Source organism: Triticum urartu, chromosome 3A, assembly GCF_056163025.1.
Source record: "Triticum urartu cultivar PI428250 chromosome 3A, HENAU_Tu73, whole genome shotgun sequence".
NCBI classification, from domain to species: domain Eukaryota; kingdom Viridiplantae; phylum Streptophyta; class Magnoliopsida; order Poales; family Poaceae; genus Triticum; species Triticum urartu.
Window position 1 is genome coordinate 385,392,392 of NC_141875.1, and position 72,089 is coordinate 385,464,480.

Genomic DNA, 72,089 nt, shown 5'->3' on the forward strand with positions numbered 1-72,089 from the left:
GGGTGCAAGCCAGTTTTGCACACGCGGAATACTCGGGTTAAACTTGATGAGCCTAGCATATGCATATATGGCCTCAGAACACTGGAGACCGAAAGGTCGAGCGTGAATCATATAGTAGATATGATCAACATAGTGATGTTCACCATTGAAAACTACTCCATCTCACGTGATGATCAAACATGGTTTAGTTGATATGGATACGTGATCACTTAGATGATTAGAGAGATGTCTATCTAAGTGGGAGTTCTTAAGTAATTTGATTAATTGAACTTTAATTTATCATGAACTTAGTATCTGATAGTATTTTGCATGTCTATGTTGTTGTAGATAGATGGCACGTGCTGTTGTTCCGTTGAATTTTAATGCGTTCCTAGAGAAAGCTAAGTTGAAAGATGATGGTAGCAACTACACGGACTGGGTCTGTAACTTGAGAATTATCCTCATTGTTTCATAGAAGAATTACATCCTCGAAGCACCGCTAGGTGACAAACCCGCTACAGGAGCAACGCTAGATGTTATGTACACCTGGCAGAGCAAAGCTGATGACTACTCGATAGTTCAGTGTGCCATGCTTTACGGCTTAGAATCGGGTCTTCAACGATGTTTTGAATGTCATGGAGCATATGAGATGTTCCAGGAGTTGAAGTTAATATTTCAAGCAAATGCCCGGATTGAGAGATATGAAGTCTTCAATAAGTTCTACAGCTGCAAGATGGAGGAGAATAGTTCTGTCAGTGAACATATACTCAGAATGTCTGGGTACCACAACCACTTGACTCAACTGGGAGTTAATCTTCCTGATGATAGTGTCATTGACAGAGTTCTTCAATCACTGCCGCCAAGCTACAAGAGCTTCGTGATGAACTATATTATGCAAGGGATGGATAAGACGATTACTGAGCTCTTCGCAATGCTAAAGGCTGCGGAGGTAGAAATCAAGAAAGAGAATCAAGTGTTGATGGTCAACAAGACCACCAGTTTCAAGAAAAAGGGTAAAGGGAAGAAGGGGAACTTCAAAAAGAACAACAAGCCAGTTGTTTCTCAAGTGAAAAAACTCAAGTCTGGACCAAAGCCTGAGACTGAGTGTTTCTACTGCAAAGGAACTGGTCACTGGAAGCGGAACTGCCCCAAGTATTTGGCGGAGAAGAAGGATGGCAAAGTGAAAGGTATATTTGATATACATGTTATTGATGTGTACCTTACTAATGCTCACAGTAGTGCCTGGGTATTTGATACTGGTTCAGTTGCTAACATTTGCAACTCGAAACAGGGGCTACAGATTAAGCGGAGATTGGCTAAGGACGAGGTGACAATGCGCGTGGGAAATGGTTCCAAAGTCGATGTGATCGCCGTCGGCACGCTACCTCTACATCTACCTTCGGGATTAGTTTTAGACCTGAATAATTGTTATTTGGTGTCAGCGTTGAGCATGAACATTATATCTGGATCTTGTTTAATGCGAGACGGTTATTCATTTAAATCAGAGAATAATGGTTGTTCTATTTATATGAGTAATATCTTTTATGGTCATGCACCCTTGATGAGTGGTCTGTTTTTACTAAATCTTGATAGCAGTGATACACATGTTCATAGTATTGAAGCCAAAAGATGCAAAGTTGATAATGATAGTGCAACTTATTTGTGGCACTGCCGTTTAGGTCATATTGGTGTAAAGCGCATGAAGAAACTCCATTCAGATGGACTTCTAGAATCACTTGGTACTTGTGAACCATGCCTCATGGGCAAGATGACTAAAACTCCGTTCTCCGGAACAATGGAGCGAGCAACAGAGTTATTGGAAATCATACATACTGATGTATGTGGTCCAATGAACATTGAAGCTCGCGGCGAATATCGTTATTTTCTCACCTTCATAGATGATTTGAGCAGATATGGGTATATCTACTTGATGAAACATAAGTCTGAAACATTTGAAAAGTTCAAAGAATTTCAGAGTGAAGTGGAAAATCATCTTAACAAGAAAATCAAGTTTCTATGATCTGATCGTGGAGGTGAGTATTTGAGTTATGAGTTTGGACTTCATTTGAAACAATGCGAAATAGTTTCGCAACTCATGCCACCTAGAACACCACAATGTAATGGTGTGTCCGAATGTCGTAACCGCACTTTATTAGATATGGTGCGATCTATGATGTCTCTCACTGATTTACCGCTATTGTTTTGGGGTTATGCTTTGGAGACGGCTGCATTCACGTTAAATAGGGTACCATCTAAATCCGTCAAGACGACACCTTATGAACTGTGGTTTGGCAAGAAACCCAAGTTGTCGTTTCTTAAAGTTTGGGGCTGCGATGCTTATGTGAAAAAGCTTCAACCTGATAAGCTCGAACCCAAATCGGAGAAATGTGTCTTCATAGGATACCCAAAGGAGACTGTTGGGTATACCTTCTATCACAGATCCAAAGGCAAGATATTCGTTGCTAAGAATGGATCCTTTCTAGAGAAGGAGTTTCTATCGAAAGAAGTGAGTGGGAGGAAAGTAGAACTTGACGAGGTAATTGTACCTTCTCCCTTATTGGAAAGTAGTTCATCACTGAAATCAGTTCCAGTGATTCCTACACCAGTAAGTGAGGAAGCTAATGATGATGATCATGAAACTTCTGATCCAGTTACTACCGAACCTCGTAGGTCAACCAGAGTAAGATCCGCACCAGAGTGCTACGGTAATCCTATTCTGGAAGTCGTGTTACTTGACCATGATGAACCTACTATCTATGAGGAAGCGATGATGAGCCCAGATTCCGCAAAATGGCTTGAGGCCATGAAATCTGAGATGGGATCCATGTATGAGAACAAAGTATGGACATTGGTTGACTTGCCCGATGATCGGCGGGCCATAGATAATAAATGGATCTTCAATAAGAAGACTGACGCTGACGGTAATGTTACTGTCTACAAAGCTCGACTTGTTGCAAAAGGTTTTCGACAAGTTCAAGGAGTTGACTACGATGAGACCTTCTCACCCGTGGCGATGCTTAAGTCCGTCCGAATCATGTTAGAAATTGCCGCATTTTATGATTATGAAATTTGGCAAATGGATGTCAAAACTGCATTCCTTAATGGATACCTTAAAGAAGAGTTGTATGTGATGCGACCAAAAGGTTTTGTCGATCCAAAAGGTGCTAACAAAGTGTGCAAGCTCCAGAGATCCATTTATGGACTGGTGCAAGCCTCTCGGAGTTGGAATGTACGCTTTGATAGTGTGATCAAAGCATATGGTTTTGTACAGACTTTTGGAGAAGCCTGTATTTACAAGAAAGTGAGTGGGAGCTCCGTAGCATTTCTGATATTATATGTAGATGACATATTGTTGATTGGAAATGATATTGAATTTCTGAATAGCATAAAAGGATACTTGAATAAGAATTTTTCAATGAAATACCTTGGTGAAGCTGCTTATATATTGGGCATCAAGATCTATAGAGATAGATCAAGACGCTTGATTGGACTTTCACAAAGCACATACCTTGATAAAGTTTTGAAGAAGTTCAAAATGGATCAGGCAAAGAAAGGGTTCTTGCCTGTATTACAAGGTGTGAAGTTGAGTCAGACTCAATGCCCGACCACTGCAGAAGATAGAGAGGAAATGAAAGGTGTTCCCTATGCTTCAGCCATAGGCTCTATCATGTATGCAATGCTATATACCAGACCTGATGTGTGCCTTGCTATAAGTTTAGCAGGGAGGTACCAAAGTAATCCAGGAGTGGATCACTAGACAGCGGTCAAGAACATTCTGAAATACCTGAAAAGGACTAAGGATATGTTTCTCGTATATGGAGGTGACAAAGAGCTCATCGTAAACGGTTACGTTGATGCAAGCTTTGACACTAATCTGGATGACTCTAACTCACAAACCGCATACGTGTTTTCGTTAAATGGTGGAGCTGTCAGTTGGTGCAGTTCCAAGCAGAGCGTCATGGCAGGATCTAGTGTGAAGCGGAATACATAGCTGCTTCGGAAGCAGCAAATGAAGGAGTCTGGATGAAGGAGTTCATATCCGATCTAGGTGTCATACCTAGTGCATCGGGTCCAATGAAAATCTTTTGTGACAATACTGGTGCAATTGCCTTGGCAAAGGAATCCAGATTTCACAAGAGAACCAAGCACATCAAGAGACGCTTAAATTCCATCCGCGATCAAGTCAAGGAGGAAGACATATATATTTGCAAGATACATACGGATCTGAATGTTGCAGACCCGTTGACTAAGCCTCTCTCACGAGCAAAACATGATCAGCACCAAGACTCCATGGGTGTTAGAATCATTACAATGTAATCTAGATTATTGACTCTAGTGCAAGTAGGAGACTGAAAGAAATATGCCCTAGAGGCAATAATAAAGTTGTTATTTATATTTCCTTATATCATGATAAATGTTTATTATTCATACTAGAATTGTATTAACCAGAAACTTAGTACATGTGTGAATACATAGACAAATAGAGTGTCACTAGTTTGCCTCTACTTGACTAGCTCGTTGAATCAATGATGGTTATGTTTCCTAACCATAGACATGAGTTGTCATTTGATTAACGGGATAACATCATTAGAGAATGGTGTGATTGACTTGACCCATCTGTTATCTTAGCACGATGATCATTTAGTTTGTTGCTATTGCTTTCTCCATAACTATGCATGTTCCTATGACTATGAGATCATGCAAATCCCGAATATCGGAGGAACACTTTGTGTGCTACCAAACGTCACAACGTAACTGGGTGATTATAAAGGTGCTCTACAGGTGTCTCCGATGGTGTTTGTTGAGTTGGCATGGATCAAGATTAGGATTTGTCACTCCGATTGTCGGAGAGGTATCTCTGGGCCCTCTCGGTAATGTACATCACTATAAGCCTTGCAATCAATGTAGCTAATGAGTTAGTTACGGGATGTAGCATTACGGAATGAGTAAAGAGACTAGCCGGTAACGAGATTGAACTAGGTATTGAGATACCGACGATCGAATCTCGGACAAGTAACATACCGATAAAGATCTTCGTAGAATATGTAGGAACCAATATGAGCATCCAGGTTCTGCTATTGGTTATTGACCAGACACATGTCTCGGTCATGTCTACATAGTTCTCGAACCCGTAGGGTCCGCACGCTTAACATTCGGTGATGATCGATATTACGAGTTTATGTGTTTTGATGTACCGAAGGTAGTTCAGAGTCCTGGATTTGATCACGGACATGACGAGGAGTCTCGAAATGGTCGAGACGTAAAGATCAATATATTGGAAGCCTATGTTTGGACATCGGAATGGTTCCGGGTGAAATCGGGAGTATACCGGAACCTCGTGGGAGGTATGTGGGCCTTATTGGGCCTTGGTGGAAGAGAGGGAAAAGAAGCAAAGGAGGGGGCGCCCCGCCCCCCCCCCCCAAGCCCAATCCGAATTGGGAGGGGGGCCGCCCCCCCCCCTTCCTTCCTTCTTCCTCCTCCTTCCTTCTCTCCTAGAACCAACAGAGGGAAGGGGAGGAATCCTACTCCCGGTGGGAGTAGGACTCCCTTGGGGCGCGCCTAGAGAGGTCAGGCCCCTCCCCCTCCTCCACTCCTTTATATACGGGGGAGGGGGGCACCCCATGGACACACATGTTGATCATTGATCTTTAGCCGTGTGCGGTGCCCCCCTCCACCATAATCCACCTCGGTAATATCGTAGCGGTGCTTAGGCGAAGCCCTGTTCCGGTAGCAACATCGTCACCGTCATCATGTCGTCGTGTTGACGAAGCTCACCCTCGAAGCTCTACTGGATCGTGAGTTCGCGGGATGTCACCGAGCCGAACGTGTGCAGATCGCGGAGGTGTCGTATCTTCGGTACTAGATCGGTCAATCATAAAGACGTACAACTACATCAACTGCGTTGTCATAACACTTCCGCTTACGGTCTACAAGGGTATTGTAACGCCCCGGACACACCCGCCGGTGGTCGTTACTCCTGGCGGGATCTAGACTGGCCCCACAGATCAATACTAGTCTTTTCTGCGCACTTTGTCCTCACTCGTGCGCACCCGGGAGCAACTTCCCGGTCGGTCACCCATCCTGACACTACTCCAAGCTGAGCACGCTTAACTTTGGAGTTTTGTCCGAATGGGCTCCCGGAAAAGAAGGAATTCCTTATTGATATGAGTAGTCTATCATCCGTAATAAGCCAGGCTATCACAGGTACGTAGACGATACTCTCCCCTCTCGTTGCTATGCATCACCATGATCTTGCGTGTGCGTAGGAAATTTTTTGAAATTACTGCGTTCCCCAACAAGCACATTCCGCACCAGAGTGGTACGGTAATCATGTCCTGGAAGTCATGTTATTAGACCATGGCGAACCTACGAACTATGAAGAAGCTATGATGAACCCAGATTCTGACAGATGGCTTGAGGCCATGAAATGTGAGATAGGATCCATGTCTGAGAACAAAGTGTGTACTTTGGTGGACTTGCCCAATGATCGGCAAGCCATTGAGAATAAATGGATCTTCAAGAGGAAGACGGACATTGATAGTAGTGTTACTATATACAAAGCTCAACTTGTCGCAAAAGGTTTTCAACAAGTTCAAGGTGTTGACTACGATGAGATTTTCTCACTCGTGGCGATGCTTAAGTCTGTCCGAATCATGTTAGCAATTGCCGCATTTTATGAAATCTGGCGAATGGATGTCAAAACTGCATTCCTTAATTGATTTCTCAAAGAAGAGTTGTATATGATGCAACCAAAAGGTTTTGTCAATCCTAAAGGTGCTGACAAAGTGTGCAAACTCTAGCGATCCATCTATGGACTGGTGCAAGCATCTCAGAGTTAGAATATACACTTTGATAAGGTGATCAAAGCATATGGTTTTATACAGACTTATGGTGAAGCCTGTATTTACAAGAAAGTGAGTGGGAGCTCTGTAGCATTTCTGATAATATATGTGGATGACATATTATTGATTGGAAATGATATAGAATTTCTTGATAGCATAAAAGGATACTTAAATAAGAATTTTTCAATGAAAAGACCTCATTGAAGCTGCTCATATATTGGGCATCAAGATCTATAGGGATAGATTGAGACGCTTAATAGGACTTTCACAAAGTATATACCTTGGCAAAATTTTGAAGAAGTTCAAAATAGATCAGTCAAAGAAAGGGTTCTTGTTTGTGTTGCAAGGTGTGAAGTTGAGTAAGACTCAAAACCCGACCACGACAGAAGATAGAGAGAGAATGAATGTCATTCCCTATGCCTTAGCCATAGGTTCTATAAAGTATGTCATGTTGTGTACCTGACCTATTGTGTACTTTGCCATGAGTTTGGTAAGGGGGTACAATAGTGATCCAGGATTAGATCACTGGACAATAGTCAAAATTATACTTAGGTACCTAAAGAGGACTAAGCAAATGTTTCTCGGTTATGGAGGTGACAAAGAGTTCGTAGTAAAGGGTTACGTCGATGCAAGCTTTGACGCTGATCCAGATGACTCTGAGTCTCAATCTGGATACATATTGAAAATGGGAGCAATTAGCTAGAGTAGCTCCATGCAGAGCATTGTACACATAGAAATTTGCAAAATACATACGGATCTGAATGTAGCAGACCCGTTGACTAAACCTCTCTCACAAGCAAAACATGATCACACCTTATTACTCTTTGGGCATTAATCACATGGCGATGTGAACTAGATTATTGACTCTAGTAAACCCTTTGGGTGTTGGTCACATGGCGATGTGAACTATGGGTGTTAATCAGATAAAGATGTGAACTACTGGTGTTAAATCACATGGTGATGTGAACTAGATTATTGACTCTAGTGCAAGTGGGAGACTAAAGGAAATATGCCCTAGAGGAAATAATAAAGTTGTTATTTTATATTTCCTTATATAATGATAAATGTTTATTATTCATGCTAGAATTTTATGAACCAGAAACTTGATACATGTGTGGATACATAGACAAAACACAGTGTCCCTAATAAGCCTCTACTAGACTAGCTCGTTAATCAAAGATGATAAAGTTTCCTAACCATAGACATTTGTTGTCACTTGATGAATGGGATCACATCATTAGGAGAATGATGTGATGGACAAGACCCATCCGTTAGCTTAGCATATTGATCGTTCAATTTTATTGATATTGCTTTCTTCATGTCAAATACATATTCCTTCGACTATGAGATTATGCAACTCCCGGATACCGGAGGAATACCTTGTGTGCTATAAAACATCACGACGTAACTGGGTGATTATAAAGATGCTCTACAGGTATCTCTGAAGGTGTTTGTTGGGTTGGCATAGATCGAGATTAGGATTTGTCACTCCGAGTATCGGAGAGGTATCTCTGGGCCCTCTCGGGAATGCACATCATAAGAAGCCTTGCAAGCAAATTGACTAATGAGTTAGTTGCAGGATGATGTATTATGGAACGAGTAAAGAGACTTGCCGGTAACGAGATTGAACTAGGTATGTAGATACCAAGGATCGAATCTCCGGCAAGTAACATACCGATGGACAAAGGGAATAACGCATGTTGTCATAACGGTTCAACCAATAAACATCTTCGTAGAATATGTAGGAGCCAATATGATCATCTAGGTTCCGCTATTGGTTATTGACCGGAGAAGTGTCTCGGTCATGTCTACATAGTTCTCGAACCCGTAGGGTCCGCACGCTTAACATTCGATGACGATATACTATTATATGAGTTTTGTGATTTGGTGACCGAATGTTGTTCAGAGTCCCAAATGAGATCACGGACATGACGAGGAGTCTCGAAATGGTCAAGAGGTAAATATTGATATATAGGACGATGGTATTCGGACACCAAAAGTGTTCCAGAGGGTATCGGGTACTTATCAGGTCACCGGAAGGTGTTTCGGGTACCCACGGAATCCTATGGACCGTATGGGCCTTGTGAAGGAACACACCGGCCCAAAAGGGGCTGGTGCACCCTATAAGGCTATAGGAGGAGGAGAAGGAAAGGGGGAGGGAAAGGAAAGTGTGGATTAGGATTCCCACTTCCTCCCCCCCCCCCCCCCCCCCGCTCTCTTTCCTTCCCCTTCATGCATACATGGAAAGGGCGGCGCAGGGCAAGGCAGAGCCCCTAGGGGGCGGCGGCCAACCCTAGGACGCCCTTGCTGCCTCTCCTCCACCTCCCACCTATATATGTGGGGAGGGGGCGCCTAGAACACACACCAACAATTGTTAGCCGTGTGTGATGCCCCTCTCCACAGTTTATGCCTCCGGTCATATCTTCGTAGTGCTTAGGCGAAGCCCTGCGCAGATCACTTCACCATCACCATCACCACGCCGTCGTGCTGACGGAACTCATCTTCTTCCTTGACACCTTTGTTGGATCAAGAGGACGAGGGACGTCATCGAGCTGAACATGTGCAGAACTCGGAGGTACCGTATGTTCGGTGCTTGATCGGTCGGATCTAGAAGAAGTTCGACTACATCAACTGCATTGTCAAACGCTTCCGCTTTCGGTCTACAAGGGTGCGTAGACACACTCCCCCCTCTCGTTGCTATGCATCTCCTAGATAGATCTTGGGTGAGCATAAGATTTTTTTTGAAATTGCATGCTACGTTTCCCAACATAAACATGTGTTCATGATTATCGATTTCGGCTTTCGCTTGAGGACAAGCGAGGTCTAAGCTTGGGGGAGTTGATACGTCCATTTTGCATCATGTTTTGATGTTGATATTTATTGCATTATGGACTGTTATTTCACTTTATGGTACAATTCTTATGCCTTTTCTCTCTTATTTTACAAGATTTAGATGAAGAGGGAGAATGCTGGCAGCTGGAATTCTAGACTGGAAAGGAGCAAATCTGAGATACATATTGTGCACAACTCTGAATGTCTTGAAACTTTATGGAGAATTGTTTTGGAATATATATAAAATATTGGGCGAAGAAAGAACAAAAGGGGACCCACTAGGTGGCCACAAGCCTTGGGGGTGCACCCTACCCCTAGGGCGGGCCTCCCAAGCTTGTGGGGCCCCTGGCCAGCCCCCGGTGTCCATCTTCTACTATATGAAGAGTTTTGACCTAGAAAACATCATAAGAAGGCTTTCGGGGCGAGGCGTCATTGTCTCGAGGCAGAACCTGGGCAGAAGAAATCTAGGGCTCCGGCGGAGCTATTCTGCCGGAGAAACTTCCCTCCGGGAGGGGCAAATCGAAGCCATCGTCATCACCAACGATCCTCTCATCGTGGGAGGGTCAATCTTTATCAACATCTTCACCATCACCATCTCCTCTCAAACTCTAGTTCATCTCTTGTATTCAATCTTTGCCTCAAAACTCAGATTGATACTTGTGGGTTGCTAGTAGTGTTGATTACTCCTTGTAGTTGATGGTAGTTGGTTTATTTGGTGGAAGATCATGTGTTCAAATACTTAATGATATTTATTACCCCTCTGATCTTGAACATGAACATGCTTTGTGAGTAGTTACTTTTGTTCCTAAGGACATGGGAGAAGTCTTGTTATAAGTAATCATGTGAATTTGGTATTCGTTCGATATTTTGATGAGATGTATGTTGTCTTTCCTCTAGTGGTGTTATATGAACATCGACTACATGACACTTCACCATGATTTGGGCCTAGGAGAAGGCATTGGGAAGTAGCAAGTAGATGATGGGTTGCTAGAGTGACAGAAGCTTAAACCCTAGTTTATCTGTTGCTTCGTAAGAGGCTGATTTGGATCCACATGTTATGGTTAGATTTATCTTAATTCTTGTTTCATAGTTGTGGATGCTTCCGAGAGGGGTTAATCGTAAGTGGGAGGCTTGTCCAAGTAAGGACATCACCCAAGCACCGGTCCACCGGCATACCAAATTATCAAAGTAGTGAACACGAATCATATGAGCATGATGAAAACTAACTTGATGATACTTCCCATGTGTCCTCGGGAGCATTTTGCCTTATATAAGAGTCCGTCCAGGCTTGTCCTTTGCTATAAAAAGGATTGGGACACCTTGCTGCACTTCTGTTACACTTTTTACTTGTTACCCATTACAAATTACCTTGCTACAAAACTACTCGTTACCGATAATTTCAGTGCTTGGAGAAAATACCTTGCTGAAAAACGCTTGTCATTTCCTTCTACTCCTTGTTGGGTTCGACACTCTTACTTATCGAAAATACTACGATTGATCCCCTATACTTGTGGGTTATCAGTGAGATATATCGGTATCCTCTTGAGTCATACACATGCTCACTATACCGGTCTTCTCGTTGTCGGTTTGTTCTTCTTTCTCGTAGACATGTTCGAGCATCCCCGTGACATAGTCACCTGTGTCTGGCCAGACGATGATGAATGTCGTCGCACCGAGAGGGCCCTAAGAATGTCTCTCCGTCGTTGGAGGAGCTAATTCCACTCTTGAGCTATCTAGTCCGTTGTTAAACTTACTGATGAACATGTAAGTTGTCGTTATGATCACCGTGTTATAGATGACGTTTGAGCAACCCCAAAGTTTATCGTGCGATAAGAGTTGACTACGATACTCTCATGTTCTAAGGAACTAAATCACACATTAACACTCTGTGTTATAACAATTGACTTCTGACGATATAATCAGTATGACAAACAAGTTTGGGTCGATTCAATATGATCTATCTTCTAACGTCATACTCTTAATATTGTTTTAGGACTATCATTACACTTAACAATATCCTAAAATCCGGAAAACATGAGCACCAACGAAACTTGAGCCAGTCTTAGAGGCGAGACTAGGAACCTTATTTTACCATTTATCATTCCACGCGTGCATATGGGTTTCCCACTATCGCATATTTCAGGATCATAGCAGTTATAGCATAGACTATAAACTCTTAATTATGAACATGAAAAGTATAATAATACAATATTATTGCCTCTACGGCATATTTCCAACAAGCCAAGCATGAATTCGGCTTTTTCTAGGAAAAGTCTATGCCTTCGCAAACAATCCCTGGCAGATGTAATTTTACTACTCTTGACATGCCGACTGATTTGTCCGTATTGTGATAGCCAACTTTCGACTTCACCCACCTAAAGTACTTAACTGGTTCAACCAGAAATAACAATCACAGAAGTGTTCCCGGTACACCCTTAGCCAAACAAGCGGAAATGTAGGGAGTAAATATAGGAGTCAGACAACCCAGATATTGTCCAAAGATACAAGTGGACATCAATGCATATAATGGCATAAAGTCTGAGGAAGTCGTCGGTATCTCCACGGAGCGACACGTTGTATTGGATTGTCTATGCAGCCCACAGGAACGGCATGTGGTTCCACTATGTGGTGATCGACGAGGTGTGTGACCGAGGAGTTCTCCTATTTGCTATCATGACTGGGATCGACGTCCCGTCCAAGTTTTTGGCGCGTGCATGGCAGTGGTCCATACGCCCATAAAGCTCCCTGCTTTGCCTCTGGTTTGCGGGAAAACGGACGTCCGAATCGGTCCACGGATCGATGAGGTACCGTGTTGGATGTCAAAATGTGTCCGGACCACTCGGTCCAGACGGATGTGTGCGATTCGAGGGTCAGTGTTGGAGATGACCTAACACGGAATACATTTTTTGAGATTATTTTTAACACGGCACCAACATAGACGCTCATATATACGAACATACACTCATCCTATGTGCACAAACGTACGCCCTACCCCTATGAGCACCTTTGTGAGATAAAGTCGACACATCATTTTGAGATTGACGAAGTCATCGCACGCGTCTTCATAGTCGACAGAAACGTCTCCCCTCTCTCACTGAACGAACATCACCGGAAGTTTGAAATAAATTCAGAAAAGTGCAAGCACAAGTAAACCCTGATGGTGGGCTGAGTCTGCCACAAACAACATATTTTAGATTGACTAGCAAAAGAGCCCGTGCGTTGCAACGGGAGAGAAAACATAACACACGCTCTTAACTCAACAACCATCACTCAAGACCACAATAGGTCCATCTCCTTTATTTTTGCGAGGCATCATATTTGTGTTGCCGCTTATCCTTCTTCTCACCCTCGCCGGCGATGGCCTTGGTGTTCACACAAAACAACAAAAAACGTGTGTTGAATATGGTTAATCCTAAGGCGTCTCTCTCTCCCTCTCTCCTTCCTCTCTCTCTCTCGCTCGCTCGCTTTCTCTCTCTCACTCTTGCGATGAGAAATCTGTTGTTTTCCCCTGCGACATTTTTCAGAGGTATGCATGTGTAGTTATCGATGTTTTCTTTTTTGTACATGGTTATAGTGGGGTGTTTATTTGCAATCCGGATCACCGTCGGTATAAAAAAAATCTTGCGCTATAAATTATAAGTTTGTTTTCATAACAATATTTTAAAAATATTTAACAGGTAAAATTAACATCATATTTAGATTTCACATATTTTTCTAATAAAATTTCATATATAATATGTTAAAATCGAAGTTACGGTTTAAAAGATACAGATAATTTAGAAAATCATTTGGTTTGACTCAAATATATTCCAAAACAATATTTAAAAATACTTAACAGGTAAAAATAATCTCATATTCATATTCTACATATTTTTCTAATCAAATTACATATATAACATGTTCAAATCGAAGTTATGGTTTAAAAGATATGGATTATTTTAAAAAGCATTTGTTTGACTTAAATATGATTCATAGATGAATTACCTAAAACATCAGGAGGGGTTTCGAAAAATGTAAAATAACGGTTCGAATGTGACTTAAATCCGGACGGCGGGTTGATTTTAAGAAAAGATAGAGACTTTTGTATAAAATATGAAAATAACGTCGTTTTAACTTAACACAGGACAGCGGGTTGAATTCTCTGAAATAAAGGGACTTTTTTAAAAAATGTCATGACAGACGAAAAAAACTCAATTTGCTTTATTATTAGGTAAAGATAAAGATGAGACTATCGAGTTGCCAGGAGCCCAGGACACGGGTGGCTCCTCAAATGGCAATCTACATATGATTTTCTGTTTTCGGGATACAGATTGAGCGCTAAAAGAAGAAGGGAGAAAATGTTTCAAAAAAAAGAAGAAGGGAGAAAAGAGGGATAGCGCTCATCGTTTTCATCAAAGAAAAGTGCAATCACCACACAGTGGACCGGGAAACAGCATCGCTAGGGCGGCGGCAGAATGTGCGCGTACTTGATCACCTTGGAGACGGTCTCCAGGACTTGCATGGGGGTCACGTTGCCAACCACGGTCACCGTCTTCATCCCCAGCTCTATTTTGATGGACACAACTCCTGCACAACAAGAGGCAACTCATACTCTCATAGTATGTACACTTGTAGTATTACACTGATCGCCTACCGTGGAGCTTGGAGATCTGCTTCTCGACCTTCCTCGCACAGCCATGGCAGTGCATCGACACCTTCAGAGCCACGGTCTGCGCCATGCCATGCCAATGCAAGGCATTAGGTGCCACAAGTTACGGCCACATCTCGAGGTAAATTTCCGCTTGCGTTTCCAGAATCACGCGCTAGCTTACCTTGGGCTCCACATGCGCACCTGCCTTGGGTTGCTCGTCAACATGGAGATCCGTCACGGGCACGACCCGGTTCTGATCCCGGTGGCTCCTCAGCAGCCCGTTCCTCTCGTTGTTGTCTTCGTCTTCCTCCAGCCGGGGGCTGGCAGAGGAACGTGGCATCCAACGCAGAGCTTTCTTCAAACCCATCTTTGAAGCCATGTCTACTGGGATATGAATGTCACTCACATATATAGAGGTACTATCTACATGCATCAGGCAACCAATATTGTTAGGGATACAAAGATCAACCACCGACCTAGAGAAAAGATCCTTAGCAAAGTCGCTGGTAGATCTATCCGTCCAACTAAACGATTAGGCGAGCAGTTGAGTGACTTGGTTGTGACTGAGACAACACTGCCGTCAACTTAGTAATGTGATCATATCGAACCGAAGTAGCACACAATTGATTGGGCACACTCATCAGGCACAAAATTGACGAATCTCACCCACATTCCCACATACTCCAAAAGATACAAACTGCAGCAACAAAGCCACTTGCTCTTGCCAATACCACTATTGGAGGATAGATAGATAGGTACATCTGACTCATACCGACATAAACTCGAGTCACTAACAAAATGTACTAAAAGCCCTTCTTGCCTTTCTTTATCAATCAACACAGATCATTATTCAAACCTCTCTTCAACAATCGCTCATGTCTTCAGATGCCACCAACAAATAAGACATTTCGACCAAGCAACACCTAAAACTTCATGATGCGCAATTAGTTGCATTCTCACCAAAACTCTAAAGTGCATTTCTCAAGTGCTGCTCTTGAAAAACAGGCTTACCACAACTCAAGCAACAAATGCACCCCCTGCTCTGCTGTGAAGCAACCCCCATCAGATAACTACAGCACGAGCAGGCATCTATAAGACCTGCCACAACATAAATCATAGTTAACCCAGGTATCCAAACACCAAGTCAGGATTTACATGATTGGGAGATGATGCATGCGGGGGATAGAAGGGTGAAGGAGAAAAGCAGAGAAAAGGGGGAACATCTCGGAGGAACAGTGCCTTTTGCTCACTTAAAATGCATTTATCTTGGAAAGTTAAGAACCAAAAATGCCAGAACAGAACAGTACCTAATATAATTTAGGACACCAAGCCACCCAAAGTGCTCAGATCATAACCAGAGATCACAAAGGGCCTACAACAGGGCCTGCATAAGATGAGCTCATGTCACAATGAGTATGCAGAGCAGAGAAGAAATATCAGAAAAAATAATCGTGTGCAACTGACCGTAAGCAGCTTATTCAGATGAAATTCACCTTACAGGGTGCTTCACTGACTGAAGTTCATCTCTGAGTATCTGCGGTACAAGAGGACATGAATAAGCTCACAGCTCTTGTCCAAAAAATACTCCCTCCATTTCAAAATAATTGAAGTTCTAGGATTTTCCTAAGTCAAAACCTTTTTTAGTTTGACCAATTTTATAGAAAAATCCACAAAGATCTAAAATATCAAATATATATAATATGAAAACATATTTCATAATGAATCTAATGAAATAAATTTGTTTTTGTAGATGTTGAAACATTTCTATATATACTTGGTCACAATCCTAGAACTTCAATTATTTTGAAACGTGCATAGTGCTCTACAAAAATAATATTTTCCGAGTAAAAATATCTTACCTCCTATGCTTGTTCTGGCGCTGATCAAGCTCTTCAGTCACAATATCTGCATCACAAATTATAGATAAATGAAACAACTTATAAATTGTAGCACATGCTAAGAGTTTTTAAGCAGTATGGCGTAACAGGGGATCTCACAACTTACCGTTTTGAGGAGATTTAGCCCCATGGTTAACATTACCTTCCCTGTATTAATAAATAAATATATGTTAATGCCCTTTATGCTTAGAAGGAACCTTCATGAATGAAGCAACAGATAAATAGTGAAATATGCTATATTATCAGGTTGGAACAGGGGCAGAGAAAATATTATGAGCACCCCAAGTAAAGCAAATTACATGTTTGCACAGCTAACAAGAAGTAATATCGGCTCATTCTGACAGTGGCTGATTCAAAAGGTGAACAACGTGTTAATTAGTCAACACTGATATTACCTGGATGGAACTGACGACGACGTCTGTCCTGAAGACCTAGAGTAAAAGCTTGGATCAAGGGTAATGTAAGGTGGATATGATCCTCCAAAAGCCCCAGCTGCACCAGCCAATAGTGGCAACCTATTGCCATCATTTAGAAGTGTTGTAAGATAGAGAGCAAAAAACACGTACAAATATTATAACAGGTGGCTCTCGGCTAAAATAGCAGAATTAGTATTAAGTCCAGGGGGGGACACAAAAAAAGAGAAGAGATCAATAAGAGCTTGAACAATACAAAAAAGGAATTACATATAAGCTCAATGTACAAACATTGTGAACAATTTCAGCTATCAAGTATCCCCTTATCATATTTCAAATATGAGAAACTAAAAAACTCACTTTCAGCAACACAGCAACTCTTGAAGTCATAGTTTACGGACATAGTAAAGTAAGATAAGCCAGATGTAGTCAAAAGTGAGAGACAAGAAGATACATGCATTCAAATGATTCAGTGCAAACTATGTTTGGGCTTAATCCATTTACTGTCTTGTAAACCCCTTGCATGACTACATCGAGTACCACCGCAACAAACATCATTTCATAGACGGTGATAAAAATCTAACAGACAGAACGATAAACATAGCAAGACTAATGAAATATACCACGCCATTTCGTTATTTCCAATTCCCAGCTGCTGCTGAGCCACATAGCCAGGGAGGGCCATACCAACAGTAGGAACTCCAAGCCCACCTGGATGCTGGCCGCCAAATTGCATCACTGCGTGAAGGATAAATAGGAAATGAATGGCCCAAGTGACTAGATTAGAAGAAAAACTAAATTAGAAATCTATCAGAGGTCCTAAAAGTATTTGAGGTGTGTCAGCTGGGTCCTATTAATAACTATAAAAATGCACGTCAGCTGAGGTTCACCATAGGTCCTATGCAGGTCTGACCTGTCAGCGTGACGCGTTGACTGATGCCATGTAAGCTCTATTTTGTAAAAAAGACCTAGAAAGCTAGTATATCTTTTCATTTCCTTGTGCCTAACCTCCCCCCAACACATAAGCCAACGGTGTTGGCGGGGTTATTTAGCTGGAAGTTCTCTGGCAGACCGCTTTGCACACGTATGCACCTTTGCCACCGCTGCACGATGCTGGTATGATTCCACCCACATGGACATGGGCTCCCGTGTGTGCAGCCCCGCACTCACATCACACCACATACCAGCAGCTCGTGCCATTACAGTACGTGCGCCACACCATCTCCTCCAACAGTTTTCTGCCCACTGCAGGGGCATGGGGAGGCGCCCTTGGAGCGCTGGCACACGAGCACGATGTGTACGTAACCCGTGGCCATTTACGCAGCAGCAGCGCCAAGCGCGCGTGCGGGTTGTTGACCCGGAAGGCAAGGTGGACATGGGGGCGTCAGCGTCCATACAGGTTGCCGGTGAGTCGCTTGCGGAAGCGCCCTGCAGGTGCTGGACAGAGATAGCCGCAGCCAGTGCCGTATGCAGGAGCGACATGGCAGTGATGCTTGAGCAGGAAACCTGTAGTCCTCCGAGTGGAAGAACGGGCAGGTGGAGGAGAAAGCCATGGGCGACTCATTCTCGTCCTCAGCCTGCTTATCCGAGACAATCTTGACAAAGCCATGTATGGAGGATGATCTTGCTGAGAACCAGAGAATCTTGACAAGAACCTAAACAGCAATACTAGTGGCACCATGTCTGCTGATCTTGCTGAGAACCAGCTACTTGAAGTGCCTCGGGGAGAATGACAATGAGGACTCACAGGGGCTTCTCTCCATGATGTTTCTCATTGTTTCTTGCAGAAGCTGTTGGGTATTGTTTCTCATACTAGTGGCGCCTATGTATAGAGGATGATGGAAGGAATGGGGTTTTGTACTGTGAGAAGAAACTGGCGAGCAGAAGCCACCAAATTGAGCAGAGATAGAAGATAAGTGGCTGTGAGCTCTGCACTGTTTCTTACTTGACTCTGCACGGCATCAGGCGTGATGGCCCGGCCATGGGAATGGCCCATTGAAGAACTTCCCATTGAGCAACCCTGCCAACTCCCACCGGCATAGGTGTTTGCTTTTAACTTGAAGAGGGACGGGGATGTTGGGGACAATAAAACTAGAAGATATAGTTTTCTAGGGTATCTTTTGCAAAATAGAGCTGAGATGGCACCAGTCAATGTACCACACGGGTAAGTCAGGCCTAGAATCATAGATAGGACCTGCGATGAACCATACCCAGACATGCATTTTCATAGTTATAAGACCCGGCTGGCACACCTCATAATTTCAGGACCTTGGGTACATTTTACTCAATAAACTATCACCAGAAAACAAGAACGTTGGATGGTTAAGAAAGCAAACCTGGCAGGAGAGCTGGAGTGCCAGGAAAATTTTGCTCGCCCTGGGCAAGACCAGCAGCCCCAATAACCTGGGCTCCACCATACATGAAAGAGCCCCGTCCAGTTTCTTTGTTGGTTTTTTCCACCTCAGATGTCTTGGATTGATTTGAACTAGGATATGAACCATTCTCGTCACTTTCAGTTGATCTAGCAGGTAGGTGCTGAGCACTTGGTGAAGCATTGCCTGTCCGATGGCTCAACTGCTGAGTTGGGATTCTCATTGAAGCTTGACTAGGTGCTTGGCCTGACTTCTGGTGCATAATTGAGGTATGATTTTGCTGTTGCGTAGAAACCCTGGAAGTTTGCTGAAATGATGGTGTGGGCCGATTATGTGAAGGAACACCAATGCTTGCATTTCCCCCTTGAGCCCTGTTATTAGGGGATTGACCAGAATTGATTGATGATGATGCAAACCCTGATGAGTATGATGATCCTCCTACACTTCTTGCAGGAGATGGTCTAACAGGACCCTCGGCATGAAACCTATCTCGTCCACCATAGTCCGTGGTTCCTTTCCCTCTAACTACTGGACCAGATTGTAGCTTCATGTTGTCATCCATCTTCATGGAAGATGGATGAACCTTATTTGAACCTCCTGGTTGTATGTCCCTTCTTTGAGCTCCCACTTGGTTTGAGGCACCAGAGGGATAAAATGGCGGTGACGCAGAATTTAAGCTTGAATTGACAACATTCTTCTTAGCAGGAACTGCTTCCGAATGTGCATTTGAAATTTGGCCAGGCTCTCTGGCCGCTGCAGAATGAGCGGCCGGTTCGCGAGATCTTGTTGGTCTGAACAAGTGATGACAAGATAAGTGTGTGAGAGAAACATTACTTTGTACTGAACAAAGCAGTATTATATGAATCCAATTGTCCCAAGATATTTGTTACTTACTGTTTACGTTGGAACCCGACAACATCTCGGTTGTTCTTTGCAATTGTGTCATAACGTCTGGGTCCTCTCCCGCGGACAATCTTTTGGGGCCGGTTCTGGTTTTCACTCTGATTTTGGTTGTCGCTATCTTCGTGATAACTGTGGTACCTCCCTCCTCTTGAAAATCCACGGGCAGTGCCTCTAGTCCTACCTCCACTACCACGACCTCTAAAACGGCCTCTTGACATTCGCTTATCCTACAATGCAGAGAATTAACCTCAATATTGGAAAAAAAATGTTTTTGCACATCAAATTCAAAGGTAATGAGTACTTACTTCATAGCGCTCCTCATGCACGTTCATCTCCTCAAATCTGTCATGCACCCATGCTTGATCGTCTTTAGCATCCCATAACTTCCTCCCACCAAGCATTCGCCTAGTTTATAACAAAAATGTCAGCATATGTCCCGGACAAGACTAAGGGGTTGTTTGGTTTCAGCCGAGGTTAGCCCCGCCAAATCGTTGGCGCTGTTGGCGAGCCAAAAAATTGGCCAATGATTCCACCGCCCTCGCCCTTACCAACAAATTGGCGTAAAAGAAGGAGAGGACAGGGGAGGCGGGCTGGCGTGGCAATTATTTGGATCCCATCCAAACGGGCACCCTACAGCTGGTCAACGACCAATTTTTTGGTCGGGCACCTCAGGGCTGTAAACCAAACAGCCGCTAAGCAACAATTACAGCCAACATTATCCAATATTCCAACCAGTGGCATGCTAACAAGACCTGTAAATAAAATTGACTAAACATAAACTGCAAAAACCCAGCCAAAACCATGACAATGGCCAACAAGTTCATATGTTGAATAACCCAGCCACCACAGTACGTCGACCCTTCTTACCAAGATACCAGCTTGCAACCGCAAATGCAACACAAAATTTCCCAGGAAGCTGGATGCATGTGGTGACAGAATAACTGACCATATCCAGTTACCATTACACTGCAAGCTATTTGCAGACCAACAATGTAGGCATAATTTTGGCAGAAAGAGCTGGGACATGTATGTGCCTAACCCTGTCGGGGAAACATAACGAATCTGACAGCTACAAGGTTTTCCAACATTGCATGCCTCCAAACATGGTTGTACTGGAAATATAATTTTATTAAAACCTATAACCGACATATTGTAATGCCTAAGGCAATCTTAATAACAACCTCTTGAGGCACAATTTCAAGTCAAAAAAACACTGCCATCATTGAACTAGTAATCAGTAAAGGTTGGGACTAAATAACACTACATTTGCCAGTCATAGTCTCTACTACCATAACAGCATCTTAAAAAACCAAATTAAAACACAAACACTTCCAATTAACTAAAAAAGTCACGAGATGGATGCAGATGATAATCTATATCCTTGGTCTATAGATACTGGAGCTTCCTGTTTTGCAAAACATTAAGTCTAATTTCGTGGAATATTCACGCTGATGGAAGTGCTTTGTTTTAAACAAACTACAGAAGATACGAACCCAGCCCTGCTTCACCTAAGCCTTCTTCTGTAAATTTTAGTTTGCCTCGAATAATTGCAAGTTGTCCAGAAACTATGAGCTGCAGAGGGAAGGTTTATAGTTTATAGAAAGGCACACCTGCGTCGGCCCCGGCCGTCCTCCTGAAACCGGTCATCATGCATGTAAAACGCGCCGGAGGTGGGCACCGCGAACGGCTCCTGCTCCTTCTTCTCTTCCCCGTCAGCCTCAACCTCCGCCTCCGCTCCCTCCTCCCCAGGCTTCTCGCCCTCCTCCCCCTGGCCGGCGGTGACCTCCTTGGGCGGCACCGCGTGGTCATCATACTCCGCCTCGAGCCCCTCGCCCACCTCCTCCTCATCCAACAAATCATCGTAGTATTCCTCGTCCTCGTCCTCCTCCACTTCGCCCTCGTAATCCTCCGGGGCACCTTGGCCGTCGTCGTCGTGGTCGGGGTCGATCCGCGCCCTGGGAGGCCGCCTACCTTCCTCGGACCCCTCGTCGTCGCTGGCCTCCCGACGACGCATCTCCGGGAGAGCGTCGTCGGGGTCGCTCACGTACTCCTCATCCACCTCCGACTCGACATCCTGCTCCGCCGCATCCTCGGGTTCGGGTGTCAGAGGCGCCGCGGGGGGCTTCTCGGTGGCGGGGGATTGCTCCGGGTGCGCGTCCCGGGGCGGCGGGTCGGCCATGCGCGGAGCGGAGGAGAGCGAGCGAAGCAACCCTAGATTTGAGTCGCGGTGTGGGGAGAGGTCAGAGGGGAGTTCGAATCGAAGGGAAGACGGGAGCAGGGGACAGGGGTGGACTCGTGGAACGGAAACGGGATGGATTACGGGGATTTCGGGAACGGACGCGACGTGATGACGTTGGAATCGCGCTCGTCACGGGTTTTGAATAGGACGATGCTCTGCGTCGGTCGGTCGGTCGGTCGATGCATCGGTGCCGAGCCGTCGCAATATCGTAAGGCGACCGGCGGCCTTGTACAACTAGATCGGGATCGTGCCTTCCGCGAGGGCGCCGATCCCAAAATCAAGCCCGTAATGCTAAGTTAATAGGAATTAACGTTTTGATGGCGCGGCTTGCCATGCGTTGCCTGCCAAACAACAGGCAACCAAATATGAATAATCATTTTAAATACAATAGCGGAGTAGTAAGCACAATAATTTTAACACACTCTAGTTGTCTGATTAATACGGCAAAACTATAGAAGTATCATATACATTTCATGAATCATACATAAGGCAACTTGCCACATAATCCCTCTATGATTTGTCTGGCTAAATGATATCATTCCGATCAGCTTGATTAAAAAGTTCCTTAAACGAAGGATACAATGCATGAAAAAGATGGTCCAACTTAAGGTCAACATAGTTTGTCAAAAATCGAATGAATAGACACATAACAAATAAGAACATATAAGCAATGCTGCAAAAGAATGTGTGGTATACATGTTTCTCTCGGGAAGCAATAATTTATAAGATAGTTTCATAAACTCGATATTACAACTGAATAAATCCAGTATACACGAAATGGTTTCAAGCGCAATGTAGATAATACAACCCTAGAAAGCTTAGGCGCCGTTTGATAACTCTGCATTTTCTAAGTATTTAAAAAATACTGCAGTTTTTCCAAATACCGCGGTTTAATTTACTTTGAGATGTTTGGCCTCCACAAAAAAGTAAAGTATTTATACTACAGTTTTCCCCAAAACACAGTATTACATCTGCATAAAAAAAAGACCCCCGGACCTCTTTTTTTAAAACTGAGCATGAGAGAAAAACGAGCCGATCGCTATCTTTATGTCTTGTTCACTCCCAAGCTGCAGCCGCTGCTCTCTCGTTGCTAGAGATAAATGATGGTGAGTACGCTGGGCAAACCTAGCTCAAGAATACCGGCCGTAATGATACGCCTTCTGCAGCCTAATGAAAAATTCAGTCACCTCCGCTCCTACTTTTCTCTGTGCGAGTGCAGCGATGCCAGCACGTCGAGTCACCTCAACATAACTAGCGTTGTGCACGACAGTTCGATTTCCTCCTCATCTTTGATAAGCTGGGTAGTTAAGAGAAAACAGCTAGCTAGCTAATTTACGTTGATATACAACATTAGCCAAACAGCTCAAAGTATTCTTAATACTCTAAAATGTTGTGATATCTGAAAACGGTGGTATCTTATAGCTTCATGCTAAAATATCGTAGTTTTTAATATTGTGGTTTTTTTAGCACTCTACTATCAAACACAGCCTTAGTTGTCACGGACCGGAGTATTTACTCCGCCAATTTATAGACACCCAATTATCAAACATAAAGACAAATGTTTGGTGCTTTTCATTGAATAAATACATAAATGCACATACCTACAGGTTGACAACATTAGAACATGCACTCTCTTCTTTAGGAAGGGAGAGATGCATGTCTCCCTAGTAGATGCAACAATAATTCATAATTTTCATTGAAGAGCGAGTAAAAGGGACATGAAGTATTTAATCCCGAGCTCATATGCTCCCGTATGAACAGTATAATCAAAATAAATAGTAAAAAAGTTCAAAAAAATCTGTTTTTTTATGATGAACATTGATAAATTTCCTAACCGCATGCAAAATTTCAGGTTGAAATGACATTCGTGGAAGTTTAGGCAAAAAAAAATCAATGGTCCAAAAAAACTATTGATGGAAGCATTTTGGAGTATCGATTTTGTTATTTTTGCCCAGACATCCACGAATATCATTTCGACCTGGAATTTTGCATGCAGTTAGAACATTCATCAATGTTCACCACAAAAAATCAGTTTTTTTTGAATTTTTTAACTATTTTTTCGAATTTACTGTTCATGCAGGAGCATATGAGCTCGGGATCAAAAGAGCACTTTCGGAGTAAAAGGCCCGTCATAGAGCAGTCTTCATAGTAAATGTATAGTTGCCTCATGACTGTCACCATAACATCTGACTTGATGGTCGTATACTGAAAGCCCTCGTACGCGTCATCATTACCCCTCGATATGTGCGCCATTTATTTCAAGCCACCTGAGAGAAGATGAGCATAGCACAAAGGTCAAAAATCAAACGCATCTTCCCAAAACATGTATGCATCTTCAACATTAATGATGGTTACAATCTTGCTTCAAAAACACAATAAAAAACAAATTTATAAGCATTGGATGGTTATTGTTTAGTTCAGAAATAAAACCAATCTTTTCTCGAATGTAAGTGGTATAATCGAGTACATAAAAAATTCTATATTTACAAAACCTTGTTTGCTATCATAACTGAGATGGGCCTTAGTGCTTCCTTTCCGGCTTTTCAGAAAAACGCCTAGGCCTAGTTCAAAAAATAGCATAGAAGAACCATATAAATTAGGGATCGATTCAAAGCAGAACCAATCTGCTATGCCATAGAATAACCATACAAAGCAAACGAGTAAGAACAGCAGCCCTCTGTTCAAACATAGGATCATACAACAAAAGCAAATTGTACCGGTAGCCGAGGATAACTGGTTTAGATGGTTCTTCTATGGTATACAGTGATGCAATATTTTGCCAAAAAGGATTGGTTCATAGCAAAACCATATAAATTAGGCGGCAAATGAGTAAGAACAATAGTCGTATGTTCTAGCCTGAGACATGGTGCTACACTACTGCTCAAGTGGTTATGAAGGTGCCTAGTCGAAGGAAGGACACAACCAAGTAACACACATGATATGGCACGACCTACTGTGGTTTTGAGAAGCGGACGTAGATCTATGAATAAGAAATGTAGTTTTCGCCGTCAGTCCATATGTGTATGGATCAAACCGGCCTTTGTCTAATTACTTCTGTCACCTAATTATACTACTGAATCTGACATGAAACTATTTGGACAGTTAACCAATAGTGAGTGTAACCTGCAGTTTAATACAAGGGAAAACCTGAAAGGCATTGTCGATGGTAATGATTGCTGGTCTATCTCGGTCAGCTTTGGATGTATTAGGTTTTACAATCACAACTATGATGGTAGCGGATCTAGTACCTCATCGCCTCCTGGCTAGTGGCTAGTACCAAACCAGGCCCTGTAAGCTAAGACAATGGAAAGAGTAGAGAACAGGGAAAGTGGAGAGAGCCTTACTGGTGGGTGAGACGGCGAGCCGGTGTGTAAGGAGGGGCAAGAAAGAATTGGCCGGCACGTCGTGCTGGAGAGGTGGTCGGGCCCCGACGCATCTTTCCACCAGAGATCTCATCCCGGGTGCTCCCATCATCGGCCGCTTGCGGTAGACCTCCTTGACTCATACGACATCTGCGGACCACCTCCATCAGCCGCTCCCTCGACAGCGGCCGCTCCAGGTCCTCCTCCCCTTGCGTTTCCTGCCATGGAACATGAAGGAAATATGCCCTAGAGGCAATAATAAAGTTGTTATTTATATTTCCTTATATCATGATAAATGTTTATTATTCATGCTAAAATTGTATTAACCGGAAACTTAGTACATGTGTGAATACATAGACAAACATAGTGTCCTTAGTATGCCTCTACTTGACTAGCTCGTTAATCAAAGATGGTTAAGTTTCCTGACCATAGACATGTGTTGTCATTTGATGAACAGGATCACATCATTAGAGAATGACGTGATGGACAAGACCCATCCGTTAGCTTAGCATTATGATCGTTAAGTTTTATTGCTATTGCTTTCTTAATGACTTATACATATTCCTTTGACTATGAGATTATGCAGCTCCCAGATACCGTAGGAATACCTTGTGTGCTATCAAACGTCACAATGTAACTGGGTGATTATAAAGATGCTCTACAGGTATCTCCGAAGGTGTTAGTTGGGTTGGCATAGATCGAGATTAGGATTTGTCACTCCGAGTATCGGAGAGGTATCTCTAGGCCCTCTCGGTAATGCACATCATAATAAGCCTTGCAAGCAATGTAACTAATGAGTTAGTTACAGAATGATGTATTACAGAACGAGTAAAGAGACTTGCCGGTAACGAGATTGAACTAGGTATGAAGATATCGACGATCGAATCTCGGGCAAGTAACATACCGATGACAAAGGGAATAACGTATGCTGTCATAACGGTTTGACCAATAAAGATCTTCGTAGAATATGTAGGAGCCAATATGAGCATCCAGATTCCGCTATTGGTTATTGACCAGAGAGGTGTCTCGGTCATGTCTACATAGTTCTCGAACCCATAGGATCGGCACGCTTAACGTTCGTTGACGATATAGTATTATATGAGTTATGTATGTTGGTAACCGAATGTTGTCCGGAATCTCGGATGTGATCACGGATATGACGAGGAGGTCCGGAATGGTCTGGAGGTAAAGATTGATATATGGGATAATAGTGTTTGGTCTCCGGAAGGGTTCCAGATGTTTCCTGAAATGTTTGGGTATGAGAACACTTTATTTGGACCAAAGGGGAAAGCCCACAAGGTTTTTGGAAAGCGCAAAAGGAAGTTTTGCAGAGTCTAGGAGACAGACGCCAAGGTCCCTGGCGTCTGGGTCCAGACGCCTAGAACCCTAGCGTCTGGCCCTGGAGTCCGAGAAGGAATCTTGCCTTTCGGGTGAAACCGACTTTGTGGAGGATTTTACTCCAAGTTTCGACCCCAAGGCTCAACATATAAATAGAGGGGCAGGGCTAGCACCCAAGACACATCGAGAAACACCAAGCGATGTGTTGTCAGCCCCGTCCCCTCTAGTTTATCCTCCGTCATAGTTTTCGTAGTGCTTAGGCGAAGCCCTGCGGAGATTGTTCTTCACCAATACCGTCACCAAGCTGTCGTGCTGCCGAAACTTACCTACTACTTCGCCACTCTTGCTGGATCAAGAAGGTGAGGACGTCATCAAACTGAATGTGTACTGAACGCGAAGGTGCGTACGTTCGGTACTTGATCGGGACGGATCGTGAAGGTGTACGACTACATCAACCGCGTTGATGAACGCTTCCGCTTTCGGTCTACGAGGGTACATATACACACTCTCCTCTCTCGTTGCTATGCATCTCCTAGATAGATCTTGCGTGATCATAGGAAAATTTTAAAATACTGCGTTCCCCAACAGTGGCATCCGAGCCAGGTCTATGCGTAGATGATATGCACGAGTAGAACACAAAGAGTTGTGAGCGATAATAGTCATACTGCTTACCACCAACGTCTTACTTTAATTCGGCGGTATTGTTGGATGAAGCGGCCCGGACCGGCATTACATGACCGCGTTCATGAGACTGGTTCTGCCGACGTGCTTTGCACACAAGTGGCTGGCGGGTGTCTATTTCTCCAACTTTAGTTGAATCGAGTTTGACTATGGCCGGTCCTTGTTGAAGGTTAAAACATCACACTTAGCGAATAATCGTTGTGGTTTTGATGTGTAGGTAAGAAGGTTCTTACTAGAAGCCCATAGCAGCCACGTAAAACTTGCAACAACAACAAAGTAGAGGACGTCTAACTTGTTTTTGCAGGGCATGTTGTGATGTGATATGGTCAAGACGTGATGAGATATAAATTATTGTATGAGATGATCATGTTTTGTAAAAGTTATCGGCAACTGGCAGGAGCCTTATGGTTGTCGCTTTATTGTATGAAATGCAACCGCCATGTAATTGCTTTACTTTATCACTAAGCGGTAGCGATAGTCATAGCAGCAATAGTTGGCGAGATGACAATGATGCTACGATGAAGATCAAGGTGTCAAGCCGGTGACAATAGATATCATGATGGTGCTTTGGAGATGGAGATCAAAGGCACAAGATGATGATGGCCATATCATGTCACATATTTTGATTGCATGTGATGTTTATCTTTTATGCATCTTTTTTGCTTAGTACGTGATACGTCTCCAACGTATCTATAATTTTTGACTGTTCCATGCTATTATATGATCCATCTAGGATGTTTTATATGCATTTATATGCTATCTTATATGATTTTTGGGACTAACATATTAACCTAGAGCCCAGTGCTAGTTTATGTTTTTCCTTGTTTTTGAGTTTTACAGAAAAGGAATACCAAACGGAGTCCAATTGACGTGCCAATTTTTGATAATTTTTTATGGACCAAAAGAAACCCCCGGAGTAAAATAGTTGGGCCAGAAGATCCCCGAGCCATCCACGAGGGTGGAGGGCGCGCCCTACCCCCTAGGCGCGCCCCACTGCCTTGTGGATGACTCGAGACCCCCCTGACGTGAGACCGACGCCAAAAATTCCTATAAATAGAGAAACCCCCGAAAAGAAACCTAGATCGGGAGTTTCGCTGCCACAAGCCTTTGTAGCCACCAAAAACCAATCGGGACCCTGTTTCGGCACCATGCCGGAGGGGGGATCCATCACCGGTGGCCATCTTCATCATCCCGGTGCTCTCCATGACGAGGATGGAGTAGTTCACCCTCGGGGCTGAGGGTATGTACCAGTAGCTATGTGTTTGATCTCTCTCTCTCGTGTTCTTGATTTGGCACGATCTTGATGTACCACGAGCTTTGCTACTATAGTTGGATCTTATGATGTGTCTCCCCTCTACCTAATGGTTTGAGTTTTCCCTTTGAAGTTATCTTATCGGATTGGGTCTTTAAGGATTTGAGAACACTTGATGTATGTCTTGCGTGGGATACCCTGGTGACAATGGGGTATTCTATTGATTCACTTGATGTATGTTTTGGTGATGAACTTGCGGGTTCCGTGACCTTGGGAATCTATGCATAGGGGTTGGCACACGTTTTCGTCTTGACTCTCTCGTAGAAACTTTGGGGCACTCTTTGAAGTTCTTTGTGTTGGTTGAATAGATGAATCTGAGATTGTATGATGCATATTGTATAATCATACACGCTGCTACTTGAGGTGACATTGGAGTATCTAGGTGGCATTAGGGTTTTGGTTGATTTGTGTCTTAAGGTGCTATTTTACTACGAACTCCAGGGCTGTTTGTGACACTCATAGGAATAGCCATTGGATTGATCGGAAAGAATAACTTTGAGGTGGTTTCGTACCCTACAATAATCTCTTCGTTTGTTCTTCGCTATTAGTGACTTTGGAGTGACTATTTGTTGCATGTTGAGGGATAGTTATATGACCTAGTTATGTTATCCTTGTTGAGAGAATTTGCACTAGTGAAAGTATGAACCCTAGGCCTTGTTTTGATGCATTGCAATACCGCTTGTGCTCACTTTTATCATTAGTTACCTTACTGTTTTTATATTTTTCAGATTACAAAAACCTATATCTACCATCCATATTGCACTTGTATCACCATCTCTTCGCCGAACTAGTGCACCTATACAATTTACCATTGTATTGGGTGTGTTGGGGACACAAGAGACTCTTTGCTATTTGGTTGCAGGGTTGTTTGAGAGAGACCATCGTCATCCTACGCTCCCACGGATTGATAAACCTTAGGTCATCCACTTGAGGGAAATTTGCTATTGTCCTACAAACCTGTGCACTTGGAGGCCCAAAAACGTCTACAAGAAGAAGGTTGTGTAGTAGACATCAAGCTCTTTTCTGGCACCGTTGCCGGGGAGGTTAGTGCTTGAAGGTATATCTTTAGATCTTGCAATCGAGTCTTTTAGTTTCTTGTTTTATCACTAGTTTAGTTTATAAAATAAAACTACAAAAAATGGAATTGAGGTTGCCTCATATGCTTCATCTTTTTAATGTCTTTCGTGAAAATAAGGATTGCGATAATTGTGCCAAAGTGTTAGAAGAAGAATGCATTAAAATGTTTGGCACTAAATCTTTGGATAATAAGCATGATTGCAATGTTGTTAGTATGAATTCTTTGAATATGCATGATGCTAATGATATGCAAGGCCACAAGCTTGGGGATGCTATGTTTGATGAAGATGATACTTTTTGTCCCCCAAGTTTTGATGAGCAAATTTACTATGATGAAAGAATGCCTCCTATCTATGATGATTATTCTGATGACACGTATGCTATAGAGAATAATGATAACAATGAAACTTGTCATCTTTATTTCAATTTTCAATCCCATGATAGTTATTTTGTTGAATTTGCTCCCACTATTCCGAATGAGAAGAATTTTGCTTATGTGGAGAGCAGTAAATTTTCTATGCTTGTAGATCATGAAAAGAATGCTTTATGTGATGGTTATATTGTTGAATTTATTCATGATGCTACTGAAAATTATTATGAGGGAGGAATATATGCTTCTAGGAATTGCAATAATATCAATTTTCCTCTCTATGTGTTAAAAGTTTTGAAGTTATGCTTGTTTTGTCTTCCTATGCTAGTTGATTCTTGTTATCATAAATTGTTTGCTCACAAAATCCCTATTCATAGGAAGTGGGTTAGACTTAAATGTGCTTGTCATATGCTTCATGATGCTCCCGTTATGTTTCAATTCTTATATTTTATGTGAGCATCATCGAAATTATCATGCCTAGCTAGAAAGGCATCAAAGAAAAGCGCTTGTTGGGAGACAACCCAACACCTTTACCTACTGTTTTTTTGTGTTCACATGATTAGGCTACTGTAGTAATCATGTTTTATAGCTTTTGTTTCAATAAAGTGCCAAGTAAGACCTTTGCGATGGCTTACGGTGATAGTTGATTTGATCTTGCTGAAAAATAGAAACTTTTATGCCCAGGAGATTTGTTTTCATTTTTAACGAAAGTGCGATAAAATGCTGATTCTTTTTGTAAAAGATTAATAAAGAAATTTACTAGGACTTCCTAATTTCTCAGGATTTTTGGAGTTACAGAAGTATCTGAGAGTTACAGATTACTACAGACTGTTCTGTTTTTTGACAAATTCTATTTTCGATGCATAGTTTGCTTGTTTTCTAGTTTCTATGGCTTATACTGCTTAATATAAATTGTAGAAATGGTATAGTACAGTAGGCATCATGTGAGAAAATTATGAATCTTGTCTTGACAGTACCTAAGTGGTGATTTGCTTTCTTATACTAACGGAGCTTACGAGATTTCTGTTAAGTTTTGTGTTGTGAAGTTTTCAAGTTTTGGGTAAAGATTCGATGGACTACGGAATAGGGAGTGGCAAGAGCCTAAGCTTGGGGATGCCCAAGGCACCCCAAGGTAATATTCAAGGACAACCAAGCATCTAAGCTTGGGGATGCCCCGGATGGCATCCCCTCTTTCGTCTTCATTTATCGGTAACTTTACTTGAGGCTATATTTTTATTCACCACATGATATGAGTTTTGCTTGGAGCATCATTTTGTTTTATTAGGATTTTCTTGCTGTTATTTAGAGTAATGTTTTGCATCTTTTAGTTCAATAAAAAGGTCAAGTATAGCCTTTACCATGTTTATTCTTCAAGTCTATATGTTGTTGTTTTAAAAACAGAAAGTTTGCTGTTATGTTTTGAATATTTGTGAATAGTCAGAACATGATAAAATCTTGAAATTTTTACACAACGAGTAAAAAAAAATTATATACAGTGTGGTAAGTTTTCAGAATTTTTAGAGTTAAAGAAGTACGATTCTTGTTGCATTCTTTACAAACTATCCTGTTTAGACAGATTGCTGTTATGTTTGCATTGTTTGCATATGTTTGCCCGTTTAATGATTCTATTTGAGGATAGGACTATTAAATATGCAGAGGCATTTAGTATGCAATGTCAAATTATAATTTTAGTGATTTTCTACAGTAGATAATGATAAGGTTTTGCGCTGATTTATACTAACTTATCTCACGAGTTCTTGTTGAGTTTTGTGTGCATGATGTTTTTAAGATCCCAGGAAACTATGATATGAGAGGAATTAAGAAGACACAAAAGCTCAATCTTGGGGATGCCCAAGGAATTCCTAATTAATATTTCAAGAAGTCTCAAGCATCTAAGCTTGGGGATGCCCGAGTAGGCATCCCACATTTCTTCATCAACAATTATTGGTTAGCCTCGGTTGAGCCTAAGTTTTTGCTTCTTCACATGATATGTGCTATCCTTGAAATGTTATTTTCTTTTGTTTTGCTTGCTGTTTGAATAAAATACCAAGATATGAAATTCTTAAATGTTAGAGAGTCTTCACATAGTTGCATAATTATTCGACTACTCATTGATCTTCACTTATATCTTTCGGAGTAGTTTGTCATTTGCTCTAGTGCTTCACTTATATCTTTTTAGAGCACGACGGTGGTTTTATTTTGAAGAAATTGATGAACTCTCATTCTTAACTTATATTATTTTGAGAGTCTTAAACAGCATGGTAATTTGCTTAGGTTATGAATTTAGTCCTAAGATGATAGGCATCCAAGAGGTATATAATAAAAACTTTCATATAAAGTGCATTGAATACTATGAGAAATTTGATTCTTTATGATTGTTTTGAGATATGAAGATGGTGATATTAGAGTCATGCTAGTGGAGTAGTTGTGAATTTGAGAGATACTTGTGTTAAAGTTTGTGATTCCCGTAGCATGTATGTATGGTGAACCATTATGTGATGAAGTTGGAGCATGAGGTATTTATTGATTGTCTTCCTTATGAGTGGCGGTCAGGGACGAGCGATGGTCTTTTGCTACCAATCTATCCCCCTAGGAGCATGCGCGTAGTACTTCGTTTCGATGACTAATAGATTTTTGCAATAAGTATGCGAGTTCTTTATGACTAATGTTGAGTCCATGGATTATACGCACTCTCACCCTTCCACCATTGCTAGCCTCTCTTGTGCCGCGCAACTTTCGTCGGTACCATACACCCACCATTACCTTCCTCAAAACAACCACCATACCTACCTATTATGGCATTTTCATAGCCATTCTGAGATATATTGACATGCAACTTTCCACCGTTCCGTTTATTATGACACGCTCCATCATTGTCATATTGCTTTGCATGATCATGTAGTTGACATCATATTTGTGGCAAAACCACCGTTCATAATTCTTTCATACATGTCACTCTTGATTCATTGCACATCCCGGTACACCGCTAGAGGCATTCATATAGAGTCATATTTTGTTCTAAGTATCGGGTTGTAAGTAAATAAATGTGTGACGATCTTCATTATTAGAGCATTGTCCCATGTGAGGAAAAAAAGAGAAAGGCCAAAAAAAGAGAAGGCCCAAAAAACAAAAATGATAGAAAAAGAGAGAAGGGGCAATGCTACTATCATTTTACCACACTTGTGCTTCAAAGTAGCACCATGATCTTCATGATAGAGAGTCTCCTATGTTGTCACTTTCATATACTAGTGGGAATTTTTCATTATAGAACTTGGCTTGTATATTCCAATGATGGGCTTCCTCAAATTGCCCTAGGTCTTCGTGAGCAAGCAAGTTGGATGCACACCCACTTAGTTTCTTTTTGAGCTTTCATACACTTATAGCTCTAGTGCATCCGTTGCATGGCAATCCCTACTCACTCACATTGATATCTATTGATGGGCATCTCCATAGCCCGGTTATACTCCTAGTTTATGTGAGACTATCTCCTTCTTTTTGTCTTCTCCGCAACCACCGTCTATTCCACCTATAGTGCTATGTCCATGGCTCACGCTCATGTATTGCGCGAAAGTTGAAAAAGTTCGAGAACATCAAAAGTATGAAACAATTGCTTGGCTTGTCATCGGGGTTGTGCATGATTTGAATATTTTGTGTGATGAAGATGGAGCATAGCCAGACTATATGATTTTGTAGGGATAAGCTTTCTTTGGCCATGTTATTTTGAGAAGACATAATTGCCTTGTTAGTATGCTTGAAGTATTATTATTTTTATGTCAATATTAAACTTTTGTTTTGAATCTTATGGATCTGGATATTCTTGCCACAATAAAGAGAATTACATGGATAAATATGTTAGGTAGCATTCCACATCAAAATTCTGTTTTTATCATTTACGTACTCGAGGACGAGTAGGAATTAAGCTTGGGGATGCTTGATACGTCTCCAACGTATCTATAATTTTTGATTGTTCCATGCTATTATATGATCCATCTAGGATGTTTTATATGCATTTATATGCTATCTTATATGATTTTTGGGACTAACCTATTAACCTAGTGCCCAATGCCAGATTTTGTTTTTTCCTTGTTTTTTGAGTTTACATAAAAGGAATACCAAATGGAGTCCAATTGAGGTGCCAACTTTTGATGATTTTTTATGGACCGAAAGAAGCCCCCGGAGTAAAATAGTTGGGCCAGAAGAGTCCCGAGCCATCCACAAGGGTGGAGGGCGTGCCCTACCCCCCTGGGCGCGCCCCCTGCCTCGTGGATGACTCGGAGACCCCCCTGACGTGGGACAGACGCCAAAAATTCCTATAAATACAGAAACCCCCAAAAAGAAACCTAGATTGGGAGTTCCGCCGCCGCAAGCCTTTGTAGCCACCAAAAACCAATCGGGACCCTGTTCCGGCACCCTGCCGGAGGGGGGATCCATCACCGGGGGCCATCTTCATCATCCCGACGCTCTCCATGACGAGGAGGGAGTAGTTCACCCTTGGGGCTGAGGGTATGTACCAGTAGCTATGTGTTTGATCTCTCTCTCTCGTCTTCTTGATTTGGCACGATCTTGACGTACCACGAGCTTTGCTACTATAGTTGGATCTTATGATGTTTCTCCCTCTCTACCTTCTTGTAATGGATTGAGTTTCCCTTTGAAGTTATCTTATCAGATTGAGTCTTTAAGGATTTGAGAACACTTGATGTATGTCTTGCACTACAAAAAAGACACATCCGTGACATTTTGGGCTGAACGAATTTTTTTCTGTCATACATATGACACTTCTATGACGATAATTGTGACAAAACCCGGTATCATCATAGATGTGGTGGGCTCCTACTTCTATGACAAAAAATCATGACAGAAAATGGGCTTTTCGTCCTGGGCGGGCCGGAGACGCAGCTGCATGACATTCTTTGGGCCGTCCATGATGAAAAAACCGTGGTAGAAGCGAGGGGGAGGAAAATTTCAGGGAGTTCTCGGTTACAGTGGTAGGTGGGGGGCCGAGCGATGCGCGTTTCTCTCGTACATGTACGCGCGTGTGTGTGAGGCCTTGGCTCTAACTGAACCCGAGCGAGGCATTGGGCTCTAACTGAACCTGAGCGATTGCATTGTAGGCTACGCGTTACTGAACCCGAGCGATCGATCGATGGCTGTTAACTGAACCCAATCGAGCGATTCCTTCGCTACTGCTGCTAACTGAAGCCGATCGATTGGATGAACAGTGAGCGTTGCGGGGGGGGGGGGGGTGGATGAACAGTGGGCGGTGGCGTTGCCTCTGGATGAACAGGACCCCGTGGTGTGGAGGGTTGGATGAACAGTAGATGATGGAGGGGTGCCCGTGGAGGGGCGGTTGAACAAGACCCCGTGGTGTGGAGGGGTGGTTGAACATTAGCTGGTGGAGTAGCGCGCAGTGGAGGCTGGATGAACAGGAGCCCGTGGAGGCTGGAGGAGGTCGACGGTGGAGATGAACAGTATCCCGTGGAGTCCCGTTTTGCAGTACACCACACCCCTCCCGATGAACAGGACCCCTGTTTCGATCATAGGAGGTCCGTTTCATCCGTTTTGCGGTACGCCACACCCCTCCCGATTAACAGGCCCTCCGTTTCGACCGTAGGAGGTCCGTTTCATCCGTTTTGCGGTACGCCACACCCCTCCCGATCAACAGGACTCCCGTTTCGACCGTAGGAGGTCTATTTCCTCCGTTTTGCGGTACGCCACACCCCTCCCGATCAACAGGACCCCCGTTTCGATCGTAGGAGGTCCGTTTCCTCCGTTTTGCGGTACGCCACACTCCTCCCGATCAACAGGACCCCCGTTTTGACCGTAGGAGGTCTGTTTCCTCCGTTTTGCGGTACGCCACACCCCTCCCCATGAACACGACGCATTCCGTTGCCTCCCCATGAACACGACGCATTCCGTTGCCTCCCCATGAACACGACGACGACGCTGTTTCTCCGTTCCGACCCAGCCATGTACACGAGCCCTCGCCGTAAGTATGCGCGAGTAGGCGTTCGAGACCCAGCCCGTATGTACGTACGTGGTCGTATTTTCTTTCTTGCACCCTGGCCACTGTACGTACATGTACATGCTACGTGCGCGCCTCTACTACGACACGTACGCGCCTCTACTACGACACGTGCGCGCCTCTACATCGACCAGTATATATGTACGTACACGTTCACGACCAGAATGACAACACTACGTACGCTTCGACCAGGTGGGTCCCGACTATCAGGCACTTCCTTGCGTGCGAAGATGTAGCTGGTGGGTCCCAACAGTCAGGGGGGGCGAATCGTTTTGGTTTTTTTTTTGCCCAGACGCACTTCCTTGCGTGCGAAGATGTAGCTGGTGGGTCCCAGCAGTCAGGGGGCCGAATCTTTTTTTTGCCCGGACGCACTTCCTTGCGTGCGAAGGTGTAGCTGGTGGGTCCCAGCAGTCAGGGGGAAACATTTTTTTTCGCGAAATACGGTGGCCCGTCCGGTGGGTCCCTGCTGTCAGGTGGAGGAATCATTATTTTCCGCGTAATAAGGAGGCACTTGCTTATTGCCGCCATGGACCCAGCTGTCAGCCTCTCCACGTACAGTCCACGTCCGATGGAAGTCGTTCCTTGACCCCGTTGACCACGCCGCGCCGAGAGCACCAGGGCGGTGGGCGACGGCGAGGCCTAGGAAGGGGACGACACGGAGCCGGTGAAGACGCGGCAGTGGATGCCCACGCGGAGAGGAGTATGAGGGTTCACTCGTTCAGCTGCGGTGTGAGGCTGTCGTCGCCGCAGGGCCTGGCCAGCGGTGGGAATAGTAGGGGGCGGTGAGGCCTCCGCGGCAGCACAGCCGGCCACGGGAGGCAGGAGCAGGCGGCACGACCGGCGCTGCTTTGGGTGGCTGGAGCAAGAAGACCAGAGGTTGAAGAAGCACTACGGCCGTTGGATGGACATCGTACGGTCACTGGAGCTGGAATCGTTCATATTGACTAAGTTGACAAAGCCCTCCATCCCTGTCAACTTAGTAGGCCCACAAGTCAGCCTCCCACCAAGGTGGGTCCCAGCTAGCAGGGGGAGTATTCATTTTTTTGTGCGTAATAAGGAGGCACTTCCGGTGGGTCCGAGCTGACAGCGGGGGGGGGGGGCATTTTTTTCGCAAAATATAGTGGCCCGTCCAGTGGGTCCCAGCAGTCAGGGGGGAAACGTGTTTTTTGCGAAATAAGGTGGCCCGTCCGATGGGTCCCCGCTGTCAGGTGGAGGAATAATTATTTTGCGCGTAATAAGGAGGCACTTCCTTGCGGCCATCGTGGACCCAGCTATCAGCCTCTCCACGTACAGTACTCTTCCGATGGAAGTCGGTCATTGACCATGTTGACCATGCCACGCCGAGAGCACCAGGGCGGTGGACGACGGCGAGGCCTAGGAAGGGGACGACGTGGAGCCGGGGAAGACGCAGCAGTGGAAGCCCGCACGGAGAGGAGTACGAGAGTTCACTGGTTCGGCTGCGGTGTGAGGCTGCCGTCGCCGCAGAATAACAGGGGGTGTGGGTGAGTGGAGGGATGGCCTGGCAAGCGGTGGGAGTAGTATGGGGGCGGTGAGGCCTCCGCGGCAGCATAGCCGGCCACGGGAGGCAGGAGCAGGCGGCACGACCGGCGCTGCTTTGGGCGGCTGGACCAAGAAGACCAAAGGTTGAAGAAGCACTACGGTCATTGGATGGACATCGTACGGTCACTGAAACTAGAATCGTTTATATTGACTAAGTTGACAAAACCCTTGGTACGCTCCAACTTAGTAGGCCTAGAGGTCAGCCTTCGGAACGGTGCGCCCCAGATGTCAGGGGGAGGAATCATTTTTTGAGCGGCCGAAGCTAAGAATATCCGAGATTGAAGAAGAAGCACGACATCCGTTGGATAGACATCCAACGGCCACTGTTGCTAGAACAGTGTGTTGACTATAATAAGTTGACAAAGCCTTGCATACGCGTCAACTTATTTTTTTAGGGGACGCGTCACTTAGTAGGCCCACAAGTGTGTGGTAGAGAACTTAGAGCCCATTTGCGTTTTGTAAGAATGTACATCCCATTTTTGAATTCTAATGGAATTTACAAGAGACCATTTACAGTTTGTTAAAAGTACATCCCATTTTCTAGCTAGGACAACGATTATTAATTTCAACCAACCGTTGAAGACAGAATTCAATAAAATTTCCCACATTTTGATGGGATTCAAAATATTTTTATCCCGAAATTTCTAGTCAGATTAAATATAAATTTGTATTAGTAAAAATCCAACGAAACATTGCGCGCACAACAATGAAAATTTAAGATTTTCAAAATCCATAAATAATATTTTATAAACTAATTTCGTGTTTGGTGCATTTTTTTATAGTTACTGCCGAGTTTTTATAATTACATCCCATTTATTATTTTTAAAGCCCATTTTTTTGTTAAGTCTAATGCATCCCTCCTAGGAAAGATTTGCAGCCCAGTGAGGCGGAGAATAACAAGTTGACCTTGCCTGGGTATTCCTCAAAAAGACGTATAACTGGGCTAGCCATTTTCATCTTGAAAAAATTAGTATCTGGGCTGGATATCTGGCCTGGGCTAGACGGGCCACAGCCCGCCCAGTTAATACCCTGCTCTCCTCTGAACAACAACGAAATCATCGCCAAGAAAAACTCTGTAGTGCCCACGCCTCAAAAACACAAATACTGCTCGAGCTGCTTGGTCCCAGCCGTCGGCCGCACCTTGTGCAATTCTCTCGTTTATATTGACTACATAGGTTGACAATGGTGTAGGACCGTGATGTCAGGAAACCAGGAGAAAGCAAAAAAAATATAGCTGTACATAATAATGAGGCACTTGCGTACGTACGGCTATGGCCCTAGTGGGTCCCTAGTGTCATCCAGTCAAAATAAAGTCATCTCCTGAATCCTCATGTTCGTTGACGATGTTAACAATGCTCGGTGCCACGACGAGCGCAACAACTCGAAGGACAACGGAGAGGGCCTCGCGGGCCCTACGGATGGTTTGATACAGCGCCCGCTGCTCATTTAGGAAGCCAGGATCATCGGACACCTATGAGCACCTTCGAGAAACTAAGACGGCATGAAATGGTAAGGCCGCGCTTGGGAGCTCTGGTTTATTTCAAAACTGTATTAACATACAAGTGTAATTTACTCGTCATCAGAAACAACGCGTAAAATACAGATGTAATGAAACCGATGGCCCGAGGTCTATAAGTAAAACCAGCGGGTTACGCGTGTAATTTGAGAGACCAGTGTATATTTTACGAGCACTGCTATATGGACGACATTACCAGACGATACATGCACGACATGCGTATCATACCATCCATGGGCAAGGCTGAAACAACAACTAACGGCTGGATTAGCAATCGTCCGAGTGTCGTTTAGCGTTTTTATCGTGTGTGAAGTACTTCTAATATTTTACTAGTCGAAATCGACCAACCAAGCGCCTTCGCCCGAGACCATCTGCTTTAATTTACAAGCGTCAGTTTTACAAGCGGTTTTGGTTGGAAAACGACGATCCAATCACGGCCTAATATCATGAGTTGGTCGGAAGATCATATGGTTTCACGTCAAACCTACCCGACTTGTCGTATAGGCTATGAATGAAACATTAGACGATGAACTTCTTAAGCACAGAAACAACAGAAGAGGATGATCTTCTTAATAAGCAAATCACTGGCATTAGATCGACATGCAAAACAATACGAAGCATTATTCTCAGGAGGCACGGTGAACAGCTCGTGATGCCACATGCCACAACATTCCAAGCTCAACTTTGCAATCAAACACAAGGCCTATCATTACATAGACAATATTCAGAACAAACTCTTAACACAGGAATATCTCAGTAGAGTAACTATTTACTTCTAAACTGAACACAGAATAGGAAAAACACTCGACGCTGCTCACAGCAAGGGCGTCCCACTCAAAAATATCAAATGCATGTCTTCTGGCTAACATCAATGAGCAAATTTTGACAAGGTTTTCCAATTCCAATATATTAAACTAACGTCTTCTTGCTAACATCAATGATTAAACTTTGACAAGCTTTTCCCATTCAAAATATGTAATGCCTATGATCGTGGAGTCCCGTCGTAGCTTCTTGTACTTGTTTGGGCACTTTTTGCCCAGGGCACTCCATGTGTTGTTAAATTGCCAATGGTCTCTGCAGACTAGTCATGTCACCGGTGTCTAATAATACTCTGTAAAGCTTCTCGGTCATTCCTTCTGTAATGTAGCGCAAACAGTGACTGCTTCTTTCTGCAAAGTGGAACGACCAACTGGACCCAGTAATACATCAGTTTGCCTTGGACACATTGGCTCCTTTTGTGCAGTTCAACTAAAATCGAAGTCGGAATAAAACCGAGCTTTAATTTTGATGTCCCTGTAAGCAACAATAGGTATAAGGGAAACAATTACTGAGAAATAACAGTTGATGACTTGTACTCCCAGAAGAAAAGCATCTACTGATCTACTTTATCTTAATGGGGAAACAAAGCAGGAGAGTAGCAATTCTCCATCAGTGTGATTCATTCATATTGACTGAGACATTATCTTAACAATGCCTTGTTTCAACATGTATAAAGAACGACAAAGCAGAAAAGTACCATTCCTAAAACAATGCAACTGATTCATTTTAACAGAGACATTATCTTAACAATACCTTGGTTAAACATGTAGAAAGAACTACAAAGCAGGATAGTACCATTCCTAACAAGTGTTGCAATTTTGAACTAAGATTCAGTAGTTAATTAATTCTGAGAGTGGCATTGCTTAATTGTACCAGTGGCATTAGATTAACGAAAAGCATAAACAGTTCCAGGGGAGAGTGGGCGCAACAACAGTATGTGCTTCCATCTACTTATAAAGGGGGTGATGCAGAGTTTGTTGTAACAAAGCAACAAGCATCATGTCTGGGTTGGTCCCATTTTTGTTCACTACTTAATGGGAAAAGACAACAATACAATAGTTTCAATTCAACATTTATTTAAAACAGTACCAATACAAGTAGCATAACATCTCAAAGCACACTACACAATCATGTGGATGAAGGCCTGTACTGACCTTTCATGAGACGAACAAGATAAAATACGAATCTGCCAACACGAATAGGAAATCCAATCTCATTTTGTGTAGTTGCACTGAAATCAAGCAAAGTGTTTCACGTAGCGAAGCAAAATGTCGCAATAGCAACAAGTTGAATAGATATCCCTGTTTAAACAAAGGCAAAAAAGGAATCAATTACTGACTAATAAAGGAGGATGAAACATGCGGCCATAAAAATGGTAATCCCGCCAATCCCTAACAAGTGTTGCAGTTTCGAAATAAGATTCAATAGTTAATTCTGAGAGTAGCATCAATTACTGGCTTATAAAGGGGGTGATGCTGAATTTGTTGTAACAAAGCAACAAGCATCATGTCTGGATTGGTCCCATTTTGTTCACTACTTAATGGGAAAAGACAACAATACAATAGCTTCAATTCAACATTTATTTAAAACAGTACCAAAACAAGTAGCACAACATCTCAAAGAACACTGCACATAATGTGGTTGAGACCAAGATTTGAAACAACTCGCCACGAAGACTGGAAACAAATCTCGATCTCCTTTTGTGCAGTTCCACCAAAATTAAGCAAATTCACCAGTGTGACATTCAAGTTGAACTGCACAAAACACTCTTAAAACATAAGTGTTTCGAGTAGCGAAGCAAAATGTCGCAATAGCAACAAGTTGAATCGATACCCCTGTTTTAACAGAGGCAAAAAGGAAACAATTACTTGCCGATAAAGGAGGATGAAACGAATGGTGACAGAAAGAAGCATCTAACTTATCTTGGATGGAAAACAAAGTAGGACAGTAGCATTTCTAAAACGGTTGCATTGATTCATATTAACAGAGACATTCTCTTGAAACAACATTCGTTAAAAAATGTAATTTACTTTTAACAGTGGCATTGCTTCAATTTTCCGGCGGCATTCTTAGATTAACAACAACAAAATAGCTGTATGGGACATGCCAGCACCATGTGCGTCCACACGTATAAATGGTGATGTAGAGTATGTAGCCAAGCAGCATATATGCGTTGGTCCCATATTTGTTCTCTTTGAACCTTCTTCCTATGTGAGGGCAGCAAATCTAGTCCTGCACAAACTACCCGACCCCCTAGTTTCTTTCCCTTTTCAACAAAGAGATCGGTTCCTTACAGATGTGTGTACTGGGTTACCCCCCTTTTGCGTTTTCGACCTACAAAGCGGCTGGATAGCTAGTCTATACTACTTTCCGCCCCTCCTTTCCTCATTGAACCACGTCCTAGATTCTTGCTCCAGCCCACCGCACCCTTCTTTCCTCTTTGAACCAAGACCTAGATTCGACTACAGATCAAAAAAGATCCACAGCTAGAGCAACGACGGTTTCAAAGAAACTTATACCTTAGGGTCGTCGAGATGTGGCAAGGCGTGCGGCGGGAGGCCGGATCTGCCCACACTATGTATGACAGCGAGGAAGAAGGGGTCAGTGGCCCTCCCGCACAGGCGCTGGGTGAAAGAGAATAGCGCAGCCGGCCGTGCATTGCCTCCCTCGCCGAAGGCGATAGAGTGAACGCTGCACCTCCTCCCCTTCTCGGTGCGACAGGATACGGACGCCTCCTTCACCAGCTGTGAGGGGGAAGAGAGAGATAAGAGGCCAACGCAGTCTTGTTTAGATCTGGTGAAGAGAGGGTGAGAGATTGTGAATATAGCAAACCCTAGCAAATGAACGCTGAGCCTCCAGCGTGTAACATATATGTAGTGCGGCGAGCGTGTGGAGAGTGCAAACCCTAGCGAACAAGCGTTGAGGCTCCCGCTTATATATATACTATTGTAGTACAGACTGAGCTCCGGTGCCTTCACTGCACCTGCTTTTGGCTGTATGACAGGTGAGCCAACCACATTTTGGGCCCACCTGTCATAAATCCAAAGGCAGGTGCACTAAGTCAATGAAGCTACGTCCATATAGTACTCTCGTGTATATGACTAATATATAATGGAGTGGTTTTCTTATTCTCTCCATAACAATCGTTTTAAATTGTGTAAGTATGAAACGAAACTCTTTATTTAATGTACAGTGAAGAAAACTAGTACTACTTCCGATGAACTAACGATCCACGCCCACGCGTCCTGGTCTCACTTCCTGTCCTTCACGTGTGTTACACTACCCTCCCTTAAGTGAACAACCACACATGCGCCAAATTATCGGAAACGCGTGAGAGTGTGTACAAATAAAGAATTTTAATTTCAATTATCGGAAAGGTTTGAGAGTATTACAAAGTTTGACTTCAGTTAAATCTAATATGCGGAGTAAATAAAAATGGAGGGCTACTACGTCCATCCGAGTTTTTAGTCCACGCCAATTTTTAAATCAAAGTTAATAGCTAGACAAATAAAATTACAGGGGAGCTTGAGACAAAGTTGTGAGAAGGCTTAAAAATCAATACAAAACTTATGCTCTTAGTACCAACGTCGATCCTTCTTCGAGGAAACATTTGGTTCATAGTCAATTGTGTGATAAAATTGCACCAACGTGAAAGACGACTGCGTCTCCAACGCAACCAAGGTGAACTGGCGAAGGATATCATCTTTCTGCGTAACAAGCAAAGAGCATTGATGGAAGACACCTTGTTTTTCATTGAAAATCGATCAGCTTCACCAGCCGACGCAACCATGAGGCGCAACCATGAGCATCGATAGGTCATCGTGGTGATGCATCATCCATTTGGCATCAAGTTTGGGTGAGGCACCTATGAAGTTCGACAAATCCTCACAGTGGTTTGTTTCTTCTCAGTAATCAAGCTCGAGGAAGGAAGAACCACATGGCAGAGGACAGTGAGGCGGAACAACAATGGCCATCCAATTTTGTGCAGTTCCACTAAAATTGAGGAAGACATGTCCGGGTATGGAGACACGCATCGCTGTTTCCAAAAATATAAAAAAGGGTTAGCAACGACATCTCAATTGTCAATAAGAATTAATGAAAAGTACACCAACAAACAGAAGCATCATAATTATCTTGATGGGAACTAAACCAGGATACCCGAGAAAAAAGCATTTCTTCATTTAACCAATGATAGTACTACCACCATATGGACAATGACCGCACAACCACCATGTACTTTTTGTCGAAACAACATGTATACCTCCACCGAGGCATAAACCAGGACAACTTTTTGAGTGGCATTTCCTCTATAATAGTACTAATAGGTGATGTTGGACCAGCCGACGAACCCTAGCTACTATGCATGGGGAGCTGGGGAGTAGTCGCATAGAAGAAAACCCGCATGCAGTGACCTGGGGAGCTGGACCAGTACAAGAAGTTATACCTCAGGTGGGCGAGATGTCGTTTAGGCGGGCGGGATCTGCCCACACGACGGCAACGAACAAGGGCGCGGAGGATCTTCGTCCGCACCAGCGCCGGCTCCGAGAGGACGGTGCGCATCGGCTTCCTCCGTCGCCGACGGCGACAACGTCAACGCTGCACCTCCTCACCTCCCGCAGTGGACGGGATTCGACCGGATCTGTGACCACCAGTGAGGAGAGAGATAGAGTGGACACTGTCATCTTGTTTTGATATGGAGAGGGTGAGAGAGCGAGACGCGAGAAACTCTATCAAACAAGATGCTATAATGGAGTAAAAAAATCTCTCCATAGTAGTGGTTTTAAATAGAATACGCGCGTTCCCGGAAAAAAGAAACGATTCCCGGAAAAAAGAAACGAAAACTGGTGGACAATTTTTTAAGGGTCTGTCTAGGACACATCTAGATATGACATAGTTATGTCACATCTAAGTTGATGTCCACTCTGTTTGTGGTCTATTTTTTTCCTAGTTTTTTTGTTTCTTGTTGCTACATTATATACTTGTGGGAGCTTAGATGTGATATCCTTAAATAACATCTAGATGTGAATTAGACAAGCTGATTTTCTAACGTACCAAGAAAGAAAACTCGATCAAAAACACGCCCCCGCTTCCAGGTCGCGAGAGTCGTCGCGCACACACACATAGACATAGACATGCATATCCGTGTTTACATAAAATTCCATTTCCATCTCCATCTCCAATCATATTTGTCCAACTGGCACATTATTTACGTTGTTAATTATATACGCAGCAATATTAACATACAACATCTCTTGTTTGCGCATGTTCGGACCGCTGCCACGACCGGTCCTGACCAACCCGAACCCTCTTCATCACCCGCGCGTGCTTCCCGCCCGAAACGGTCAGTGCCGCATTCATGCCTAGCCAGAGCGGACGCGACCTCTCACTAGAGCCGGCATTGAAGCGGCGCGTCGGCCGAGAGAGCATCGCCCGCACCGCTTCCGGGTGCATGCGGCTGCTCCGCGTTCAAAGGTCGCAATAGCCGGCTACAACATGCATGTAAAAAGTTCTTGGGAGTCCGTGCTACAACTAGCTGTCCTCCCCCAACTCGTCAATCTCTTCCAGTAGTGCTAGTACTCCATGGCGCGATCCATCGACAAGCAGGCGGGAAGTTATCGTATACTCGGTTTGCGGTGAGTGGCATGCCGAGCGACCGTGTGGGGTCGAGCCGTGGAGGAGGGTGAGACACGAACACGACAGACGTGATTTAAACATTGGTTTTGCTCGATGGCGCGATCCAACGAAACGAAACGTTGTTTTCTCTCCGTTTCCATTTTTTCTCCGGAAAAACGGAAACTTTCCACTCCATTTTCATTCCTATTCCAAGGTTGCCCCATTACAACATTCCATCAAATACAAAGGAAAACTAACATGCATGCTGATGCATCTCAATGATTCATAGATCATAGCCAATATTTACTTCACAACTAAAGAAAAAAGTTGTGAGAGCATGTACGAAAGAAAAACTACTGATGGGGTCACTACGACTTAAACCCTAAACCCTAAACATGATTTAATTTCCTGGCCAGGTAGAACCTGTTGAAGGAAAGACGGCTGGCACCCTCGGATCATACGATGCTTTTGTGCAGTTCAACTAAAATTGACCTGAGCATCCCTGATGGCAAAGATATTGAAGAAGTGTGATTAGAATAATAATACTGGCACTAGTTCATGAGACATAAACTCATCACAAGTAGAAGCCGGTAGAAGTAGAGAAAGATCGACATGGAGATGGAGCTACGACAGTGGAGCAAGCCAGCTCCAAAAAGAAGATGGACTACCTGGGACGTCGGGTTGTAGCTAGAAGGGCGGTTGGGACGCGGCATTGGCCCATATCGCGGTGACCCCCGATTGGGACACACCGACTGTGGGTTTTCTCCCTCGCCGATGTCGACCGTGTTGGGGATCGTAGCAGAAATTTAAAATTTTCTACGCATCACCAAGATCAATCTATGGAGTAATCTAGCAACGAGGGGAAGGGGAGTGCATCTACATGCCCTTGTAGATCGCTAAGCGGAAGCGTTGCAAGAACGCGGATGAAGGAGTCATACTCGTAGCGATTCAAATCGCGGTTGATTCTGATCTAAGCGTCGAACCACGGCGCCTCTGCGTTCAACACACATGCAGCCCGGTGACGTACGCCTTGATCCAGCAAGGGGAGAAGGAGAGGTTGGGGAAGACTCCGTCCAGCAGCAGCACGACGGCGTGGTGATGGTGGAGGAGCGCGAGACTCCAACAGGGCTTCGCCAAGCACTACGAGAGATGAGGAGGGAGAGAGGTAGGGCTGCGCCAAGAGGGAGATCAAATCATGTGTTGGGCAGCCCCCAATACCTCAAGTATATATAGGGGGAGGGGAGGGGCTGCGCCCCCTTCTAGGGTTCCCTCCCTAGGGGGGCGGCAGCCCTAGATGCCATCTAGGGTGGCGGCCAAAGGGGAGAGGGAGAGGGGGGCGCACCAGAGTGGCCCTAGGGCCCATCTGCCCTAGGGTTTGCCCCCTCCCCTCTTGGAGGTGCCTTGGGCCTTGGTGGGAGGCTCCCCAGCCCACCTAGGGGCTGGTCCCTTCCCACTGTTGGCCCACGTAGGCCTCTAGGGCTGGTTGCCCCTCCCGGTGGACCCCCGGACCCTTCCGGTGGTCCCGGTACATTACCGGTGATGCCCGGAACACTTCCGGTGGCCAAATCCTCACTTCTTATATATCAATTTTTACCTCCGGACCATTCCGGAACTCCTCGTGACGTCCGGGATCTCATCCGGGACTCCGAACAACATTCGGTAACCGCGTACATACTTTCCCTATAGCCCTAACATCATCGAACCTTAAGTGTGTAGACCCTAGGGCTCGGGAATCATGCAGACATGACCGACACATCTCTCTGGTCAATAAACAACAGCGGGATCTGGATACCCATGTTGGCTCCCACATGTTCCATGATTATTTCATCGGATGAACCACGATGTCAAGGATTCAATCAATCCCGTATACAATTCCCTTTGTCTACCGGTATAGTACTTGCCCGAGATTCAATCGTCGATATCCCGATACCTTGTTCAACCTCGTTACCGGCAAGTCTTTTTACTCGTTCCGTAACACATCATCCCGTGATCAACTCCTTGGTCACATTGTGCACATTATAATGATGTCCTACCGAGTGGGCCCAGAGATACCTCTCCATTTACACGGAGTGACAAATCCCAGTCTCGATTCGTGCCAACCTAACTGACACTTTCGGAGATACCCGCAGTGCACCTTTATAGCCACCCAGTTACATTGTGACGATTGGTACACCCAAAGCATTCCTATGGTAGCCGGGACTTGCACAATCTCATGGTCTAAGGAAATGATACTTGACAGTAGAAAAGCTTTAGCATACGAACTACACGATCTTGTGCTAGGCTTAGGATTGGGTCTTGTCCGTCACATCATTCTCCTAATGATGTGATCCCGTTATCAATGACATTCAATGTCCATGGTCAGGAAACCATGATCATCTATTGATCAACGAGCTAGTCAACTAGAGGCTTACTGGGGACATGTTGTGGTCTATGTATTTACACATGTATTACGGTTTCCGGTTAATACAGTTATAGCATGAACAATAGACAATTATCATGAATAAGGAAATACAATAATAACCATTTTATTATTGCCTCTAGGGCATATTTCCAACAGACCGCGTCTGCGTAGAACATTGTTCCCTTCCCCCAGCCGCGGGATCAGGCCCGTCGTTCTATGCTTGTGAAGAGAGCAACCTAAGCAAGCAGGCTTATAGCTTAGGCTCCTTCTAGTGTATATATAGTGGTTTTCTTTTTCTCTCCATATCATCCATTTTATATTGCGTACGTGTCATTCAAGAGTGAAATGATGGTTGCTTCTTCCGACTAACACTACAAAGCATACTGTAGAGCCTACGTCTAAAGCATAGGGGACGACATTCGTCCTTTCTCTCTATTCTGCCGTGGTCAGGTCTTGAGTCTTACTCAACACTCATACCTTATAACACAGCCAAGAACTCCTTCTTTGCCGATCTATTTTTGAACTCCTTCAAAATCTTGTCATGGTATGTTTTCGTTTGAAAGTACTATTAAGCGATTTTGATCTATCCTTATAGATCTTGATGCTCAATGTTCAAGTAGCTTAATCCAGGTTTTCCAAAAAAACACTTTTCAAATAACCCTGCATGCTTTCCAGAAATTCTACATCATTTTTGATCAACAATATGTTAACAACATATACTCATCAAAAATTCTATAGTGCTCCCACTCACTTCTTTGGAAATACAAGTTTCTCATAAACTTTGTATAAACCCAAAATCTTTGATCATCTCATCAAAGCGTACATTCCAATTCCGAGATGCTTACTCCAGTCCTTAGAAGGATCGCTGGAGCTTTGCATACTTGTTAGAATCTTTCAGGATTGACAAAACCTTCTAGTTGTATCACATACAACCTTTCCTCAAGAAAAACGTCGAGGAAACAATGTTTTGACATCCTATCTGCAAGATTTCATAAATAATGCAGTGACTGCTAACATAATTCCAACAGACTCTTATCATCGCTACGAGTGAGAAAGTCTCATCGTAGTCAACTCCTTGAACTTGTTGGGAAACATCTTACCGACAAGTCGAGCTTTCTTAATGGTGACACTTACCATCATTGTCTGTCTTCCTTTTAAAATCCATCTGCACCCAACAGCCTTACGACCATCAAGTAGTTCTTTCAAAGTTTATACTTTGTTTTATACATGGATCCTCTCTCGGATTTTATGGCCTCAAGCCATTCGTCGGAATCCGGGCCCACCATCGCTTCTCCATAGCTCGTAGGTTCATTGTTGTCTAGCAACATGACTTCCAAGATAGGATTACTACCACTCTGAAGTAGTGTTGGAATTGTCATGGCAGATGTCCTTAGTGTGAGGACTTAGTCGCGAGGTTTATCTATGGAGTAATCTAGCAACGAGGGGAAGGGGAGTGCATCTACATACCCTTGTAGATCGCTAAGCGGAAGCGTTGCAAGAACGTGGATGAAGGATTCGTACTCGTAGCAAGAACCAGCAATGATATACCCCGCGGTGTAACCCGACCGGAAGTATAACCCGGCCGGACTTGGCAATTCACCGGCGACCCACACTGACCAGACGGTTTACAAGCAACCTGACTAAACATTATGACTCACTGGTAACCCGACGGGCGGGACAGACGGATGACAAGGCCCAAGGCCCAGAAGGCCGGTTTATGTTAATGGTGGGCCGGTTTAAGAGAAAAGATGTGAATAATATTTTCCTTACAAGGAGTCAAGACCCGGACTTGTATCCGGTTTGTATTAGAAGATAGACTAGTCCTAATCCTAATAGGACTCCACATGTAACCCGCCCCTTCAACATATATAAAGAGGGGCAGGGATCCCCAAAAGGGACAAGATTCACAAGTTCCACAAGTTGGACAAGTTAGGTTTAGACAATAGCTCTTGAGATAGAGCACTCTTGTAACCGTGATCATCATCATCAATATCAATGAAGCAGGATGTAGGCTTTTACCTCCACCGTGAGGGGCCGAACCTGGGTAAAACATCGTGCCTCTCGTCCCGCTCAACCTCTCTCAAGCTACCACATAGATGCGTTGGCCTCGCGACTAAGTCCTCACACTAAGGACATCTGCCGTGACAATTCCATGACAGTTGGCGCCCACCATGGGGCTCACGCACGGTGGTGTTGAGTTCTTGAAGGGAGCTTTCCTAGGGATCGAGAAGCTCATAATTTGCTGGATGAAGAAGGATCTACATCAATTCCGATTCAAAGAGTCAGCCTCAAAGAAAGAATTTCGTCGGCAGTTTGGGAGTCATCGCAGATGATCCGTACAATCTGGGTTAGCTCGCGGTGGCCATTGACTGCTACCACGAATCAGCGATGAATCTGAAGTGTGCTAAGACCCGATCCGTTTATGATCAGAGAAAGAAGTCGATTGGACGTACAACTGCTCTATGGTGTGCTCTTGTCATTATGTGATGATTAGTGCCTGAAGTAGTATGTGCATACGTACACAGATTAGCTACAGCGTTGCGCGTGAAGTCAACCAAAGTCACCGCACGGTAAGAAAATCATTGCTGATGGTCCAATAAGGGATAAGTCCAATCCATCCAAGGCAAAAGGATTAGGCTGGTCATAGTGGGGAGTAACATATACTAGTATCATGCATATGATACTAGTGTATGATACTACATCCATACTGCATAGTATCATAAAGTAGTATCATAGGTGGTCTCATTTATTGCCATGCATGACACATAGTAGCATAACATTTATTATGTTACGGTATCTACCTATGTTACTATGACCTTCTCTCTCTTTTTTAATTTCCTGCCACGTAAGCATGTTTGCGAGTCCCAAGTATATGATACTAGTTATGTTACCCCCACTATGGCCAGCCTTACACGATGTCTGTGTATTGCACAGAAAGATACTGGGATTAAACCGGACTGCGCCAACAGTATTAAAGAAAAGGAAGCCCACGATTCGAAGGAAAACACGGGGGTGGATTCACTCTCATGACCCGGAAACAGGGTCGGCCATGACCCGGACTCGTCCATCGAACCGCGCCCGTGTCCTCGCCTTGAGGCGCCCGCCTCCGCCGCTGTTCCGGCCCCGTGACCACCATGCCTCACGTGGCTCCGGCCAGGCTCTGTGGTTGTTGGCTTATATCGCCTTCCCTATCATGGCTAGTATGCCGCTGAGCCGGCCCTGCCGTTTCTCGTTGTGATTGCTCTAAGGTGCTGCCTCGCCGACCCGCCGCCGTGCCTCCAAGCCGCCTGGCTGTTTCCACCACTGCACCTCATGCCGCCTCTATGGCCTCACGCTGCGTTCGCCTCCGAGTCAGCCCGGCAGCTTCGCCTCCGAGTCAGCCCCATAGCTTCAACGGTCCTGAGTCGACCTCGCCTCCACTTTGTCGCCCTGAGCTGCCGCTGCTATAACCCGCCGGACTCCACCTCGCTGAGGGCCTCTTCAACCATTGCCGCCTTGCGTCGTGATGAGAGCCGCCTCACTGCGGGCCTCCCCGCATCAGCTCGATCACGCTAGTTGCGCTGCTATGATCCTATGACCCGCCTGCATACTCTGCATGTTTCTTCAAACCACTACAGCCGGGTGCCTGAAGGAAGGAAAATACTCAGTCAGCTGTTTCTTCTACCGCGCCTAGAGTCGCCAAAAAACCCGCCATAACCTGCGACCATTCTGCCGTATCCCGCTTGCTGATATTCTGCTTCTAAGCTGCATTCATGGCGGGCTTGCCGACGTGCCTCCATTGGCTTGCCGTGAGCCGCCCGCTCCTCTGACCCGCCTGCTGTAGGCTGCCTTGCTTCGATTCGCTCTGCTGCTGTGGCCTCGACTCACATCTGCTCAGCCGCTGTGTTGCTTCGGCCGCCTGTGTCTGCAATTTTTTTTGGGCGATTGGAGCTGTCAATATTGGCTACACTGTTGCCAACACCATGATAACAGAGAAGGTTGGGCAGCGGGGTTAACTTTCTTTACAAGGACGACACCGACCGATGCACAAAAGGACGATATTCTCACTTACGGGAGGCAGCTCAAATCATTCCGATGCCTGTCCAAACACGTTCAGTGGTCTTGCATGATTCAAACTAGAAAATTTGGAGATAAAGTGAATCAGTGAGATTCCCTAAAGTTTCAAGTATATGCATGCTCATGGTGGCACGCATACAACCAAGTACTAGTACTACTTGTGGCAAGGCTGCAATTGGTATGACATGTATCCCAAGGCAATGATTACTTCAAGGGAAAACAAAAGGACAACCAAGCGGGTGTGGTATTTCATAAAATCATCAGACTATGTTCAGCATTATTTATCAGCGTCCACGGTCATCTCATAAAAATACCAGGACAAATGGTTCCATGTTCCTGGCAGATATGATGAGATCTTCTGTCGTCTGAGTACATCAGGACAATTATTTACTCCAAGCATATCAGGGTCACACCTGCTCAGGCAAGCTGCCCAATGGATATGTACAAGCCACCGCACAGCGGTCCAGTCTGCATCAACTCGTCAGGACCACGCAAATTGCCCAATAAGCGCGCACAGGCCGCCATCCCCCGCAGTTCGGTTTCACACCAACGCGCTGGCCAACTAGCCCATCCGCGCCGTCTTACAACGCCACGGACGACTCGCCCATCCACCTGCGAGACCGGTTCATGCATCCATGCCAGCTTACAACACGGAGGGTAACTTGCTTGTCCGCACCGGCTTACAACGCCATGATCGGCTCATCTTTCTGCTCCTACGGTCGATTCACCCGTGATGGATTTCAGTGATCATCAACTCCGTGGTGAATGGTTTCTGGCCTAACATATCAAGTGAAATCCATCCAACATATATTTTATATTGTTTTCTTTAAAAGAGCAATTATTCTGGCTTGTAAGTTCTCCAGTGCAGGACGGGGTTATTATAACATTGCGTTGTTGAAGGACTCATACCGGTTTATATCACGGTCAAATATGGAGAGTCTCAAGCCAACTCCTCGAGAAATCTTAAGACTCGGGGGCTGCAATGGCATGACTCGGGAACTCCGGGTCATTGGAAGGAATGATAACTCGGTTCTGGAGGACACCGCATATTGATGGAAATTTAAAGGCCGTCAAAAAATTGTCGGTTCAAGATCCGGTTCAAGAGATATCTCTCTTCCATAAAGCGTTGAAGCTCTCAAATATCCGGTTTAAAATCCGGCTCAAGGGACGTCAGTCTTACTAAAGCTCTCCAATATCCAGTTTACAATACGGTTTAAGAGGAAACTATCTCTTGCAAAGCTCTGATGCTCTCAATATCCGGTTCAAAATCCTGGTTCGAGAAGAATTTATCTCTTGCAAAAACTTAAAGGTTGCCGAAGAGGACCTGTTGCCATGACGCGCGGTTCAAACATGGGTTATCCTGCCTTATTGGCTTATCATATTATTGATCTTCTGTTTATAAAGCGGAGTTCTGATTACATATTGATCCGGCTATCAAGGCAATATTGTCATAAGAGCACAACTCTGGTTACTTCGGTAATCAGGCTATCAAGTCGATATTATCATAACGAGCCAAAGAGAGTCTGTTGCACAGCACAAATCAAACATGGGTATCCCTTGAGCATAACTCATAATATCACTTGGGGGCTATGTTCGAACCATAGTCACACTTCTTGATCTGCGTAAGGCCACCAGGGAAGTTACTTGGGGGCTCTTTGCTTCGCAACGAACTAAGAGTCTGTACCCTTGTAATAGGCTATCAAACCAGGCTTGGAAGCCAGGTGTATGCACCTAAAACCCCAAATTAACCTGCCTTCTTTAAGTAAGTCACTCCGCCCAGGTAAACCTAGTACGACCCGCGAACGTTTGACAGTCAATCTCATAGACCCTGAACCTGTCAAAGTTAAAACGTGACTGGTTAAAGATTGAGGTCCATCTTAAGAGGCTTTGTGAAGCGGTTAATTTAGTGGCCTGGCAGCCCATGAAAAGCCTCGATTTGGAGCCTGGTAGCTCGTAAAAAGCCTCGCATGTTCTTTTTGAGTTCTATTTGCCAAGTTTTTTCGCCTTTGTTGAGGTTCATAATATCTTCTGATAAACCGGCGTCCTTGACCCGGCTTGGCTTTCAACTACAAGTTGTCAGTACATGATCAGCTATAATCCGGCATTCATTAACCCGGTCTGGTTTGACTAACAAGTCGCTAGTATTATATATGGATAATCCGGTGTTTATTACAACCCGGTACGGTTTTATCATAAACCGACAAAATATGGAAGGAGTTATCAATACTCAAGATTGGGGTTATTACCCTTACTACAAAAAGTTGGTAAACCAACGATGTGATTCACCCTTACTGGTTGAATAAAGAAGGATTATAAAACACCAACGTTTATTAACCCGGCCTGGCTTTCGACTATAAGTCGCCAGTATGATGATAAATTATCCGGTGTTTATTAAACCGGCCTGGCTTGGGACTATAAGTCGCCAGTATATATCTGGATTGCGCCATTGGAATCATGCGCTCATAAAATCATTGGATTATATTATTCAAATATTCAAATAGCCAAACATGGCTGGATTTTTATTATTATTATGGTTATCAATAACCAATATTATGATTAAGGTTTTCAAAGTCGCTTCAGCGCGATGGTTATTATTTATCAATGGATATGATTTATTCTACAAAGGAATAGTCCCAAGTCGCTGCAGGCTTACGACCCGTCACTTGGGGGCTACATTATTCAGGTTGAGATTACATCAAAATATGCAAGTCTCATGTCGCTGCAAGCATGCACCATGACACTTGGGGGCTAATGCAAAGTCATTTTGACCGGCCTTATTGAAGACCCGACTCATCACATCATAATGAGCCGGCCCTTGGGGGCTACCAATTGCTCCTATCAATGATTCAAGGTACACAAGTCTTAATCCATTATATTCAAGGGTCCACTGCTCAGTTGGTAAAGCATAAAGCTCTTAACCTTGTGGACGTGGGTTCAAGCCCCATGGTGGAGTTACATCATATGATGTTATTTTCAATGAAGCATGATTATATTTATAAAGACCCGACTCATCACATCATAATGAGCCGGCCCTTGGGGGCTACATATTGTTGCTCAAGTTTACATGATCATATTTACAAAGTCCCTGCTCATTATTGCATAATAACCCGGCACTTGGGGGCTACATATGTGGAATACTCAGTTCTGACTGGTGATTGAGATGAACAACCTGGATTTCTTCAAGATTGTGACATTCATATTGAAGCAAGTCTTAAGTTGTTGCTATGCTACCTTCTTCAGACTTGGGGGCTACAAGTGATAGGCATATAAGAGGTATATTTTCAAGCTTGATGTTAACTACAATTATGACCCAGTGCCATCAATATTTGTAAACCGGCAATGATAAACCAGCAAGTTCAAGTCTTAAACCGGCAAAGTTCTACATTCTTAAACCGGCTGAAGATCAGATGAATATTTCAAAGAATAATATTTTTGTTAAGCATTGGGAGCTGAGTCAAAGGAGTTATTCTTCACAATATTTCTCTGTGACAAACCAATGTCGGCAAATTGATTATGAAGCTGGTCTGTTGACTCGGACTTTCCAGAAGGAGGAAATAACAAGGACTTAAGGGTGATCAGGTACCGGTTTACAAGAATTCTTAACCCGGAGCACAACCTGTCAAATTTGTTCTTGTGTTTATTTTGCAGCATAAGTTTACCATGGATAAATCCAAGCTAAACTTGGGGGCTAATGTTGGGTATATACCCCGCGGCGTAACCCGGCCGGACTTGGCAATTCACCGGCGACCCGCACTGACCAGACGGTTTACAAGCAACCTGACTAAACATTATGACTCACTGGTAACCCGGCGGGTGGGACAGACGGATGACAAGGCCCAAGGCCCAGAAGGCCGGTTTATGTTAATGGTGGGCCGGTTTAAGAGAAAAGATGTGAATAATATTTCCCTTACAAGGAGTCAAGACCCGGACTTGTATCCGGTTTGTATTAGAAGATAGACTAGTCCTAATCCTAATAGGACTCCACATGTAACCCGCCCCTTCAACATATATAAAGAGGGGCAGGGCTCCCCAAAAGGGACAAGATTCACAAGTTCCACAAGTTGGACAAGTTAGGTTTAAACAATAGCTCTTGAGATAGAGCACTCTTGTAACCGTGATCATCATCATCAATATCAATGAAGCATGATGTAGGCTTTTACCTCCACCGTGAGGGGCCGAACCTGGGTAAAACATCGTGCCTCTCGTCCCGCTCAACCTCTCTCAAGCTACCACATAGATGCATTGGCCTCGCGACTAAGTCCTCACATTAAGAATTCTTGTAAACGGGTCCTATCCCCAACACTTGTCGACCTATGAGGTTTGGTAGTGACTTGATCCGAAGTTTCATGATCACTATCATAAGCTTCCACTTCAATTGGTGTAGGTGCCACAGGAACAACTTCCTGTGCCCTGCTACACACTAGTTGAAGTGATGGTTCAATGACCTCATCAAGTCTCCACCATCCTCCCACTCAATTCTTTCGAGAGAAACTTTTCCTCGAGAAAGGACCCGTTTCTAGAAACAATCACTTTTGCTTCCGGATCTGAAATAGGAGGTATACCCAACCATTTTTGGGTATTCTATGAAGATGCATTTATCCGCTTTGGGTTCGAGCTTATCAGCCTGAAACTTTTTCACATAAGCATCGCAGCCCCAAACTTTTAAGAAACGACAGCTTAGGTTTCTCTAAACCATAGTTCATATGGTGTCGTCTCAACGGAATTGTGTGGTGCCCTATTTAAAGTGAATGCAGTTGTCTCTAATGCCTAACCCATAAACGATAGTGGTAATTCGATAAGAGACATCATGGTATGCACCATATCCAATAGGGTGCAGTTATGATGTTCGGACACACCATCATACTATGGTGGTCCAGGCGGTATTAGTCGTGAAACAATTTCCACAATGTCTTAATTGCGTGCCAAACTCGTAACTCAGATATTCATCTCTATGATCATATCATAGACATTTTATCATCTTGTTACGACGATCTTTAACTTCACTCTGACATTACTTAAACCTTTCAATAATTCAGACTTGTGTTTCAGCAAGTAAATATACTCAGCATCTACTCAAATCATCTGTGAAGTAAGAACATAACGATATCCACTGCGTGCCTCAGCACTCATTGGACTGCACACATAAAAAATGTATTACTTCCAACAAGTTGCTTTCTTGTTCCATCTTATTGAAAACGAGGCCTTTCAGTCATCTTGCCCATGTGGTATGATTTGCATGTCTCAAGTGATTCAAAATCAAGTGAGTCCAAACGATCCATCTGCATGGAGTTTCTTCATGCATATCTACCAATAGACATGGTTCGCATGTCTCAATCTTTTCAAAAAACGAGTGAGTCCAAAGATCCATCAACATGGAGCTTCTTCATGCGTTTTATACCAACATGACTCAAATAGCAGTGCCACAAGTACGTGGTACTATCATTACTATCTTATATCTTTTGGCATGAACATGTGTATCACTTCGATCGAGATTCAATGAACCATTCATTTTAGGTGCAAGACCATTGAAGGTATTATTCAAATAAACAGAGTAACCATTATTCTCCTTAAATGAACAACCGTATTGCGATAAACATAATCCAATTATGTCTATGCTCAACGCAAACACCAAATAACAATTATTTAGGTTTAACACCAATCTCGATGGTAGAGGGAGCATGCGATGCTTGATCACATCAACCTTGGAAACACTTCCAACAGATATCGTCATCTCACCTTCAGCTAGTCTTCGTTTATTCCGTAGCCTTTTATTTCGAGTTACTAACACTTAGCAACTGAACCGGTATTTTAATACCCTGGTGCTACTAGGAGTACCAGTAAAGTACACTTTAATATACCGTATATTCAAAATACTTCTGTCGATGTTGCCAACCTTCTCATCTACCAAGTATCTAGGGTAGTTCTGCTTCAGTGACCGTTCCCCTCATTACAGAAGCACTTAGTCTCGGGTTTGGTTCAACCTTGGGTTTCTTCACTAGAGCAGCAACTGATTTGCCATCTCATGAAGTATCCCTTCTTTCCCTTGCCCTTCTTGAAACTAGTCGTTTAACCATCAACAATTGATGTTCCTACTTGATTTCTACTTTCGCGGTGTCAAACATCGCGAGTTGCTCAAGGATCATCATGTCTATCCCTGATATGTTATAGTTCATCATGAAGCTCCAATAGCTTGGTGGCAGTGACTATGGAGAATCATCACTATCTCATCTGGAAGATTAACTCCCACTCGATTCAAGCAATTGTAGTACTCAGACAATCTGAGCACATGCTCATTGATTGAGCTTTTCTCCCTTAGTTTGCAGGCTTAAGAAACTTGTCAGAGGTCTCATACCTTTTGACGTGGGAACTAGTCTGAAATCCCAATTTCAGTCTTTGGAACATCTCATATGTTCTGTGACGTTTCAAAATGTCTTTGGTGCCACAATTTTAAACCGTTAGTATTACTCACTGAAGTATCACGTAGTCATCAAAACGTGTATGTCAGATGTTTCCCAACATCTACAGACGACGCTCAAGGTTTAGCACACTGAGCGGTGCATTAAGGACATAATCCTTATGTGTAGCAATGAGGACAATCCTCAGTTTACAGACCCAGTCCGCATAATTGCTACTGTCAACTCTCAACTAAATTTTCTCTAGGAACATATCTAAAACAGTAGAACCAAAGCATGAGCTACGACATAAGTTGCAAAGACCTTTTGACTATGTTCATGATAATTAAGTTCATCTAATCAAATTATTCAATGAACTCCCACTTAGATAGACATCCCTCTAGTCATCTAAGTGATACATGATCTGAGTCAACTAGGCCGTGTCCGATCATCACGTGAGACGGACTAGTCATCATTGGTGAACATCTTCATGTTGATCGTATCCACTATACGACTCATGTTCGACCTTTCGGTCTTCTGTGTTCCGATGCCATGTCTGTACATGCTAGGCTCGTCAAGTTAACCTAAGTGTATTGCGTGTGTAAATCTGGCTTACACCCGTTGTATGCGAACGTTAGAACCTATCACACCCGATCATCACGTGGTGCTTCGAAACAACGGACCTTAGCAACAGTGCACAGTTAGGGGGAACACTTGAAATTATTGCGAGGGATCATCTTATTTATGCTACCGTCGTTCTAAGCAAATAAGATGTAAAACATGATAAACATCACATGCAATCAAATAGTGACATGATATGGCCAATATCATTTTGCTCCTTTTGATCTCCATCTTCAGGGCGCCATGATCAGCATTGTCACCGGCATGACACCATGACCTCCATCATCATGATCTCCATCATCGTGTCTTCATGAAGTTGTCTCACCAACTATTACTTCTACTACTATGGCTAACGGTTAGCAATAAAGTGAAGTAATTACATGACGTTTACGTTGACACGCATGTCATAAATAAATTAAGACAATTCCTATGGCTCCTGCCGGTTGTCATACTCATTGACATGCAAGTCGTGATTCCTATTACAAGAACATGATCAATCTCATACATCACATATACCATTCATCACATCCTTTTGGCCATATCACATCACACAGCATATGCTGCAAAAACAAGTTAGACGTCCTCTAATTGTTGTTGCAAGTTATTACGTGGCTGCTATAGGTTTCTAGCAAGAACATTTCTTACCTACGCCAAAACCACAACGTGATATGCCAATTTCTATTTACCCTTCATAAGGACCCTTTTCATCGAATCCGATCCGACTAAAGTGGGAGAGACAAACACCCGCTAGCCACCTTATGCAACTAGTGCATGTCAGTCGGTGGAACCAGTCTCACGTAAGTGTACGTGTAAGGTCGGTCCGGGCCGCTTCATCCCACAATGCCGCCGAATCAAGATAAGACTAGTAATGGCAAGCAAATTGAACAAATCATCGCCCACAACTACTTTGTGTTCTACTCGTGCATAGAATCTATGCATAGACCTGGCTCATGATGCCACTGTTGGGGATCGTAGCAGAAATTTAAAATTTTCTACGCATCACCAAGACCAATCTATGGAGTAATCTAGCAACGAGGGGAAGGGGAGTGCATCTACCTACCCTTGTAGATCGCTAAGCGGAACTGTTGCAAGAACGCGGATGAACGAGTCGTACTCATAGCGATTCAGATCGAGGTTGATTCCGATCTAAGCGCCGAACCACGACGCCTCCGCGTTCAACACACATGCAACCCGGTGATGTCTCCCATGCCTTGATCCAGCAAGGGGAGAAGGAGAGGTTGGGGAAGACTCCGTCCAGCAGCAGCACGACAGCGTGGTGATGGTGGAGGAGCGCGGGACTCCAGCAGGGCTTCGCCAAGCACTACGAGAGATGAGGAGGGAGAGAGGTAGGGCTGCGCCAAGAGGGAGATCAAATCATGTGTTGGGCAGCCCCCAATACCTCAAGTATATATAGGGGGAGGGGAGGGGCTGCACCCCCTTCTAGGGTTCCCTCCCTAGGGGGGGGGCAGCCCTAGATGCCATCTAGGGTGGCGGCCAAAGGGGAGAGGGGGGCGCACCAGAGTGGGCCCTAGGGCCCATCTGCCATAGGGTTTGCCCCCTCCCCTCTTGGAGGCGCCTTGGGCCTTGGTGGGAGGCGCCCCAGCCCACCCAGGGGCTGGTCCCTTCCCATTGTTGGCCCACGTAGGCCTCCGGGGCAGGTGGCCCCTCCCGGTGGACCCCCGGACCCTTCCGGTGGTCCCGGTACATTACGGGTGATGCCCGAAACACTTTCGGTGGCCAAATCCTCACTTCCTATATATCAATTTTTACCTCCGGACCATTCCGGAACTCCTTGTGACGTCCGGGATCTCATCCGGGACTCCGAACAACATTCGGTAACCGCGTACATACTTTCCCTATAGCCCTAGCATCATCGAACCTTAAGTGTGTTGACCCTACGGGCTCGGGAATCATGCAGTCATGATCGAGACATCTCTCTGGTCAATAAACAACAGCGGGATCTGGATACCCATGTTGGCTCCCACATGTTCCACGATGATCTCATCGGATGAACCATGATGTCAAGGATTCAATCAATCCCGTATACAATTCCCTTTGTCTACCGGTATAGTACTTGCCCGAGATTCGATCGTCGGTATCCCGGTACCTTGTTCAATCTCGTTACCGGCAAGTCTCTTTACTCGTTCAGTAACACATCATCTCATGATCAACTCCTTGGTCACATTGTGCACATTATAATGATGTCCTACCGAGTGGGCCCAGAGATACCTCTCCGTTTACACGGAGTGACAAATCCCAGTCTCGATTCGTGCCAACCTAACTGACACTTTCGGAGATACCCGCAGTGCACCTTTATAGCCACCCAGTTACGTTGTGACGTTTGGTACACCCAAAGCATTCCTACGGTATCCGGGAGTTGCACAATCTCATGGTCTAAGGAAATGATACTTGACATTAGAAAAGCTTTAGTATACGAACTACATGATCTTGTGCTAGGCTTAGGATTGGGTCTTGTCCGTCACATCATTCTCCTAATGATGTGATCCCGTTATCAATGACATCCAATGTCCATGGTCAGGAAACCATGACCATCTATTGATCAATGAGCTAGTCAACTAGAGGCTTACTAGGGACATGTTGTGGTCTATGTATTCACACATGTATTACGGTTTCCGGTTAATACAGTTATAGCATGAATAATAGACAATTATCATGAACAAGGAAATACAATAATAACCATTTTATTATTGCCTCTAGGGCATATTTCCAATAGATCGCGTCTACGCAGAACATTGTTCCCTTCCCCCAGCTGCGGGATCAGGCCCGTCGTTCTATGCTTGTGAAGAGAGCAACCTAAGCAAGCAGGCTTGTAGCTTGGGCTCCTGCTAGTGTATATATAGTGGTTTTCTTTTTCTCTCCATATCATCCATTTTATATTGCGTACGTGTCATTCAAGAGTGAAATGATGGTTGCTTCTTCCGACTAACACTACAAAAAAAATACACTTCCGTGATGATACGTGTTTGTCACAGTAGGTCGTGTTTTGTGTCATGCATGTAAATTTATGACAGAATCAAGATAGTCATACCAGTGCTGTCGTAGAAGTGTTCCATGACATTGCCAAAATTATCATCATGGAAGTGTCCACTTCCATGACGATAAATCACGCGTCACAGAAGTGCTTTCGTCAAGGGTGACCGACACGTGGCATCCACCGTAACGGAACGCCGTTAAGCTATCGGGTCGGATTTTGGATCCGATAACCCGTTAACAGCCACGACCAATGCCGATTTTCCACGTGTAAAATTCTCATTGACTGACGGATCCACGCGTCAGCTCCGCGTAGGCACAGGTGTCACTCATCCAACGGTCGAGATGGGCCTATGATATGTTGACACGTGGACCGGCCCAAAAGTGGCCAACAAAGTTTAAATGGGCCAGCCCAACCGAAGGCCCATAAGATTTAGCGGACCATAATGGGCCGGCCCAGCTAAAGGCCCACAAAATTTAGCGGACCATAATGGGCCGGCCCAGCTAAAGGACCACACGATTTTGCAGACCATAATGGGCTGGCCTAGCGAAAGGCCCACAAGATTTTGCGGACCACAATGGACCGACCTAGCTAAAGGCCCAAAAGATTCTGCAGACCATAATGGGCCGGCCCAGCTAAAGGCCCAACATTCTCTGTCAAATCGGCCCGTCAACGGCCTGTCCTAAACTTGTCATCAACGCGGCCCATGGTCACTTCTGGCCCGTTAACAGTCTGCTAAGTAATTGGCCGAATTACGGCCCGGTGTATTTCTGGCCTGTTAAAGGTCCGGCTTCATTTGGGCCCATTTACAGGCCATCAAAACTTTCGGCCCATAAACGACCGTGAAGGATTTGGGTCATATTCGGCCATGTCTGACATTCGGCCTGTTAGAGGCCCACTATAGCTTTGGGCCACTTTCGGCCTGTTGTCATTTTCGGCCTGTTGTCATTTTCGGCCTGTTAACGCCGGACGTAAACCATGGGCCATATGTGGCCCAACGTCATATCGGGCCCATTAACGACCCATATAAAAATGACGATAATCTAGCCCGACCAAAGTTCTGGCCTGTTAAAGGCATGTGTATTAGGTCGGCGCATTTACGGCCCGTCCGAATTTCGGCCTGTCAAAGATCCGCATCGTAAATGGGCCACCATTTCGGCCTGCTAAGTCCAGTGGGTTATTTGGCACAATCAGGGCCCAATCGCACTTTCGGTCTATTAAAGGCCCATGTTTTTATGGGCTCGAGATATTTACACCTGTAAACGGCCTATTTTTACTGAGGGCCCAAATTATGTTTAGGCCTGTTAAAGGCCCACTATGGGCACAGGCCTACCAGAAAAATATGAAAGCTTATGCTGATTTAGGCCCAGATATTTTTAGTGGGCTACATGCCAATTTCAGCCCGTAATCGTTTTTAGCCCAATTGTAATGGGCCCGACGAATGTTGGCATGTTGGGCTCCTACGAAGCTTTCGGCTGAATACATTACTAAGATAAACCTACACTATACAAAAATAGCGTCGTAATTACTACAGCCTGAGGTAGCATCATAAATGTTGTATCACAACAAAATAAATTCCAACCATACAACAAAAGGCATATTGGCATAAAGTTTACAGTCCTTCCAGATAAAAGCACCATCAGATGTATAGAAGCACAAATCATTTGACCTGAGTGCTAATGTTTCAGGCTGTAGAATCTGATGGAGCAGCACAATCTCCACCTTTTTTCCGCCATTGCTATTGAACAACGAAGCGAATGTCTGATAGTCTGGTTTCAAAACCATTCATATCTTGACGACGTTTCTCAACCACTATTCTTGTTTCCGAAACAACGTCCATTAGGGATTGGACTTGTGTCTGGAGCACAGATATATCACTCTGTCTAGCAGGAAGATTTTGTTCAGTAGGCGATTTGGACGAGGTTACCTTGACAACCAACCCAGAATTACGCAAGAAGGTGCTTTTTGCACTGTTAGTGGAGAGATACTGACACACTATAGCAAGAGGTGACATTGTGCCTGTAGTAGCCTCGTCACCTTCAGGTGGTTGTGGCTGTTCAATCATTTGTTCCATAGCTTCCTGAAAGTTTGAACTTGTAGATTAGTGTACCAGATAAGTTACTAATGAGACAAAAACAAACAAAGTAGGTTAAACGTTTATACATAACTTATTTTGGCGAACTACTGTAATACATTAGCATGTATTGCAGTGCCAACTACATAATAAAATCACTTTCGGAACATATGTCCATGTAGCATGCGTACTGTATTGTCTATTTCCTCACATTCGTTGACATCTAAGGATAAAGAGACATGGTTTAAAGTAGGATGAACATAGTATGACATCATTCATATCATGGGCAAACATATATAAAACAAATAGGCTATTTTATCATTGTGTGCGCACGTGAACATAACCACTAGATTACAGATCAAGACCAAAAGAATATCCTTCATCTCTTTTAAACCATGCAAGGTGAAATGATACGTTAAGACAACTGTGAATAAAAGTGAACAGAGTAATTGACATTGGCTGCAAACCAAGTAGTTAAATGAACACATCACAGTACCAAACAGTTAAGGGCAGGAGGAGTAAGGACTTACAACAGCGGCTTGAACTGGTGTGTGATACGTCTCCGTCGTATCTACTTTTCCAAACACTTTTGCCCTTGTTTTGGACTCTAACTTGTATGATTTGAATGGAACTAACCCGGACTAACGCTGTTTTCAGCAGAATTGCCATGGTGTTGTTTTATGTGCAGAAAACAAATATTCTCGGAATGACCTGAAACTCCACGGAACATCTTAGAAAAAGCAATAAAAAATCCTCGCCAAAGATGAATACCAGGGGGCCCACACCCTTCTCACGAGGGTGGGGGGCGCGCCCCCTACCTCGTGGGCCCCCTGGAAACCCTCCGACGCCAACTCCAACTCTATATATTTGCTTTCAGAGAGAAAAAAACCGAGGAGAAGAAATCATCGCGTTTTATGATATAGAGCCGCCGCCAAGCCCTAAAACCTCTCGGGAGGGCTGATCTGGAGTCCGTTCGGGGCTCCGGAGAGGGGGATTCGTCGCCGTCATCATCATCAACCATCCTCCATCACCAATTTCATGATGCTCACTGCCGTGCGTGAGTAATTCCATCGTAGGCTTGCTGGACGGTGATGGGTTGGATGAGATTTATCATGTAATCGAGTTAGTTTTGTTAGGGTTTGATCCCTAGTATCCATTATGTTCTGAGATTGATGTTGCTATGACTTTGCTATGCTTAATGCTTGTCACTAGGGCCCGAGTGCCATGATTTCAGATCTGAACCTATTATGTTTTCATGAATATATGTGAGTTCTTGATCCTATCTTGCAAGTATATAGTCACCTACTATGTGTTATGATCCGGCAACCCCAAAGTGACAATAATCGGGACCACTCCCGGTGATGACCGTGGTTTGAGGAGTTCATGTATTCACTATGTGTTAATGCTTTGTTTCGGTTCTCTATTAAAAGGAGGCCTTAATGTCCCTAAGTTTCCAATAGGACCCCGCTGCCACGGGAGGGTAGGACAAAAGATGTCATGCAAGTTCTTTTCCATAAGCATGTATGACTATATACGGAATACATGCCTACATTACATTAATGAATTGGAGCTAGTTCTGTGTCACCCTATGTTATGACTGATACATGATGAACCGCATCCAGCATAATTATCCATCACTGATCCGGTGCCTATGAGTTTTCCATATACTGGTTCTCGCTTATTTATTTTCCCGCTGCTACTGTTACAATCACTACAAAATACCAAAACATTACTTTTGTTGTCTTTACTTTTTTTTGCCGTTACCACTACTATCATATTACTGTGCTACTAAACACTTTGCTGCAGATACTAAGTTTCCAGGTGTGGTTGAATTGACAACTCAGTTGCTAATACTTGAGAATATTCTTTGGCTCCCCTTGTGTCGAATCAATAAATTTGGGTTGAATACTCTACCCTCGAAAGCTGTTGCGATCCCCTATACTTGTGGGTTATCAAGACTAATTTCTGGCGCCGTTGCCGGGGAGGTGAGTGCTTGAAGGTATATCTTTAGATCTTGCAATCGAGTCTTTTAGTTTCTTGTTTTATCACTAGTTTAGTTTATAAAAGAAAACTATAAAAAATGGAATTGAGTTTGTCTCATACGCTTCACCTTTTTAATATCTTTCGTGAGTATAATGGAAAGGATAATTGTGCTCAAGTGCTAGAAGAAGAAATCTATAAAATGTTTGGCACTAAATATTTGAATGATGAGCATGATTGCAATGTTGTTAGTATGAATTCTTTGAATATCTATAATGCTAATGATATGCAAAGCCACAAGCTTGGGGAAGCTATGTTTGATGAAGACGATATTTTTTGTCCCCCAAGTTTTGATGAGCAAATTTATTATGATGAAAGCATGCCTCCTATCTATGATGATTATTGTGATGACACGTATGCTTTAAATAATAATAATAACAATGAACCTTGTCATCTTGATCTTAATTTTCAATCACATGATAGTTATTTTGTTGAGTTTGCTCCCACTATTATTCATGAGAAGAATTTTGCTTGTGTGGAGAGTAGTAAATTTTCTATGCTTGTAGATCATGAAAAGAATGATTTAGGTGCTGGTTATATTGTTGAATTCATTCATGATTCTACTGAAAATTATTACGAGGGAGGAATATATGCTTGTAGGAATTGCAATAATATCAAGTTTCCTCTCTATGTGCTTAAAATCTTGAAGTTATGCTTGTTTTGCTTTCCCATGCTAGTTGATTATTGTTCCCATAAATTGTTTGCTCAAAAAATCCCTATGCATAGGAAGTATGTTAGACTTAAATGTGCTATTCATATTCTTCATGATGCTCTCTTTATGTTACAATTCTTATCTTTTATGTGAGCATCGTTGAAATCATCATGCCTAGCTAGGGGCATTAAACGATAGCGCTTGTTGGGAGGCAACCCAACTTTATTTTTATTCCTTGATTTTTGTTTCTGTTTAGTAATAAATAATTCATCTAGCCTCTGTTTGGATGTGGTTTTATGCTTTTAATTAGTGTTTGTGCCAAGTAGAACCTTTGGGAAGACTTTGGGAAAGTCTTGTTGATCATGCTGTAAAAAACAGAAACTTTAGCGCTCACGAGAATTGCTGCCATTTTTATTTGGAGAGTGCTATTTAATTAATTATTTTTCAGATGATTAATAGATAAATTCCTCAGGTCCAGCAATTTATTTTAGAATTTTATGAGTTCCAGAAGTATACGTTTGATCCAGATTACTACAGACTGTTCTGTTTTTGACAGATTCTGTTTTTCATGTGTTGTTTACTTATTTTGATGAATCTATGGCTAGTAAAATAGTTTATAAACCATAGAGAAGTTGGAATACAGTAGGTTTAACACCAATATAAATAAAGAATGAGTTCATTACAGTACCTTGAAGTAGTCTTTTGTTTTCTTATACTAACGGAGCTTACGAGTTTTCTGTTAAGTTTTGTGTTGTGAAGTTTTCAAGTTTTGGGTAAAGATTCGATGGACTATGGAACAAGGAGTGGTAAGAGCCTAAGCTTGGGGATGCCCAAGGCACCCCAAGGTAATATTCAAGGACAACCAAGAGCCTAAACTTGGGGATGCCCCGGAAGGCATCCCCTCTTTCGTCTTCGTTCATCGGTAACTTTACTTGGAGCTATATTTTTATTCACCACATGATATGTGTTTTGCTTGGAGTGTCAATTTATTTTGTTAGGATTTTCTTTCTGTTATTTATAACAATGTTTTGCATCTTTTATTTCAATAAAAGTGGCATTGATAGCCTTTACTATGCCTATTTTAAAAGTCCACATGTTGCTGTTTGAAAACAGAAAGTTTACCGCTGTTGCAATAATTCCCTAGAAAAGTCAGAATGTGATAAAATGTTGAAACCTTTTGCATATTAAGCTCTGATAAATTTACTACAGTGGGAATTTTCTTTCATAATTTTTGGAGCTAGGGAAGTATGGATGTTGCAGCATTCTTTACAGACTATCCTGTTTAGGCAGATTGCTGTTATGTTTGCATTGTTTGCATATGTTTGCTTCTTTAATGATTCTATTTGAGGATTGGACTATTAAATATGCAGAGGCATTTAGTATGTAATGTTGAATAATAATTTTAGTGATTTGCTATAGTAGAGTATGATAAGGTTTTTGCAATGGTTTATACTAACTTATCTCACGAGTCCTTGTTGAGTTTTGTGTGGATGAAGCTTTTGAGATTTAGGGAGACCTTGATATGAGAGGAATTAAGGAGAAACAAAAGCTCAAGCTTGGGGATGCCCAAGGCACCCCAAGATAATATTTCAAGAAGTCTCAAGCATCTAAGCTTGGGGATGCCCCGGTTGGCATCCCACCTTTCTTCTTCAACAATTATCGGTTAGTTTCGGTTGATCCTAAGTTTTTGCTTCTTCACATGATGTTTTCCATTCTTAGAATGTCATTTTATTTTGATTTGCTTGCTGTTTGAATAAAATACCAAGATCTGAAATTATTAAATGTTAGAGAGTCTTCACATAGTTGCATAATTATTCAACTACTCATTGATCTTCACTTATATCTTTCGGAGTAGTTTGTCATTTGCTCTAGTGCTTCACTTATACCTTTTAGAGCATGGTGGTAGTTTTATTTTTAAGAAATAGATGAACTCTCATGCTTCACTTAGATTATTTTGAGAGTCTTAAATAGCATGGTAATTTGCTTAAAATCCTTATATGCTAGGTATTCAAATAATAAAATTCTCTTATGAGTGTGTTGAATACTATGAGAAGTTTGATACTTGATAATTGTTTTGAGATATGGAGATGGTGATATTAGAGTCATGCTAGTTGAGTAGTTGTGAATTTGAGAAATACTTGTGTTGAAGCTTGTGATTCCCGTAGCATGCACGTATGGTGAACCGTTATGTGATGAAGTCGGAGCATGGTTTATTTATTGATTGTCTTCCTTATGAGTGGCGGTCGGGGACGAGCGATGGTCTTTTCCTACCAATCTATCCCCCTAGGAGCATGCGCGTAATACTTTGCTTTTATAACTTGTAGATTTTTGCAATAAGTATATGAGTTCTTTATGACTAATGTCGAGTCCATGGATTATACGCACTCTTCTTCCTTCCACCATTGCTAGCCTCTCTAATACCGCACACTTTTCACCGGTATCATACACCCACCATATACCTTCCTCAAAACAGCCACCATACCTACCTATCATGGCATTTCCATAGCCATTCCGAGATATATTTCCATGCAACTTTCCACCGTTCCGTTTATTATGACACACTCCATCATTGTCATATTGCTAGCATGATCATGTAGTTGACATCGTATTTGTGGCAAAGCCACCGTTCATAATTCTTTCATACATGTCACTCTTGATTCATTGCATATCCCGGTACACCACCGTAGGCATTCATATAGAGTCATATTTTGTTCTAAATATCGAGTTGTAATTCTTGAGTTGTAAGTAAATAAAAGTGTGATGATCATCATTATTAGAGCATTGTCCCAGTGAGGAAAGGATGATGGAGACCATGATTCCCCCACAAGTCGGGATGAGGCTCCGGACGAAAAAAATAAATAAAAGAGGCCAAAGAAGCCAAAAATAAGAGATCATAAAAAAAAGAAAAAGGCCCAAATAAAAAAATAATATAAAAATGAGAGAAAAAGAGAGAAGGGACAATGCTACTATCCTTTTACCACACTTGTGCTTCAAAGTAGCACCATGATCTTCATGATACAGAGTCTCCTATGTTGTCACTTTCATATACTAGTGGGAATTTTTCATTATAGAACTCGGCTTGTATATTCCAATGATGGGCTTCCTCAAAATGCCCTAGGTCTTCGTGAGCAAGCAAGTTGGATGCACACCCACTAGTTTCCTTTGTTGAGTTTTCATACACTTATAGCTCTAGTGCATCTGTTGCATGGAAATCCCTGCTCACTCACGTTGATATCTATTGATGGGCATCTCCATAGCCCGTTGATACGCCTAGTTGATGTGAGACTATCTTCTCCTTTTGTCTTCTCTACAACCACCCTTCTATTCCACCTATAGTGCTATGTCCATGGCTCACGCTCATGTATTGCGTGAAGATTGAAAAAGTTCGAGAACATCAAAAGTATGAAACAATTGCTTGGCTTGTCATCGGGGTTGTGCATGATTTAAATATTTTGTGTGGTGAAGATGGAGCATGACTAAACTATATGATTTTGTAGGGATGAACTTTCTTTGGCCATGTTATTTTGAGAAGACATAATTGCTTAGTTAGTACGCTTGAAGTATTATTATTTTTATGTCAACATGAACTTTTGTCTTGAATCTTTCGGATTTGAATATTCATATCACAAATAAGAAGAATTACATTGAAATTATGCCAACTAGCATTCCACATCAAAAATTATCTTTTTTATCATTTACCTACTCGAGGACGAGCAGGAATTAAGCTTGGGGATGCCTGATATGTCTCCAACGTATCTATAATTTTTGATTGCTCCATGCTATATTATCTACTGTTTTGGGCAATATTGGGCTTTATTATCCACTTTTATATTACTTTCGGGACTAACCTATTAACCAGAGGCTCAGCCCAGATTTGCTGTTTTTTTGCCTATTTCAGTGTTTCAAAGAAAAGGAATATCAAACGGAGTCGAAACGGAACGAAATCAGCTGGAGAAGTTATTTTTGGAAGGAAACCTACCGGATAGACTTGGACCCTACGTCAGAAGATGAAGGAGGATCTCACAAGGGTAGGGGGCGCGCCCCCTGCCTCGTGCCCCCCCTTCGGTCCACCGACGTACCTCCTGCACCCATATATACCTACGTAACCTAAAACTTCCAGAACGGAGATTAGATCGGGAGTTCCGCCGCCAGAAGCCTCCGTAGCCACCAAAAGTCAATCGGGACCCTTTTCCGGCACCCTGCCGGAGGGGGGATCCCTCATCGGTGGCCATCTTCATCATCTCGGTGCTCTCCATGATGAGGAGGGAGTAGTTCTCCCTCGGGGCTGAGGGTATGTACGAGTAGCTATGTGTTTGATCTCTCTCTCTTGTTCTTGATTTGGCACGATCTTGATGTATCGCGAGCTTTGCTATTATAGTTGGATCTTATGTTTCTCCTCCCCCTCTTCTCTCTTGTAATGAATTGAGTTTCCCCTTTGAAGTTATCTTATCGGATTGAGTCTTTAAAGATTTGAGAACACTTGATGTATGTCTTGCCGTGCGTATCTGTGGTGACAATGGGATACCACGTGATTCACTTGATGTATGTTTTGGTGATCAACTTGCGGGTTCCGCCCATGAACCTATGCATAGGGGTTGGCACACGTTTTCGTCGTGATTCTCCGGTAGAAACTTTGGGGCACTCTTTGAGGTCCTTTGTGTTGGATGAATAGATGAATCTGAGATTGTGTGATGCATATCGTATAATCATACCCACGGATACTTGAGGTGACATTGGAGTATTTAGGTGACATTAGGGTTTTGGTTGATTTGTGTCTTAAGGTGTTATTCTAGTACGAACTCTAGGGCTGTTTGTGACACTTATAGGAATAGCCCAACAGATTGATTGGAAAGAATAACTTTGAGGTGGTTTCGTACCCTACCATAATCTCTTCGTTCGTTCTCCACTATTAGTGACTTTGGAGTGACTCTTTGTTGCATGTTGAGGGATAGTTTTATGATCTAGTTATGTTAGTATTGTTGAGGGAACTTGCACTAGAGAAAGTATGAACCCTAGGCCTTATTTCCTAGCATTGCAATACCGTTTACGCTCACTTTTATCACTTGCTACCTTGCTGTTTTTA

General features: G+C 43.6%; 2 protein-coding genes and 1 pseudogene across 5 annotated transcripts; all 3 read right to left on the reverse strand.

Annotated features, from left to right (window-relative positions):
* Nucleotides 1–13,835: 13,835 nt before the first annotated feature.
* Nucleotides 13,836–14,786, reverse strand: LOC125544083 (protein SODIUM POTASSIUM ROOT DEFECTIVE 3). The gene is made up of 3 exons (XM_048707644.2): nucleotides 14,465–14,786; nucleotides 14,287–14,362; nucleotides 13,836–14,219 (listed from the first exon to the last, which is right to left on the reverse strand). The coding sequence occupies exons 1-3, from the start codon at nucleotides 14,714–14,716 to the stop codon at nucleotides 14,092–14,094; spliced, it is 456 nt and encodes a 151-aa protein (XP_048563601.1). The 5' UTR covers nucleotides 14,717–14,786; the 3' UTR covers nucleotides 13,836–14,091.
* Nucleotides 14,787–14,935: 149 nt separating this feature from the next.
* Nucleotides 14,936–22,206, reverse strand: LOC125544082 (CASC3/Barentsz eIF4AIII binding protein). 4 transcript variants are annotated; one of them, XM_048707642.2, is made up of 12 exons: nucleotides 21,480–22,206; nucleotides 20,175–20,274; nucleotides 19,861–20,096; nucleotides 18,931–19,757; nucleotides 17,218–17,332; nucleotides 16,577–16,696; nucleotides 16,288–16,328; nucleotides 16,143–16,188; nucleotides 15,777–15,817; nucleotides 15,591–15,667; nucleotides 15,295–15,381; nucleotides 14,936–15,206 (listed from the first exon to the last, which is right to left on the reverse strand). In XM_048707642.2, exons 1-9 carry the CDS (start codon nucleotides 22,046–22,048, stop codon nucleotides 15,790–15,792), a joined length of 2,082 nt encoding a protein of 693 aa, XP_048563599.1. In that variant the 5' UTR covers nucleotides 22,049–22,206; the 3' UTR covers nucleotides 14,936–15,206; nucleotides 15,295–15,381; nucleotides 15,591–15,667; nucleotides 15,777–15,789. The 4 variants fall into 4 exon arrangements, with proteins under 4 accessions (XP_048563599.1, XP_048563600.1, XP_048563597.1 ...); XM_048707643.2 differs by having other exon boundaries at nucleotides 14,936–15,212; XM_048707640.2 differs by having other exon boundaries at nucleotides 15,748–15,817; nucleotides 21,480–22,205.
* LOC147979782 (uncharacterized) lies at nucleotides 17,341–18,924 on the reverse strand (annotated as a pseudogene).
* Nucleotides 22,207–72,089: the final 49,883 nt, after the last annotated feature.

What these genes read in the sequence shown, in the direction of transcription:
- LOC125544083 (XM_048707644.2), bottom strand. Translation starts at nt 14,716, where the DNA reads ATGCATGTAGATAGTACCTCTATATATGTGAGTGACATTCATATCCCA. An exon ending in GTGCGCATGTGGAGCCCAAG is followed by an intron (nt 14,363 to 14,464) that starts GTAAGCTAGCGC and finishes GGCATGGCGCAG; the next exon opens with ACCGTGGCTCTGAAGGTGTC. An exon ending in GCAGATCTCCAAGCTCCACG is followed by an intron (nt 14,220 to 14,286) that starts GTAGGCGATCAG and finishes CTTGTTGTGCAG; the next exon opens with GAGTTGTGTCCATCAAAATA.
- LOC125544082 (XM_048707642.2), bottom strand. Translation starts at nt 22,048, where the DNA reads ATGGCCGACCCGCCGCCCCGGGACGCGCACCCGGAGCAATCCCCCGCC. An exon ending in GGCTAAATCTCCTCAAAACG is followed by an intron (nt 16,189 to 16,287) that starts GTAAGTTGTGAG and finishes TTTGTGATGCAG; the next exon opens with ATATTGTGACTGAAGAGCTT. An exon ending in CGCCAGAACAAGCATAGGAG is followed by an intron (nt 15,818 to 16,142) that starts GTAAGATATTTT and finishes CTTGTACCGCAG; the next exon opens with ATACTCAGAGATGAACTTCA.